At 38.0% G+C, this 72,089-nt stretch overlaps 3 protein-coding genes and 1 non-coding gene across 11 annotated transcripts in view; 2 read left to right on the top strand and 2 right to left on the bottom strand.

Annotated features, from left to right (window-relative positions):
- Positions 1–3,831, top strand: part of LOC105060040 (uncharacterized) — a 9,014-nt gene extending 5,183 nt beyond the window's left edge. For both annotated transcript variants that reach the window (XM_010943621.4, XM_019855677.3), the window contains one exon: positions 3,440–3,831. In XM_010943621.4, coding sequence (XP_010941923.1) covers positions 3,440–3,518 — 79 coding nt within the window. In that variant the 3' untranslated portion in view covers positions 3,519–3,831. The remainder of the gene's footprint in view (positions 1–3,439) is intronic.
- A 1,080-nt stretch (positions 3,832–4,911) lies between these two features.
- TRNAE-UUC (transfer RNA glutamic acid (anticodon UUC)) lies at positions 4,912–4,985 on the bottom strand. Its single transcript has one exon. It is a non-coding gene; the product is annotated as a tRNA-Glu (tRNA).
- A 25,903-nt stretch (positions 4,986–30,888) lies between these two features.
- LOC105060041 (BTB/POZ domain-containing protein At3g50780) lies at positions 30,889–38,926 on the top strand. 7 transcript variants are annotated; one of them, XR_012142189.1, is made up of 5 exons: positions 31,386–32,115; positions 32,958–33,737; positions 35,368–36,483; positions 38,159–38,463; positions 38,626–38,925. XR_012142189.1 is itself a non-coding variant. In XM_010943622.4 (3 exons), exons 2-3 carry the CDS (start codon positions 33,102–33,104, stop codon positions 36,310–36,312), a joined length of 1,581 nt encoding a protein of 526 aa, XP_010941924.1. In that variant the 5' UTR covers positions 31,386–32,115; positions 32,958–33,101; the 3' UTR covers positions 36,313–38,143. The 7 variants fall into 7 exon arrangements, 1 of the variants encoding a protein (XP_010941924.1); XR_012142190.1 differs by having other exon boundaries at positions 38,159–38,382; positions 38,626–38,924; XR_003798426.2 differs by lacking the exon at positions 31,386–32,115 and adding an exon at positions 30,889–31,031 and having other exon boundaries at positions 38,159–38,926.
- Positions 38,927–61,728: 22,802 nt separating this feature from the next.
- On the bottom strand, positions 61,729–66,810 carry LOC105060042 (uncharacterized). Its single transcript, XM_073259714.1, has 4 exons — positions 65,790–66,810; positions 64,632–65,017; positions 63,847–63,907; positions 61,729–62,394 (listed from the first exon to the last, which is right to left on the bottom strand). Exons 1-4 carry the CDS (start codon positions 66,588–66,590, stop codon positions 61,966–61,968), a joined length of 1,677 nt encoding a protein of 558 aa, XP_073115815.1. The 5' UTR covers positions 66,591–66,810; the 3' UTR covers positions 61,729–61,965.
- Positions 66,811–72,089: the final 5,279 nt, after the last annotated feature.

Below are 72,089 nucleotides of genomic sequence, written 5' to 3'. Positions count from 1 at the left end.
ATAGAAAAAGTTGAAGGTGATTCTGTTCGTGCTGCCACTGGAACACTCCATTAAGGGGCACAGTGTGTCATTGAGCCACCAGGCAGTAAAGGTCCATTCTTGACAACACCAATCTCATTTGTGAGAATGTTGGGGACAAGGAGCATAGTCATATCATTGACATAACAAAGAATCTATGAATCGATTTTCTAGCTTCACTGCAAAACAAGGATTACATTCCATTCTGGACAGAATTCAATGTAATGGATTACAACATTTGGAAATAATTACAAGTTGCATGGCATAATGGTGGAACATGGGTATGCTTTGTAACATGTCAAACTTGTATGTAGTGATGTGGAGAAAATATGATATATAGGCTCAAACAACTATTCAACTAAGAGGGCATTGGGTAATAGTAGACTTAGAGAAGTTTCTACCATTAGATTAAGAGGGCATTGCTCTAGCGGTTGATTGTTCTTTGACAAAGTGGCATGATGCTTTAGCTGTGCAGAGAATGGCTGAGCAAGCACTATCAATTTCTATATCAAATTGATGAGGATTACAATAAAGTCTCATGCTTTACAAGAAATCTTAGATCCAATGTACATAGTGAGACGGAGTGATGTCATCCATTTTTTCTTCAGTTTTTTTAGGCTGAATTAATTTATTAGATGTACTTACCACTTAATTTTTGTTCCCCCCCAGCATGTGGAAAGTTCTACGTGCATTAACTTTTGAAAAAGAACAAGAATTATTTTCTGGTACCTTGCATGGAAAATAAGCTTGATGCGATGCTCGGTTTTACTCTTCCCTTGAAGATGTGCTTGAGGAGCAGCTAGAAGCCTATAACTGACCTAAAAATGACTGAGAAGTGCTTTTACAGACATAAGATAAGTTACTTGGTCATGCCCTTCAGACTATGATTTGCCAAGTTTTTCAAGTGATGACTTAGGTAATATGTTCTTCTATGATCTTCTTGTTCTTACGTTGTATCAAGAGTTTACTTCAAGTTAAGGACTTGAAAATTTTTGAACTCCTAGAGTTTTGTTTTTTTGTCTTTGTTAATTTGTTTTCTCTCTGTTCCAAATTTGAAAGATGTGGCAATTAGTGCTTCTAAAAAGAAGAGTGAAGACTGAAGATGATTAAAGCACTTATATGCTAGTTAGTAAGGTGATTTAGACAGCATATAATATCTTACGTGCATGAATTACTCATAATTTAATAAAAAATAACATGCAGTTGCCTACTTTGATAACAAGTTGAATGTTAGAGAATCATATCCACCAAGTTGGAACTTTATGCATTGATTCAAGCTTGGCAATACTGTTTGACATCACCGTACTGGCAAAAACAGATAGCTACATGAATTCCCAAACTGACATGGATTGACAACTCATGTCAAGTGGGGTTCCTTTCTATTATGATCTATGATCTGAGGCATAAGGCAGTGTTAAATATTCCATCTCTGTTGCTTTATTAAATGTTTTTAGTATAGGTAGTTCATTTTTTCTTTCTGGAATTAGATTATGCAGGTAATAGATTCCAGTCAGATATGTATACCAAGATGTTATAACAGGATAGGTAGCATAATGTTGTTTAAGATGGTTCTATTTTTTCCAGGCTGGACTTATAATGTTGCCCAGTATTCTTCCATGGGAATATGTTATTCGGTCATTTTGGTTATCATCTGGGCATACAAGGTTGGTGTTTTTTTTCCTTTCTAAAAGTATTTCATTTTGCCAACTAAAAATAAAGGAAAACAGCAAAGCCCACCTTGGGAACCTTCTCAAGTAATCTTTTAAGTGAGCAATAGATATTTCTGGTGCTTCCAATCCATTACAGAACCTTTTTTTTTTTTTTTTGTTTTTTTGTTTTGGGAGGGGGGTGGGGTAATGAAATGCATATCAACATAAGTTGTTCTGTTATGGGGCTTCTACGAAAACATTTTTTTTATGACTCTAACTGATACGCCAAAAATGCCTAGGCATTAGAGGTGCATTTGATTTAGGTCTTAAGCATGTCCTCAACAAGCCACTGACTTTGCAGCTGATGTCCTTGGGACCCCACTTTGTGGCAGATTTTGCTCTTTCCATGTGATGGTTTTCCCTATAGGACAATCAAATAACCTTTCATTATGGTGGCTGCAATCTAGTCAGTAGGTGGGCTGTTCCACAAGCGTCTCTCACTCTTAGTGACTAGAACTCCAAACGTGGGGCTGGCTCTAATACCGAATCTTATGACCTTAACCAATTCACCAGAAATGCATAGGTGTTAGAGGTGAGTTAGGCTTAGGCCTTAACAAGGCATGTAATAACATTGCTTCCATGTTCACAAGATCCTTGTGGATTCAAGGAAAAATATAAAAGACATGTATTGAAAAGGGATGTAACCGTTGATTGGAAGGAATGGCCGAATAGGATATATATGCTTCCCTATTGTTGGGAGAAGGTTTCTCCATTATGATTTGGTCATTTAAGCATGTCACGTTCTTACTACTATTTTTAGATGCTTAGACCTGTTAGAACATGCTGAGGGGGTTGAAGAGCGTGAAAGTGGCCTAAGTTCTTAAGTGACATCCATAGCTTCTGTGAAGAAATTCTCTATCATAAGTTGGCAATGGTAGCCGGTTTAATATTTGCTTTATGCATTATATAGGGATCACCAAAAAAAGTTAATATAATAGTCAGATTTTCTTGTTGCACAGACTTGTTAAAAGTTATGATTTAGTCACTTTCAGGTTGTTAGAATAGTTATTTACACATGTTTGTGTCCTTTATAGATTCCAAGCAGAAATCGTGTCTGTCAAGGTTCCATTATGTAGTTGGAGTGCAACTTATGGGGTTTTTCATCTTTTGCCTCTGACTACTTTTTTAGTTACATTTGTGGAGCTCTACAGAATGTGTCAGCAGCCTCATGGCTGAGTTTCTGAAATTTCCGGTGACTTTTCTTTCTTTGAGAAATCATGTTTCTAGTTGCATCCTTTTGATGTGGGGAATGATTGCGTAGAAGCCAGACTATGTCTCATCAGTTTGAGCCAGCACAACTTTAAACTTGCAGAATTCAAGGGAACCCCACCATTGCATGTAATACAGCTTAGCGAATGTTTCTTCTGTTTTGTCTGATATTAGTTGATATGATAACGAGAGCTAGCAGTTCAGGTGATGTCATTGATGTATGTAAGTGGCTATCTGCTAATGCATCTGTATTTTCCTCTTGATGTAGTCTTGGTTCTGGAAGAACTTAGCATAGTTTTGAGGAAAGTAAAGAACAGCAAGGCGCTCATCTTTCTTTAAGACCTGATAACCTTTGCGCTTTTGGTTTTTGATGTTCAATTGTGAGCACATGGTTGGTCTTCCATTTCTAGGCATCATAGAACATGTTGCATTTACTTGCGCATCATATTATGTAATGTAGGTGCGATTATTACCTTTTCTTAAGCTGCCCTTATTTTTTACAGGTCTGTGGAGCGGAAAGCACCCAAAGAATTGGATTCACAAGCTCCGAAGAAAGACATTCCCAAGGAAGAGAAGCATTAAAATATCATGAAATCTTCTTAGGTTTATAAAGGATGCTCAGACAAATAACATACACAAATTGTTTGTGCATTGTGATAAGAATAGTCCTAGGTTTTTGATCAAAAGATTGTTATCCAAAAACTAAAATCACTTGTTTTCTGAGGGATTTGGGTGTCATGCTTCGTTCAATTGAACATGTGGTGCAGGTTTGTTAATGTTGTGTGGGCTGTACATAGAGCTGTTGATGCCCAACTTACAATGTTAGATGGATACAATGTTGGAAACCAGTTTGAGAAAGTGTTGAAAACTAAAATAAATACTTCTCAGTTAAAAATTTTGGTGTATGAATTCTGATTTTAGATGTTTGGATATTTCCATCATTTGGATTTGAGTTGCATCATATTGTGAACTACCCATTTCGCATATATGTTAGCTAGTTCAGAAGGGTTCCATGTGTGTATAAATTTCTCCAGTATTTTGAAACAGCAAGAAAAATTTTGATGGAGAGATCATCCAATTTGTTCTCACAAGCGGCCGGCCTATTCAAAATCCTTCAAACTTGATTAGTTTGTTTCAGCGATCGGAAACTGGTTAATCCAGTGGTTGCACCACTTGGTGTATGCTCAGTTGAAGCTGACTATCTTATTTCAGGCCCTAACAATAATCTGGATAAAATTGGTCATCTGAAATAATCCTAAGTGATATGCTTCCTATTCTTCATCTGCTGATTGTTTTTTTATTAAAATGGATCAGGAAGTGTTTTTTTTATTTTGATAAGCGGAAAGGGTTTGGAGGGGGGTGTTCCAACGTGGCTATCTTTTCTGGGTGTGACCATAAGGTTTCAATTTTATTAGAGAATATTCGATTTGGAGAGTAAGTTTGAAGAAGGGCATCTTCTTTCATGGGCGAATCCAATGGATGAGTACATCATTCCAACATCATCAAGATCTAATGGATCAGATATCACTTTCAATATCCGTGCTCAAATCGTCAGAATCAATTTTTTCTTTGTTATTCACATCCTGCGGTTTAATCAAAACTTCGACATCCATCGAGATTCGAATCCGGATCACTTACATGGAAGCAAAGATCATTAGGATCGGATGGTGTTTAGGAATCAAGTAGCCAACCCGGAAAACTGAATTTTGTACAAAAAAGTAAAATTATGGTACATGATGATTTGACAAATTTTGACAGGCGTTACTCTTTTCCTATATTGGTAAAGATTTTCCATGTTTTTCTTTTTAAATAAAGAATTTAAAATTGAAGCAACAGGAAGGTTATTGTGAACTTCCATGGATACCGGAATTTAGCAGCTTTTTTTTTTTTTTTCTTTTTGACTCAAATGAAATAAGCAAAGTTCCGCAAACCTGTTTTTTAAAAATTATAACCCGGAACAAAAAACAAAAGGAGATTCCATTGCCGGGATTTGAACCCGGGTCGCCTGGGTGAAAGCCAGGTATCCTAACCGGACTAGACGACAATGGATTAATAGCATTATGGTGCTTATAATATTAGAGTTTCACTATTCTCACCAGTATACACATGGTCAGCACGTCTCGAGGTTAAATGTAGCGCCCTTGAGATTGTGTTAGCAAGTTCCACAGCAATCTTGAATCTGAACTTTATATTGTTGGCTGCTAGATGCGAACATTGCACCGTCAATTGTACAGCTGCTGCTCCTTATTTTCTTTTTTTTTTTATTTCTTTCTTTTTTTTTCAAAAAAGATCAACTTCAGCTCTGTTGGGATATGAGCCGTTCGATGAACTATTCTTTTACCAATTGGGACACTTCACTTGAGACTAAAATGACCAAAACCACATCATAGATCCAGCTTAGGAGAAGATAAGTACCAGCCAACGGTCCCGAGTGATAGTTAATCTCATCACTAATTGAACACCGATCTAATAGATACCGACTCTAGCTCATCAGAAATCAATCTAGATATTGGGCCATGTCCGCTTGAAAATTTTGACATCTTATGCACTCAACTAGCCTCAAGATTCGATCTGAGGCTGCACCCTAGTTCCATGCTGACGTCAGCCCATCAGCCATCTCAATGATAGGGTAGGTCATTAGAATCTCACAATAATTTTTGGAATGGAGACAACTGATGTCCACAACTAACAACCATAATTTGTAGGTTAGTGGATGAATTTTCTATCATAACAGCCTATCCGATTAGGGCCCAACAGGTTGCAGCTCCATCTCTATATAAAGAGATAACCAAGAGGATCCTAAGATGAGCAAGCAAACAAACCGACAAAGAATAGTGCTCTCTCTCTCACTCTCCGTCTCTTCTTTTATTTCTTTCCTATTCTTAAGCTCCAGCTAACTTAATCATCGGAAGGTCCTTCATTGGAGCACCTTAGGAGTGTGCAGACTTCCATTGCAGGTTTCGCTAGGAGGAAGTGCCTCATTAGCTAGATCCAAGCTTTACATTGGTGGACGACCGACGTTAGTCCAGAGACTTGTATCAATAGATTGATATTGGAGAAAGGGCTATGTTGCTCTTTTTTTTGAAGGAAAGAGGAAGAAAATATTGAGAACCCGAATATAGGACAACTTCGTTGCTTCCCACTATCATTTGTCCCAACAGAGCTGTGAAACTTAAAACCTCTGATCGTAGATCCGACTCTATCTACCATAGCAACAAACCATCAATAATTCAATATCCTAGTCCAACAAGTCCAGGCACTTATCACCACCATCCAGCAGCCAGTGATGGATCCAGAAATTTTGTTTTGTGGGGGTCAATATGATAAAAGAAGCAGAAGAGCTGTAGGGAGACAAAGAAAAAAAATATTATTTTTTAAAAATAATAAAATATATAAAAAATGATAATGTGTAATATCTTAAATATCTTTTGTAATAAAATATTATAAAGAAGCACTGTAGCAAAATCTTAGATATTATTAAATTTTAAAATTATAATGATTAATTAAAAATTATTCTAATCATATATATTTGATATGAATAAAAAAAAAGATAAAAAAAAAATTAAAAAAATATTACAAAAAAAAAGCTAAAAGAGACATATTTAATTCAGGTTGAGAAGAAAAATAAGAAGAATATATAATTTTTTATTATATTTGGATTGATTAAGATATAAAAAATAAATTAATGTGGGGTTTAAATATAAGGGATGGATAAATGGAGACCATGAAATTAGGATGGGACATTAAAAGATAAATAGAGAAATAATGAATAAAGAAAGAGAAAGAGTACAAGAGAGAGAGGTCAAAATGATGTGAGAGAGAGGATATGTGAGTTATTAAATAGAGAAAATGTATATCATAATAACTCTTTTCATCTTTTGATATGATCCTTCTAGGGTATAAAAAAATTGATGTGAGGTTTAAATATAAAAAGTAGATGAATGGGGTTGGCATGGGGTACTAAAAAATAAATAAAAAAGTAATTAATAAAGAAAGAGAAAGAAAGAGAGAGAGAGCGAGAGAGGTCAAAGTGGTATGAGAGAAAAAGAGAAGGAGAGAGAGGTAGAATATATGAGTCATTAAAGAGAGAATGTAAGTCATATTATCCTTTTTATATGACTTTTTTTATCCTTCTTCAAAATTTTATATGAGATATGAGATTAATTCATGAAATTAATGTGGTCAATTTCAACTTTTTCTACTAGTATATGTCTAATATTTTTTTTTTATAGGATCAATTGACATCATATTTTGTTACATCCATCCATTACTACTAGCAGCTCCAACAAATAGTAAAAAGGCAAAACCAGCAGGAGCTGGCTGCTTCATCATAGTGTAACCACCGATCCACCCTAGGAGCTTGGAGAGGTTCCTACGATACTCTCACCATTTGGAGTTGGCCATCTGTCAGTCCCTCTCACCTCGATGAAGCTCAAAGAGAGTGGTTCGACGGTGCGGAGCCTTCGAGTCTTCGGAAAGAGACTCAGTTTCAGGATACTCTTAGTACCTTGGCAAATCTCGGCATGATGATGATCTCGAGCAGAAAGTTCAAGAGATCGAGCGAATGCTCCAATTGTACCATGAAATGGGTTGGAAGCATGACAACCTGCTTAGCTTCAGTGCACACTCGTCTTTCCCTTGAAGGATACTAGAGGAATTGATTTCATCTTGATTCAAGATGCCATCGATGGAGCCTTTTGATAGATATATCCTTGGATCTAATGGACCACCTTGAGGGCTATCGGACCCTCATGATACTTTCAGGGGACTTAGATGCCCTCCTTTGCCTTACTTTCTAAGCTACACTCAAGAAGTCAGCATGAACATGGCTACACTCAAGAAGTCAGCATGAACATGGTACTCCAATCTCTAATAAGGGACCATTCACTCCTTTGATTAGCTTGATAGACAGTTTGTCACATAATTCGACAGTAACCGCCCTCGATCGTTGAACTTCAACAATCTCTGTGTGACTATGTGGCCCACTTCAATGCGACCATGCTGGAAGTTCGCAACCTCAATGAGGAGGTTGCAATGTTAGCTTTGAAGAAAAAACTTCAGAGCAACTGTCTACTTTTCTCCCTCGATAAGAGCTTCCTGACGGACTATACCGATCTCTTCACCTATGCTCAAAAGTATGCACAGGTTGAGGAAGTAACATGTTGTGCATGTGTGGTGCTCTCAAGCCTTGAAAAATCATGAGAGGAGTCACGATGATGATTTCAGAAGGCTAGGATCAAGTTGGAGCTGTCCTACGTAGATTTATTTCAAACAGCAGAAGAGCTGACTCGGATCTGGGTGGAGTCGACTTGGATTGGGTCAAGCCGGCTCGGGACTCTGAGAGAATTGGCTCGAATGAGAAACAGAGAATTGACACTTGCGGTGGCATAGCAGTCGAGCCAACTTGAGGTCGGATCGAGTCGACTCGAACTGAGAACCGAATTGTATGTAGATTCTGATTTCAACAAGGGTTGGATTCGATTCTAGGGGTCTTGAGGTCTTGTTTGGGAGGTCTTAAAGGGGTTAACTCAAGGGCTTGGACTAGGATTAAGTCCAAAGGATGAGAGTACGTGAGATATTCATTAGACATGATTTGATGAGTACTTTCATATATTGAGTTTAACCAAGAAAAGTTTTTGATCAGACCTAATGGCTATGTATAAATATACATAGGTTGTATTAGGATTTCATAACATAATTGAGTGAATAAATATTTTTTTCTCTCTGACTTTCTCTCCCTCTTTGGCTCTATCACCAAACCCTAGCATCTTTTTCTCTTCTTTGTTGTTTGCTGGAGTAACATCTAGATCCCACTTGAGGTATTTTTGATCAGGTATGGAGGAGGTCGTACCGGAGTTTTTCTTATAATTGGTATTAGACCCTAATTATGTGAAAAAAAGAAGAAGATGCCGAAGATAACTTTCAGCCTAGATTTTTGCAGCGCCCAAGTTTTCCCTTATTTTCTTCTTTGTTGCTTCTTTGGTTGAGGTGATCTCTCGATTAGGTAGAGGTTTGACTCAAAGGAAAGGTCGGAAGAAGGTGGAAGAGATTTGTTTATAGATTTGATTCTATTTTTGGGGTGTGAGGCGTGGTATTGTAGAAGGATTAGGGTTGGCTGGTTGCTTAAAAGGTGTGATGGCTTCAAGTGGGTTTAAGGTGGAGTTCCAGAAGTTCAATGGTAAGAGGAACTTCACTTTGTGGTAGCAGCGGGTGAAGGATTTGTTAGTGCAGCAGCGGATCTATAAGGTCTTGATACGAGAAAGATCAAAAAAGATCTCTACTAAAGATTGGGAGGAGCTAGAGAAGATTGCCTTCAGTACAATCAAGATGTGCTTGATGGATGAGGTGTTATCGGAGGTCAGCATGGAGACTACAGTGAGAGGTCTTTGGGAGAAGCTAGAGAAGATGTACATGGAGAAAAATATGACAAATAAACTCTGGCTGAAGAAGCAATTATGCAGTTTGTGGATGTTCGAAGGAGGCGATCTGGTTGGTCACATTCAGTGGTTCAATTAGGTATATTCTGATTTGTTGAATATGGATGTGAAGATCGAGGAAGAAGATCGGGCGTTGTTGCTACTATACCCACTCCCATCGACATACGATGGTCTGATCATAACCTTGGTATACGGAAAGGAGTCTTTAGAATATGAGAAGGTTGTGAGTGCTTTGAGATCAAACAAGCAGCGGGAGAAGATCTGTAAAGGAGACTCTATTTTGGAGGTGTTTGCATTCATAAGAGGTGAGAAAGGTTTGGGAAGAGAGAAAAATCTAGGGACAGATCAAAGAAGGTTCTGAAGTGTTACAGTGCCATAAGATTGGATATTTTAAGAAAGATTGTCCGTTGCAGAAGAAAGGAGGAGAAGAAAGGAACTCAATCGGGACAGTCGTTGAAAGCAAAGTGACGGATGATCTCTTGGTAGTTTCGGAGGAGCCCACAGGGTGCGGAGGGTCTGAGATGGCTTCGGAGAGTTTCGCAGAGTGTGAAAGTTTCGAAGGAGTAGTGACGGAGGTTGAGGCACAGCTGGGACATAGGCAGCTGTGGGATGCAATAGAGATATGATCGGAGACAGATGGTTGTGGAGTCACGGCACGGATGCAGTCGGAAGACCCAGGACATAGGCGGCTGCATGGAGTGGCACAGAGATAGCTGGGATACAGGCAGCTGCGGACCACAGGGATGGCTCAGGGGCAACTAAAAAATAGACAGCTGCGGATCGAAGGTGCAGCACTGAGATAGCTGGAGGACAGACAGTTGTAGATTGCGGGATGAATGCAGCTGGGATATAGGCGACGGTGTGGGGCTGCAGCATAGGCACGGTTGCAGAGAGGCAGCTGTGGGGCTGTAGCACAGGCATGACCGTGGAGATAGGCTGTCGTGGACCGTGGCACAGGCACAATTGGGGAGACAGACAGTTGCGGAGCCACGATAGGAGGTACAATCGGATACAGACGGCTGTGGGACAAACGCGCAGCTGGACTACAAGCAGTTATGAAAGTTTAAGATCTAGGTGGAGGCTATGTAGTACCGAGATCGAGGAGGATACCTTGAAGGATGTAGGCTTTAAGTTTCTTGGTGGCAGAGGTATGCAGAGTGCGAGGTTGATGCACAGGGCATGGTGCACAGGAGATCCACTTTGGCGGCAGTAGATGTGGATGCATCAGATGCATGAGCATGAAGTATTGGAAGATAACAGGACGCTGGAGGGTGCCATGAGACAAGGATTGTGCAAACTGATCGTGAAGGGGTTTGTCAAGGATTGGGGCACCAAGGTGGAGATTGTTGTGCATGTGTGGTGCTTCCAAGCCTTCGGAGGCTATGAGAGGAGTCATAATAATAATTTTGAGAGACTAGGACCGAGTTGGAACTATTCTAAGAAGAAGATCTATTTCAGATAGTAGAGAAGCTGATTCGGATCTGGATGGAGTCAACTCAGACTGGGTCGAGCCAACTCGAGATCCTGAGAGAGTTGGCTCAGATGAGAAATAGAGAACTGACATGCACGATGGCACGATAGTCGAGCCGACTCGAGGTCTGATCGAGCCGGCTCGAACTTGAAACCAAACTATACATAGATTCTGGTTTTCGGCTAGGATTGAATTCGATCCTAGAGACCTTGAGGCCTTGTTTAGGAGGTCTTAAGAGGGTTAACTCAAAGGCTTGGACTGGAATTAAGTCCAAGGGGTGAGAGTATGTGAGACATGGATTAGATATGGTTCGGTGAATGCTTTCATCTATTGGATTTAGCCAAAGAGAGTTTTTGATCAGGCCTAATGGCTATGTATAAATATACATAGGTTGTATTAGGATTTCATAATATGATTGAGTGAATAAAAATCTTTTCTTTCTAACTTTCTCTCCCTCTTTGGCTCCAATGCCAAACCCTAGCATCCTTCTCTCTTCTTTGTTGTTTGCTGAAGTAACATCCAAGTTCCATATGAGGTATTTTTGATCAAGTACGGAGGAGGTCATATCGGAGTTTCTGCTACAATAGCCATCCACCAATAGGTCAAGGAAAATAAGAAAGAAGGAAATAAAAAGTGCCCCTAGGAGGAGCCCTAGGGACCTCAAAGCGAGATCGAGTCCTCCAATTAGCAAAAGAACTGAGGCCAAGGAGCCTGCCTCATCAGTTCGACATCTACACTCCTGTGTATACCTCGATCCTAAATTCTCATGAAGATTAAGGGACAGAAATACCTTCATCGACCAAGCTGACGAAAGCTTCATGGACAAGATAGAATCGAAAAAAATATTGTTGATTCCATCACGATGTTGGTTATGATATCGAGGAGTGTCGCTAGCTGAAGGATAATATTGAAGTCTTGATTCAAAGGAGATACCTTAAAAAGTATATTTGAGAATGAGAAGTTTGGACGATCGAGTAGCTATCTCAATGCTAACCCAAGGAGGAGGACAATAGCAACCGTCCGACAACTGGTGTAATCAACATGATCTTAGGGTTCGTCGAGGATAGGGGATAGAGGGCCGAGCTAAGAACATGTTGCCAAAGAGGCAATAGATAGGTGATGTAATTTTTTTTTCTGATGAGGATATTCGAAGAGTTCAAACTTCTTATGATGATACTGTTGTCATTTCCATGATGATAATAAATTATGATATAAAATAAATTCTCATTGATAATGGAAGCTCGATCGATATTTTATTTTATATTATTTTTCAAAGAATGAAATTATCAATCGATCGGTTGAGAAGGATAAATAGTCTCCTCATCAGATTCTCAGGGGACTCCATCCTAATTGAGAGAGAAATAATCCTACCTATCACAGTGGGATAGGAGCCTTGATGGACTATTCTGCAATTGACCTTCTTGGTGGTCTGGATTCTATCTACCTACAACATCATAATCGGCCAGTTCGGGCTCAATGTGCTCTAGGTGATAGTAACCTGTACTATCTCTTGGTAAGGTTCCCAATAAGGAATGGGATCGACGAGATCCGAGGGGATCAGATGCTGCCCGCTAGTGCTTCATGGCTTCAGTAAAAGGAAAGAAACCCATAGAATCTCTATCAATTAAAACCTTGACCATTGAGATGAGCCCAAAGAGGCTTGAGGCAAACTTGTTGAATAGCTGGAGTCTGTGTTGCTCTACAAGGAGGACCCACCTAGGACGATCCAAATCGGGACCATGCTGCTAGTCGTTCTACGAGCCCACTTGCTATAATTCTTATGGGCAAACACCAATATCTTTATTTGGTCTATATTCGGCATACTGGGTATTCTTTTTGAAATCATGGTTCATAGGTTGAGTGTTGGCCCTAGATATTGTCCAGTTCAGCAGAAGAAAAGGAGCTTTATGCTAGATTGATAGTGGATGGTACATGAGGAGGTGGATAAACTCCTGACAGGTGGCTTTATTCGAAAAGCCTATTACTCTAATTAACTGACAAACGTAGTGATAGTGAAGAAGACTAATGATAAGTGGATGATATACATCATCTATACTGATTTCAAGAAAGCTTATCCAAAAGATAGCTTTCCACTATAATGGATCAATCAGCTCGTAGATGCCACTTGGGACATAAGCTCTTAAGCTTCATGGATATCTTCTTCGTGTATAACTAGATCTGAATGATGTTTGAGGATGAGAAAAAGATGGCATTCATCATCGATAAAGGTTTGTATTGTTATAAAGTAATATTTTTTGGATTAAAAAATATAGGTGCAATATATTAATATCTCATCAACAAGGTGTTCAAGAACCAGATCAGCCACAATATGAATGTGTACGTGGATAGTATGCTGATAAAAAGCACAAAAGTAGATTGGTATATAGCTGACTAGGAGGAGGCTTTTGGAAAACTAAGGTAGCACCAGATGAAGCTCAATCTCACTAAGTACGTCTTTGGAGTCATCTCAAAAAAAATTCAGAGGTTTATGGTGATACAGCATAGGATTGAGATGAACCTGTAGAAGATCAAAGCAGTCTTTGAAATGAAGCATCCAACCTCCAAAAAGGATGTACAGCACCTCATGGGGAGAATAGTTGCTCTTAGTCGATTCGTCTCAAAGTCGGTGGAAAGATACTTCTCCTCCTTTAAAGTTCTACACTAAGCAAGAAATTCGAGTGGACGAAGGAGTGCCAACCTGCATTCGAGGACCTCAAGGGCTACTTCAGATCACCACCATTGCTATCCAAACCAAACATAGGTGAAGTCTTGTATCTGTATTTAGCTGTCTCATCTTTTGCAGTGAGTCCGGTGTTGATCTAAGAGGAAGAAAAGGTCCGAAAGCTAATCTACTGTATAAGCAAGGTGCTGCGAGATGCTGAGATCAGATACTTTAGATCGAAAAAGATTATCCTTATCCTTGTCATCTTAGCACAGTGACTCTGATCTTATTTTCAAACTCAATCGGTGGTTATTTTGACTGACCAACCGCTAAAAGTCATCCTACAGAGACCCGACACCTCGGGATGAATGGCGAGATGGGTGATGGAGCTCAAGGAGTTCGATGTCGAGTATCAACCTCGGCCCATCATGAAGGCTCAAGTTCTGGCGGACTTCATTGCTGAGAACACCATTCCCAAGGAGAAAATAATCTTGGAGGCATTCGAAAAAAAAGTCGACATGCCTCAATGGATCTTATGCATTAATAGAGCCTCCAATTCTTAAGGTAGTGGGGCTGAGCTCATTTTCACTTATCCGGATAGGGTTGTGACCGAATATGCATTATGGTTTAGTGTCGACATCTTGAATAATGCAGTCGAGTATGAGGCACTGATTACTAACCTTAACATTGCCAAGGAGCTTGGGGTGGAACGACTCAGATTCTTCATCAACTCCCAATTGATCGCTGGCCATGTTCAGGGAGAGTATGAGGCTCACGAGCAAATGATGATTCAGTATCTACAAAGAATCAAAGAGTTGTCCTCAGCTTTCAAGAAGTTTTAAGTTTAGCAGATACTGAGGATTGAAAATGTCTGGACAGATATGCTATTCTGATTAGTGACCTCGAGGGACATTGAGCTTAACTAAAAGGTTCTCCTTAAACATCTAAAAAGACCTAGTATCGAAGAACCGTCCGTGGTTATCCAAGTCGACCATGAATCAAGTTCGATAGATCTGCTTGTAGAATATATTGCAAACGACGTCCTCCCTCCAGACCCTATGGGAGCTTGGAAGATCAAGCGGCAAGCCTCTTGGTACATCCTTCTCTGAGAGAAGCTATACAAAAGGTTATACCCACTCCCTTTGCTCAAATGCCTTCGACCCCCTGAAGCCAACTATGCTCTTTAGTAGGTACATAAAGAAATTAATGAGAATTACCTAGGGAGTACATCATTGGTCTACAAAGTACTTTGGTGGGGTTGCTACTGGCTAACTTTGTAGCAAGATGCCAAGCTCATCAAGAAGTGCAACCAATGTGGAGATACACCAACATTCAATATTAGCCTTCGGTTGAGCTCACACCAATCTCTGCACCTGAGCCATTTGCCTGTAGGGAATCGACATCCTCTATCTCTTGTCGTGGGCAATTGGATAAAGAAAGTTTCTCATCATTGCCATCGACAACTTTATAAAGTGGGTCAGAGTCCTTTCGATGCAAAACTGGTATGCTGATGAAGATGCAACTAGCTTTTTCTTCTTTTTCAGCAATTAAATAATAAACAGTAGCAAATTTAACAAGATCTAGACTTTCAAGGAAGAAAAGTATTGATTAAAGTAGGTGGATCTTCCTAGCATGTATAGTTGTCCCTTTAATTTTAAGAATCTAGGATCGAAGATGATTGAGAAATCTCCTTTTTGATTAGACTTCGCATTTCAGATTCAGATTTAAAAAAATTCAAGAAGATGAATTTTACTTACCAATAATAACGATCTCCTTAATAGATCTATGAAGATTCAGTTCAGATGATCGCTTAATTCGACCTTAGTGAAGTTAGGTTGCTGCAGGCAGTTGCGATCCTAATCCGTGGTAGAACTTTGCGAATCCAGAATTAAGATACCTTCAGACATTACTCCAGATCGACGTCTCAGATAGTAGATAGTGTGTGAAGAGGTGGTGGATTTTTTAGATCTTGGTGCAGGGATGAGTTCAGGCGTATAGAGAAAAACTCAGAAGAAGAGAGGAAGAAACCAAGAAGGGAAAAAGGATCTCTAGATTGGAGAAGAAAGCAACAATTCTAATTTCTTTTTCATTCATCCTTTTTTTAGTCTAAAGTCTTGTGGGCTTTTATAGACTGAATAAATCCTATCCAACAATTTAATTTCAAATCTAGATAAGATAATAAATTTTAAATCTAGATAAGATAACAAACTCTTGATTTCAAATCTAGGGACTCATCTAAAAGAAACAAGTTAAACTAAAAAACCATAAAATAATTTTAAAAATAAATAAAAAAAATCTTCAAATCCATATGTCGGCTTCAGGTTGCTGATCTACATCATCGTCGTTGATAGACTTGAAATTTGGACTTGGATGCGGTTCCTTGATTTGGGTGGCGCTAATACAGTTTCTCTTTCTTTTGATCTTCTTCATGATAGGCTAGGGAATTAAAACTCTCCTTTGGACATCATCAGGAGTCCATCAAGGATCCAACTCAGATGGTGATGTAGTGCAGAGGTGGTATTCAAGTAGCACATATGGCAGTCTGAAATAGTAGCTGCTAACATACTAAAAATAATAACTTATTAAAGTATGAGAACTCTTATTGATGTAGTTAGGTTTGGTTTAGTCAAGCCAGATGGTGGCTTACGAACTGGTGTCCGCACCAATTGTCCTAGGATGGAAAAAACTCAACTCCGACGAGTACGATCCATTGTGGCTCTAAAATTGTTTAAGTTGATCTAGATCGATCAGTTGCAACTCTTCTTAGGTGATTCATGTATTCTCGAATTCAAATTGGCCTTTCCATCGGACTAGATATCGCTAATATTCATGCCTTCTAGTTGACACAACTTGTCTTATTTAAAATCTTATCGATGTGATCATATTTTTTTGGAATAGTAGGTGGTGGCCACTCAGGGTGGGGTTCACTCTCAAAAAAAGGATCGGGCTCAAATAGATCACTAGGTATCATTATTGGCTCCTTATATTTTATTAGATCTGATACATTAAATGTTGAGCTTATGCCATAATCAGATGGTAAATCTACAATGTAAGAATTCGATCCTAATTTCTTCAAGATCTTAAAAGGTCTAGCTCTACGTGCATAGAATTTCTTGATGGTTCATGGTGGAAACTGCTTTGGCCTTATTCGAATCATAAGATAGTCTCCATCAGTAAAGTTATAAGATTTACGATGTGAATCTGCAAGTTGCTTATATATTTGATTGCTGACATTAATTTTATTTTTAATGTGTTTATGCAGATCCTTAAGATACTGTGCAAACGATTCTGCATCTTATGATGACCTAGCATGCCATGGTAATGGGATTAAGTCTACTGGTTTATGGGCTCAATAACCACATACAACTTCAAATGGCATCTTACCAATGGACCTATTGACAGAGTCATTGTAAGCAAACTCAACTCGGGATAAGATTAAATCTCAATTACTGACATGTTCTTCTACTAGACTCTTAAGAAGGTTGCTCAAACTCCTATTAACGACTTCAGTCTACCCATCAGTCTGTGAGTAATATACAGATGAAAAATTAAGTTTCATTCCTAGCAATTGCCATTAAATTTTTCAGAAATAACTCAAGAATCTAACGTCATAGTATGAAACAATAGATTTAGGTAGACCATACAAGCTCACAACCTCATCAAAGTATAAGCGAGCTACTCTAGATACATCTGAAGCTTTAGGACATGATAAAAAGTGGGCCATTTTTAAAAATCTGTCTATTACAACACAAATAGAATCATTCTTATGGATGGTTCGGGGCAAGCCTAGAACAAAGTCGATGCTAACATCTTGCCATGGATGGTTGGGGACAGGCAATGGCATGTATAGACCAGTATTTTATTTAGGATATTTTGTTACGGCACATGTACGACACTAGGCTATGATTCTCACGATATTTCTCTTTAAACTAGGCCAGTAGAACTGATTTTTCATAGCTTCAATCGTCTTATTTCATCCAAAATATCTAGTCAGTCCTCTTGTATGTAATTCTCACACTAAAAATTCTCTTGCGATTGTCTATAGGATACATAGTCTATTATTTCTAAACAAGAATTCATCCTGAAAAATATACTCACTAAGATTTCTAGATGGTCCTTGTTGTAGGATAGCATAAATCTCTTTAAAGTCAGGACAGTCAGAATAATTTTTCTTTAACTTCTCAAATTTCATAATTTTAACGCTAATGGCAGACAAAAGGGTGACTCTACGATTTAGAGTATCTGCAACTTGATTTGCAGATCTAGCCCTATGTTTCAGTACAAATATATAGGATTGAAGAAATTCAACCCACTTGATATGTCTATAGTATAGTTTCTTTTGTGAATTTAAAAATCTAAGGGCTTCATGATCTGTATATAAGACGAATTCAAAAGGTAATAGGTGATATGTCCAAAATCTTAAAGTTTGTACTATCGCATAAAATTTTTTATCATATATAGAGTACTTTTGTTTAGCCTCATTCAATTTCTCACTGAAGCATGCGATAGGGTGGTGCTTTTGAATCAACACTCCTCCTATTCTTACACCTGATGCATCTCACTCAACCTCAAAAATTTATTAAAATTAGGTAGTCATAGGACAAGGGTTTGAGTCATCTTGTCCTTAATTTTTTAAAAAGCTTTATCAACCAATTTTGTCCACTCAAATACTTTCTTACGGATACAGTCTATGATGAGAGCCATAATTGAACTGAATTCTTTAACAAATCGATGATACAAGATGGCTAAACTATGAAAACTTCAAAGATTGTGAACATTCTTTGGTATTGGCCACTCTACTATAGCTCGAATTTTTTCAGAGTCTACAGTGATTCTTTAGACGTTACAATGAATCCTAAGAATACAATCCTATTAGTTATGAAAGCGCATTTTTTAAGATTTGTATATAAACTCTTGGTTCTAAGGGTCAAACAGACTTGTCATAAATGGCTAAAATAGTCCTCTCTTGTTCGACTAAAGATGAGGATATCATCGAAGTATACGATTATGAATAATCCAATAAAGGATCACAATACCCGAGTCATAATCCTCATGAAAGTACTATATGTGTTGGACAAGCCAAATGACATGACCAACCATTCATATAAACCATCCTTCATTTTGAAGGTGGTCTTCCATTCGTCTTCCGATCTAATTCTAACTTGATAGTATCCACTCTTAAGATCAATCTTAAAAAAGATGGTGAAACCTACCATCATATCTAACATGTTATCCAATCGGGGTATGAAAAATCTATATTTGATAGTGATCTTGTTGATTGTCCTACTATCTATACAAATCCTCCATGATCTGTCTTTCTTGGGTGTCAATAATGCAAGACACAGCACATGGGCTCAAACTCTCCCTAATGAATCCTCTATCTAGTAGCTCCTTAACTTGTCTTTGCAACTTGGCGTGCTCAATGGGTTCAATCTATAATGGGGCAAGTTTGGTAAGATGGATCCAGGGACTAGGTTAATTGCATATTGGATGTCTCGCATGGGTGGTAGTTGTTTGGATAGCTCTTCAGGAAAGACATCCTTAAATTCTTCTAAAAGGGTTCCTACTTCTAGTGGATATTCGATTTGGAGTTCCTCAGAGGACTGTTTATAGGTTAAGGCCCAAACAGGTATTTAATGCACGATCTTCTTTTTCAAGTCTCGGACACTAATCAAATGTAAATTCTTTTTTTCACTACTCTCTTTGGATCCTTTGGGTGCTTTCTTGGGTATAGTCTTTAGTTGGACAGCTTTAATGATGATCTTCTTACCCTTATCCTTAAAGCTACACGAGTTTGATCTATCAAATAATGTCACATCATGATCAAATAGCCATGGTCTCCCTAAAATGATGTTGCTAACCTCCATTGGTAGCACATCACACCATACCTTATCTTCATATGAACTAAACTGAATGGGGACCAAACACTTTTGTGTAATAGGGATGGATGATGCATCCACCCATGGGACCTTATATGGAATCAAATGATCTACAGGGGTTAATCTTAGTTGGGATACAACATCAGAAGAAATTACATTGATGCAACTTTCACTGTCTAGGATAACTTTGCAGGGCTTACCTTGATACCTAATATAGGTATAAAAGATAGCCATCCTTCTCTAGTCCTTACTCTCCTTAGGTTGAGCTAAGACACACCTGACAACTCTCAATCTCTTTTCAGGCTCTAGTCTCACTAGTCCTAAGGTTTGTTCAGCTTTCTCAAATTTTTCGATCAAATTTGAGTCTGATTCATATACTTCCTCCTCTTCAAATTCTACTGCCTCAAGCTTGTTAGCCTCAGGTTTGGGCTCATCGATAAAAAGGATGCAGGTAGGGCATTGAGCCACTACATGATCAAATTCTTGAACCTAAAGCACCTCATGACTCTCGATCCCTCTCCTAGAATACTCTTATCCTTTTCTTCTTTCTTTACTGATGGATTAGGGGTTGGGTTTTGGGATCTCCGGGTAGGGGTCTGACATGGTCTTGGTCTAGGTCCTGAGGGTATTAATCGAATAGGTTCGATCTTCCGAACTATCGGATGATGGTATCTCTCAGCATCCTGGGCTATCTGGTATGCATGATCTAGGGTCATAATTTCACACAAATAAAGTTTCCACTACAGTTTCTTACGTAGCCCGACTCTAAATCTAGAAAGGATCACAAATTTATCCTCATTAACACTACATCACATCAGAAATTTATCAAATTTGGCTATATATTCTGATACGGGCGATTATTTTGGGATAGTCATTGCCACTGATCCATCAGTCGCTACCTATAAGACACAGATAGGTACTTCTCTCATAGTTTCTCCTTCATCTCTACCCAAGTCTCTATAGGTTCATGCCTATGGTGTTCAGTCAGGACCAAAATATTATCCCAGTATAGCTAGCTTGACCTAACAGTTTCATCTTAGCATATTGAATCTTTCTACTTTCAATCATATCATACCACTCGAAGAAATGGTCCATGCCCATCTTTCGATCTAAATATTCTTTTGGGTCTAAATGCCCATCAAAACTAGATGCATCAACCTTTGCACTTCTTACTATTTGATCATTTAGATCAACAGGTTTATGCTGGAGTCGTCCTTCTAGATGTTGACCTACTTATAGACCTACTCTTAAATCTTGAGGTGGGGTCTGCTCAATCTGGACTGAAGGCACTGGTGGGGTCTTTGGGTTTAATTTTGTAGTCCAATTCCTTCGAGCATCCTCTAAGTCTTCTATTCTTTGGCCATAGTTCTGCACCAGATAGATCAAGTTGTCTAGCCTCTCTAGAATGGCCTCCATCATAGGATTACTCTTTGGACTCGGTTGATCCGACATAGGTGGGTACTCAATTCCAGCTCAGGTACTCATACAATATAATAAATCTAAGGGTTACTTAGACTTAAAGTTCGATGCGCAACGAATCGAACAAAGCACAAATTGAATCTACTATCCAATACTGTCAACTAACCAGATAAGAGGTGTAGTCGTGGGAGGCTCCCCTTACTCTTGCAAGAACCTAATTAGAAAATCATGAGTTAGCTTCAGTGTTTGCCTCTTAACCACTTGCCTTAGATACTAGTTTTGAGAGTGGATTGCAAACTTGACTCACACTAAGTCTCAACGAATCACACGAACTGACTTAGTTGAATTCTAGGACTGACGTCTAATTAATTTTAAATTAAAATTTTGAGTTCTAAGATACAAGTTGGTGGTTTGTGGGTTAAAGAAGGATGATGAAATCTCTACCTTATCTTATAATAATGGGTGTGCCCTTAATTAAGTTATAAATGATGCAATGCAGCACAACCAGAATTTTAGCAGAACAAGTTTAGACTTACGGATTGAATTCACAAATGATCTTAATCTTAGCCTAGGATCAAATAATGAAGGTTTGAAGTCCTATGAATCTAGTTTTCAGAAAAATAATTGTTATAATTTTTGAATTCTTATTTAATAAATTATAAATTTTCTTCTAGATGCAATCAACAGGTTTTTAGATAATTTTGGAAAACAAAACTATAGAATTTTGAAGAGAAATTTTAGGGGCAGATTTATTATTGAATAAGATCTCTAAAAAAGTAGAAATTATATTTTTTTGATTTTTATATAAATAAAAATAAATTTCTCAAGGATTGCTGTGCGAAATAGAAAACAGTGCAGAATGCAAAACCTAGGGCTCTAATACCAAATCTGATGCGAGATAGGTATGCAGATGAAGATGAAACTAACTTCTTCTTCTTTTTTAGAAATTAAATAATAAACAATAGTAAATCTAACAAGATCTAAACTTTCAAGGAAGAAAAGCATTGATTAAAATAGGTGGATCTTCTTAGCATGTATAGCTGTCCTTTTAATTTTAAGAATCTAGGATCGAAGGCAATTGAAAAATCCTCTATTTGATTAGACTTCGTAATTCAAATTCAAATCTAAAAAAATTTAAAAAAATAAATTTTACTTACCAATAATAATGATCTCCTCATTAGATCTATGAAGATTCAGTTCAGATGATCGCTCGATTCGACCTTAGAGAAGTTAGATTGCTGTAGGCGATTGCGATCCCAATCCATAGTAGAACTTCATGAATCCAGAATTAAGACACCTTCAAGCGTTACTCCGGATCGATGTCTCGGATAGTAGATGGCATATAGAGAGATGGTGGTTTTTTTTTGATTTTGGCACAGAGATGAGTTCAGACACAGAGAGAAAAACTCAGCAGAAGAGAGGAAGAAATCAAGAGGAGGAAGTGGATCTCTAGATTGGAAAAGAAAGCAGCAGCTCTAATTTCTTTTTCATTCATCCTTTTTTTAGTCTAAAGCCTTATGGGCTTTTATAGATTGAATAAATCCTATCCAATAGTTTAATTTCAAACCTAGATAAGATAATAAATTTCAAACCTAGATAAGATAACAAACTCTTGATTTCAAATCTAGAAACTTATCTAAAAAAATATGATAAACTAAAATAATATAAAATAATTTCAAAATAAATAAAAAAATCTTCAAATCCATCTGTCGGCTTTAGGTTGCTGATCTGCGCCATTTTCGTTGATAGATCTGAAATTTGGACTTGGATGCGGTTTCTTGATTTAGGTGGTGCCAACATAGTTCCTCCTTCTTTTGGTTTGCTTCATAGCGCAGGCTAGAAAATTGAGACTCTCCTTTGGGTGGCATCAAGGGTCCATCAAGTGTCCAACTCGAATGGTGATGTAGTGCAAAGGTGGCATCCAAGTAGCACATATGGCAGTCTGAAATAGTAGCTACTAACATATTAAAAATAATAACTTATTAAAGTATGAGAACTCTTGTTGATGTAGTTAGGCCTGACTTAATTAAGCCAGATGGTGGCTTGCGAACTGGTGTTTGCATCACCTTTGCTATTCAGACTTCCTCGAGCTATCATCATCGACAATAGATGGTAATTTGACATCCATAGTTTAAGAAGTTCTACTTGGAGCTCCACATCGATCATAGGCTCACATCAATCAGACATCCATAATTGACTGGAGAAGTGAGGTAACAAACAAACTATCTTGTAGGGTTTGAAGACAAAGCTAAACCATGCCAAATGACTCTAGGGAGATGAGCTTTATAGCATCCTTTAGGCCTACCGAATTACATAGGTTCTAATTGAAGAAACATCCTTCAGCCTCACCTTTAGCACTGAGGTGGTTACCTTGATTGAGATCAGACTTTCGTTGACCCCAGTGGAGAACTATAATGAGCAAGCTAATTTTAGTCAATTACAAATGAATCTTGACCTACTAGAGGAGACAAGGGAATGAGTCCAGATTAAAATAGTTTCATATCAATAGTGGATAGCCTAGTACCATAATATGAGAGTCAAGCTAAAGGTCTTTTAACCTGGTGATCTTGTGCTTCGACGAGCTGAGGTGTCTAAACCTACCGAATAAGATAAGCTGTCCCTCAATTAGGAAGGTCCATATCGAATCTCGAAGGTCATCCAACCAGGACAATATAGGCTAGAAGAGATCGAAGGTAAGCCCATTTTTTAAACTTGGAATGCTGAGAATCTAAGGTATATCATTAGTAAGCTTTCGAGTTTATATTATTGAAAGATCAATAAAATATACATTGTTCTTCTCAGTTCTCTTTCAAAAAATTCTTTCAGATACCTCAAATCAGATCAAACTGATCTAGAGATGCCCTGACCTCAATTGGAATCTCTAAAGAAGAAAAATTAGAGATGTATCCATCATTAGGAGAGACCCAGGCTGCGGTCTGAACCTTCATCGAGTCAGTATACCAATACCTTGGAGATATCTCGGCTTCAGTTAGGACCTTCAAAAAACATGCTTGACTGATAACCAACTCTAAAGACACCCATGCTCTAGGATGTATCGATACTTCGAAGATATCCTAGCTCTGATTAGGACCTTCAAGAACATGCTCAGCTGTTAATCGATACTGGAGACATCCAAAATTCAGTCTGGACCTCCAAATTTGGACCTTGGCTCCACACTGGATACATGTACACAACGGTGACCAGGTGCCAAGGGCTAATTCAAACCTCAGCTTCATCCCGAACCTGAGTTCACCTTGATGACTAGCCTCAACAGTCTAAACCTGACTTTGGTTTGTTTTCGGACAAAAGTTTACTCTGGCTACATGCTAAGGATCTATATACGATCTCAAAGACTTGAGCATTTCAAGCAATAAAGGAGCCAAGTAACAATGAGGTACAAAAAATAAGATTCATTTTGTTAAAAAGGTTCGTGCTACATCCACTTTGGTTACAAGTTCAAGATATATAAAAGAAAGTAAGAAGATAAAAATTGAGGAGCTATGACCTCGACTTTGGACTTGGGGACCGCTTCGAGTAGATTTTCATTTGTCAGGCTCTACCCTAATTCAAAGTTTTGCCACCCATGAAACTATGATTTTTACATATGTGGGGGTGGTTGATGCCATCTTGTGCCACTACAGTAGATCGGCATTAGGGTTCACAATTGATGATCTACACGAATATCAATTGAGGTGATGGGCTCAGCAACTGGAGTGTGTTTGAAACTGAATCAATATTTGCTCTATCAAACTCAGCCTCATCTTCTAGATTAATCTCTAATAATGCTGCTGAGATAGGAGCAACATCTACCTATCATCCTTTGCTTCATCCTCCTAAGTGCTACTAAGAGAATGGCATCAATATTTGCACCATCCTCCTCAGCCTCATCTTCACTCTCCTTAGGGTTTAGGCAACCTACATCGACTCTGGAGAAGAGCCAGGCACCTTTACCTTATAGGTCAAAGCCCATGATGAAGGCGGATGTGGATCCCTCTGCAACCTCCATCTTGAACACCTTCGAGTTGCAACGGCCACTACTGGCCCCTTCTCCAACCCGGTGACCTTTTCCTGCTAAAGGTTGGGCTTTGCCTTCTCATAGGTGACCTTTCTCTCAAGGATTTCCATCTTGTTGCGAGCCTCCTAAAGCTTGGACAAGGCTCAAGAAGCCTTCATCTTGGCATTTAGAGCTCAGCCCTCAGCTGCTTGGACCTCATCCTCCAACTTCCACCTTAGGTCATGGGAGTTCAGAATCTTTTTGCTGAGCACAGTGAAGTCATGGAGAAGCTGTAGAAAGAAAAAGATCAAATGCCAAAGTCATAGAGGTCGGAGAATGCCAAACTAAAAAAAAAAAAAAGAAGACTTACTACAAAGAGCCTGGAGATACTGAGCTCACAATCTCCTTCACTCGATAGATCTTACTCATTGACCAGTTTGTGGTAAGAGAATCATTTGCATCCACTTCCGAGTGAGCTAAGCATCCATGAATCTAGAGTCAGATGTTCGGACCACCTTCATCAGGGTAAGGAGCTCCTCCTTGTTTCCAGACGAGGAGGGCCAAATCTTAACCCTTGCTATAGATGAGCCCGGGGTGCATGGAGATGGTGTAGCCCTTACTACTAAAGGCAGTGCCAAAAGAGGAGAAGGGCCACGACGTGTTGCCGGACTTTGAGCCGTTCCCCCCTCTCCAGAGAAGCTGGTAGAGCCAACCTCAGCAGCATTGCTGGAATGACCCCCAGTTCATCATCAATCTCTAGCGGCTCATTGCTGGAGGACCAATGGGTTGGCGCTGGCTTGGGTGGAGGAACAATCACCTATAGCTTCTTTCTTGATGTCGATACTTCACCATCGGAAGAGCCTGATCTCTTCTTTAGGGTGGATCGCAGCGACTCGAAGGTCGGCCTTATCATTGCAATAGCAAATAAGAAATTAGTATTCAACCAAATATGAAAGTAAAATTAAAACAAAAAGCTCAAGTCTGGAGGTTGGCCATATCCTAAGGACTGATGGAGCTAGCACCGGCATTGTACCAAGCCTACTCGGACAAGAGCTCCTCCAATAGAGGATCTCCATATACCGCAATTTGTGGAGATATTCTTTGTCCTCGGGGAGCGGCTCGGCATACTTATTACAGGAGGTTATGGGTGCCTCCAGATCCAATTGAAGTCCCATAGGAGATCAGAAGAGATGATAAAGAAATGGCTTTTTCAGTCGTGGATGGAGAAAGGCAACCCTGTAACAAAGCATAGCTCCCATAAGAAGTGAAGTACCAGTAGTGTTTACTTCGAAAGTGCCTCTTCAAAGTGAAGAATGTTGAAATTGCAAGCATCTCATCTTGGTCTCAATCAGAATACAAAGAACAATAAAAGCTACAATTATCCGAATATCATTCGAACTAATCTGGACTAGGATGAGTCGATAAAAGTCATGGAGATTGAAAATAAAAGGATGAAGAGAAAATTGGAGTCTGGCTCTGAGGAACTCCTTGTAAATTGTGAGGTGCCCCTCGAAAGCATCAATCACTCAGTCAGCTCGATCAGGTAGTTCCAACTGAAATCGGTCAAAAAACTAATACTGAGTCTGGATCCTCTTTAGGTCAGACTCTGTAAGGATAGATCTCTTTGCTTCCGATCCATACTGGGGGGCATCTGAACTAGATGGTTTAGATTGAGCTGTGGGGTCCAAGGCTATAGCAACCTGGGGTTCTACCTTGGACTTGACCTGAGGATGGACTGACTGAGAGCCCAGCCTAGCCCATCTGAAGATTTCCTCCTTGGATCTCACTGGCATCAGATTCTATTTCGATCGAAGAGAAGGCAAAAATAGAAAGAAAATATAAAGACAAATAAAGAGCCAAGGGGGGAACAACCTAAATGAAAGACCCGAAAAGAGAAATTCTAAATAGTTACAAGAGAAGACTAGGAGGCTGCAGAAAAGAAAGAAGTAGCTGAGAAAGACCCATTAGATGGTGGACAGTAATCTCAATGACAATCACCAGAAGCTCTATGGGTGGCGGACGGCTATAAAGAAGCCTCCCGGTGGCTATAGAAGCAGAGCGTTTGGAGAAGGAAATAGTGGAAGGTGGAGAATAAGCAGAGAAGTGTTGGTATTTATGGCCACACCAATGGCTTGGATCAATCCGATGGTTTGATGCATCCACCTGAGATGTTGACACATGTCAACCTCCGATCAGCACAATAACCCATAGTGATTATGGAAAACATGTGCAGTGCCATGTGTTAGCCTCGAGTACGGCACGATAGCAACTGAGGGATCCTCAAAGTCAAATAATTTAAATGATCCTGATATGCCACCTCAATTCTTACACTTCCATAATATGGCACTTCGTTTGAAGCATCACCTTAGAAGCTGGAGCCCAGAACATTCTAAATAGTAATATCGGCACAAGTCTTAGTGTCAACCTGAAGTCAACCTCGAATATGTTCGATGACCAAAAAATGGCTCCCTCGATAAACTACTTCCATCATCTAAAGTCAGCAAGCCACTTCGGGCTTGGGAGTAGGAGGATAGTGTTAGGATATGAATCATTTAAAGGAGCCATTTTTGACTAATTGGAGCACTTCGGTTTGAGACTAAGGTGATCAAAACCATATCATAGATCTTGCCTAAGAGGAGATAAGTACAAGCCAACACCCTAGGCAACAACCAATCCCATCATCAATTGAACACTGATCTCACAGATACCAACTATAGCTCATTAGAAATCGACTTAGATATCGAACCATGCCACCTTAAGGATTATGACATCTTATGCACTCAACTGGCCTCGGATTTGAACCGAGGCCACACCTTGATTCTATGCCGACCTCAAGACACTAGCCATCCTAATGGAAGGGTTAGATTATCAGAAATCTTCAAATGATTTTCAAAACGTGGACAACTGACATCTATGACTAACAACTATGATTTGCAGGTTAGTGGATGGATTTTCTATCTTAATGGTCAAACCGGTTAGGGCCTAACAATCTGTAACATTAGGGTCTAGTGGCATATTAGATTTAGGCATAACAATCAACAGCTCTATCTTTTTTTTAAAGAGATAACCAGAGGATCCTAAGGTAAGCAAGCAAATACACCCATAGAGAATGGTGCTCACTCTCTCACTCTCCATCTCTTTCATTTTTTCTTTCTTGTTCTCAAGCTCTGACTAATTTAACCATCAGACGACCCTCCACCGGAGCACCTCTGGTACGTGCAGACTTTCATAACAGATTTTTTCAAGAGAAAGCTTCTCATCAGCTAGATCCAAGCTTCAAGTTAGCGGGCAACTGACATCAGTCTAGAGACTTGCAGCAACAAGCTCCATGATCATGTATTTAGGCACTAGATCCCATTCAATTGTTGAATAGTAAAATTTGGAATAGCTATTCTCATTTCTCATTTTTCTTAAGAAAAATTAAGTTAGAATTCTAAGTGGTTGCTTTATTATGGTTCAAGCTGAATTGAAAATGTTTTGATAAGTTCCCCTTTGTGAAAGTAATAATTTTATTCCATCTCTTTTCATAGAATATTTTCAATGAGAATTGGCTCTATATCATATCAAATCTTATATTAGTCCAGTAATCCAAAAGCCTTAACATTTGTTTGGATGCTCTTATAACATATTCTGTGGATAAATTCTCCCCTAAACTAATTCAAAGAAAGACATTGCAAATGAAAAGAAGAATCTGTACCCTCAATGAAACCGTCAATATATGATCATGAAAAATCGGGACTACATATCAATTTTAAAATGAGATTTATAGTGCTCCAATGTTTTAGGTTCCTTCACTCCTTCATCTATCCAATGATAAAAGTTCTCATTCTCCTACCACTTATTCTCTACTCATCACCTTAGGTTAACCCCACAACCTAAGCAAGCAGCCAAACAAGATAAGAATTTAATGTAATTTGCACTTAGGATATAATTTGCTCACCTCCTATCTTTGGCCAAAACTCATCTTAAGTGCAAAAATTAATGGAGCAAATCTTCTCTAGAGTAAGAGAGCTTCATATAAGAGAAGTAGTGTACGTGAGAAATGGAACTCTTAAAAATCTTATCAAGCTCTTATTGTCAAGGTCTAAAAATTCTCTTTAGTTTCAAGCTTTTTTTTTAATAATTTTTTTTACTAAAGTGAGTCATTCACACAATTCTCATATGAATACATCCAAAAAAAAATCTCTAAAGGCTCTTAGAGTAGACTCAGAATTGGTCTATAATATCTCTTTAGAGTGCTTTGCAATGAAAGAAGCCATCCAATTCACAACCCAATTCACCTCTAAATAGACATACCTTGCAATGAAGGAGGGGCCCACCTCACCAAATGCCATATGCCCTATAGTAGGGGGTGTGTGCCAGCCTCCTATCTTATCTTTGGATCCATCTAATCATAGTTGCGGAACTGTCTTACAAAAGGATGGAGTCGGCCCTCAAAACATGCTATGCATAGGTCATGCCCTCCTAAGCATCCTTCAATCTTGCCCTTGGGACTTAGGTGCCAAAAATCAGACTCCCACCTGCTACCACAAATCTCGAGTTTAAAAATTTGATTACAAACCTATCTCTATCTCTACTATCCATATCAATCATGCTGCCATCTAAATTAATCTTGAGAAAGCTCGAGGAGGGGGGCTCCTAGATGAAGAACACCATTTGAATCATTACAGGAGCTGTAGATCCTAGGTATTCCGAGCTATCATAGGCTCTCTAGTATGATGTGAGTGGGTGATCTTCGTGGCCTGAACCATAGCTCTCTTCACTGTAAACCTCGATGGATGCTGTTGCCCTCAAAGATCTAGACATTCATGGCTAGCTAAATATGATATGCAATATAAGCTCCCTTAATGGCAGTCACCCTGGATTGTGATCTATTGGCACTATTCCTCAAATGCATGAGGAAGATATCAACAAGGATCTTCGACCGAAGGAACTTCAAAGGGGCACTTGCTAGTCTCCACACATGCTACCCTCTCACATTGAAAAACAGCATGCTCAACAGACTCTGCATCACAACGAGGACAGATATAGAGGATGTTCATTCTTCGTCTACTTAGGATATTCTTGGTTGGAAGGCAACCCTAAACCACCTTTCAGATATATAGGATAACTTGCAAGTGAGAACTAAGTCTTTGGATCCAAGTACCATCTTATCTTTAAGTAGGCTCACCTTTGAAAAGGTTATACAAATCCTGAAACCTCATCCTTGGGCTGTAGGTGGTTCTCTGGATCTTTACATTGGGGGAATCATACTGTGGAACCATGATCACTAGGACCTTCTCAGCTAATTGCTTCCCAAATGGCTTGGTGATCAAAGTGGTGTTCTACTTCCTATCAGATAGCAGAGTGTTTTACATCCATATTCTATCTTTCTCTTATCATCCATCTCACATTAGCTAGTACTATAGGAATATGGGCACAAATCTCTCTCCAAATGAAAAGGTAACTTCGGCCAGCCTTTGAAGGGCAATATTGACTATTTTTAGTGGTGGCTCGTATTTAACTTGAAGGCTAAAGAACCTTTAGAATAGTTGAAAGTTGAGACATGCCTAGGTGTTAAATCCTAGTTGACATCATAAAAAAAAGACCAACAATTGTTATATGCATTAATTTACTAGAGTTAAAATCCTATGTAGGACAATTCAAGATAGATTGAAGAATATCGATCATTATACATATTAGAAGATGTATCAATTTATAATAAATTTAAATAACTCAAGATAATTAAGATATATTGCACATTATATTGGTGAGTGCTTGATATTTGACATGCCAACAATTGTTAATTTGGTTGGCTGGCATCCATCTTCAAAGCACCTTCCTTGAGAGAGGTTTAAGTAGCACATTACCATCACATTGCCCTAAGAAAGTTTGATGTTTCTCTAATCAACATCTCAATATATGCCACTAATTTAACTCACGCATTATTGCAACTTCCAAGAAGCAAGTGCCAGTTTTATACGACCAACCAGAAATAGTTACATGTTTGACCTCTTCAAAGTTCTTTATTAAATCCTTCTCCGAACCTGAAGAAATGATAAAGGGAAGGGTCTGAAGCGTGCCCGAGCATTGCCGTCCCACGTGGTGCGCTTGAGAACTGCAGCCACGCGCGCGTGGCACGAGAGACAGCGACGGCCGCAGTCTAAAACAGCACGGCATGAGCGCGCAACGGACGGGCGCGTGCAACAAGGAGCCATGGAGCGCCAGTGTTGCTCGCCTGTTGCCACTCGAAGGTGAAACACATTTACGTTAAATTGATATCTATTTTGGCATTCTGATGCAACCACTTCTTGTGCTTTGGCCCGTTCTTTTAATGGATGCTTCACAGCTCCCAAACGTTACCATAGAATTTGAATAGACTTGACACCTAGCAAAGCAATTTCATTTCAGTATTATTGAGAATAACAACAAGCTCATGCAAGAGAATAGACCATGCCTTGCTTGCCCTTACTGAGATCTATGGATCGAAAATAAAGAGATTAGCCACAGAGATATCTCCATTATCTATACCCCTATCACATAAAAAATAAGAATTACAAAAATCTAAGGAGGTGTCCAAGTAACAAGCAAGCATGCACAAGGCACTAGATTAATTTGAAACTTATCCTCATTCAGGAGAAAGTAGCAAACCTTCTGGAGATGTTGCAGTTTTACCTCCAATCAAAGCACTTCAATCCTCCTATATTTTATTTGGGCGTGAGCATTTTGGAAGGCGCATTTTTGGCACAATTTGGAGTACTTTTTATCTTTAAATCCCCAACATTTTGGGAATGCTATAGTGTTCATCGAAGGGACATTTTCATTTCTTTTCTTCTTCTTCTTCTTCATTTTTTAGGTCCAAAGCCCAACCAAAACCCTTAAATCCTCCTCTAATTTTATTCAAAGCAGGGCACTCTGGAAATACCATGCCATCTGAAACAGGGGAGTGGGACTCTTCTCTCTGGCGAAGAGAGACCATAGTTGTATATGAGAATGAGTTGAGATAGAGAGAGAGAGAGCGAAGTGAAGGGGACCTAAAAGACACAGGCGATGATGGCTTGGAATATGTTGGATCGAAAAAGTGGCGACACTCTTATCTGTTAAAGCTAACGGCTTTTGCTTCTTCTCATCCTTTTCTCTTTTTCCTCCCCTAAATTGGAGGCAAATCATTGAAGACCCACCCATCATTGCCCTCTGCGATCACTCCCATCGAGCGGTTGCCCTCATGCTTGACATCGGAGGTCGGTTTCATCATTAGAATTCGAAACAATCGAGAAGAGGGAGGCATGGGGTGAAAGTAAGGGGCGGGGTGGTCGAAGGGCTGAAGGAGGGCTTCATGTGAGGCAGTTTCTTTACTGAAATGATTCGTAGTTGGAATTTTGCTGCGGCTTCTAGTGTTTTTGGCCTCTGGATTATTTGGATTTGGATAAACTCTGCTGTTCGCTGCTCTTTCTTGCTTAATTGATGTTTGAAGATATCCTTCGAGTATTTTTGGCTTCGAGGTTCTTTAGATTTGGATAAATTTTGCTGTTAATTTATCTTTCATGCTCTAATTGATGTTTGAGGATATAAAGGTGGAACCTTGGGAGGTTTTCTTCTGGTGTTTCTAGTGTTTTCGGCTTCTGGATTCTTTGGATTAGGATGCTTCTCTTGTTCTATACACTTCTTTTCTATAATTGATGTCTTCTCAGGGTTTTTCTGAAAGATCTACATCTAACTTTCTAAAAGTTTGAATGTTTTGAACTTGTTTTAGTGAAATACGGTTCATGGTTGTGTTGATAAAGGAAGTGGATAAATGGAAATGCTCAAGTTATTTTTTCAGAGGCACTGGTGATCTGCATTTTTACAAATATTAGAAGCCAGTGGTTTTAATTAGATAGAATCAAAGTATATTTCTACTAAGTTCTGAATTTGAATGCTTGTCTTTTGATTTTTTGTGCTGAATGTGTTTCTTTCCCTTTTTTTTGGGATATCAAGCTGAGGTTTAAAGGAAAGCATGGTTCAGTGTTCTATGAATCTATATTCTTCATATTGTGCAACTGGGTCTGCTGTGATTTGATTTTGACGTGATTTCTTCCTTGGATTTCCTTTTCTGGTATAGTTTTATGAAAGACTAAAGTTGGCTTTCATGGAGTTTGGACTAAAATCTCTTGATATATAATTTTTGTTCATTTGTGCAGGTCTATGTTTTTGTTCTTACTGTTGAGAATCACAATTTGTAGTTACATAGGAAATTGAGCTTTGGGGGAGATTGGATTTGCAGTTTTTTGTCCTTTGACTGAGTAATTTTAGTTTCTGAAATTTAAGTAGAGCAAAGCTTTAGAATGGCTGATTTTAGAGTTAGAAGGCTTGACCCAGCTCAGACAAAGATCAGAAATGTTCCCATTGCAGTGACTCCAGAAGGGTTCTGGTGTTGCCCTTCCCCTGCTGTACTTCAAAAGACCCTCAAAAATCATAATCACCAAAGCAAACAAAAAGGGTCACCACCACCATTGAAGGATCCTTCAGTTCAGAAGGCTTCAACACCTCCAACAGAAAAGATACCACTTTCTAACCAGTTAAAATCTAGGGCTGTTTCCGATGATCAGCGATGTATGACCCTGGATGCTTCTGCTGCAAGTCCAACAAAAGCTCCTGAGAGGCCACCAAAATCAAATGGTGAGAACCAACAACGAAAGATACGTGTTGGATTTGGTCAGCCTGAGACCAGCGATTTGAAAGTCATTTTGTTTGGAAAGGAAGGGATTGTTGTGAGAATGAGTGTTCACAGGAACATTCTTGCAGAACATAGCAGCTTCTTCGCAGATAAGCTCTCTACAGAGTCTCCAGTACCATATATTGAAATAATGGACTGTGAGGATGTGGAGATTTATGTTGAGACTGTGGGATTGATGTACTCTAAAGAAGTGAAGCACAGATTGATCAAGCAAAGTGTTCCACGTATACTCTGCATTCTAAAGGTTTTTTTCAGATATGATGCTGTTTGAATTATTTACTTACAAGAAAAGAATTAGTCTCTGATGCTTCTAATCGTCAGTTTACATTCTGTATCCATTTCTGTATACTAGATTACCTTCTGGTATGTGTCATTATCTGTCAATTTTTTGATCCTTAAATGTGATTTCTGTGTTTGCAGCAGCAAAGGCATATAGTCAAGATTATTGAATATAAAATTGATAAATTTTAATAATTTGATTTCAACTGATGGTTATTATTTGGTATCAAATAGTTTAACATTACAGTATCATGTTTTTGTTTAAATTATCCAAACATGGTATATTTAGTCTTAGTAGTTTTGAGAAATGTTGCACTTTGGGAGGCTAAAGTTTCTTTTTTTGCTTTTCACTTGTAGAAATGTGGTAGTATTTAGATATCTTTATAGTGGATGACTAGTACTAAAGAGTTTAAGATTTTCTAAAACAAAAAAGTAAATTTAATATAGTTCTTGTATCACCATTTACTATGATAGAAGAGACCTAATGGACATGATGTGCGTATGATTCTTTAAGTTCACATTCTCGTTATCCCAGTGCTACCCCATAAAAGTAAAGGTATATAATGGATGGTATTCACATAGAGATAATACGTGCCATTTGTCATTTTGATTGCCACAAGTCTCTAAGAGCGTAAAATTATATATCTTTAAATGCTGAAGAGGATATATGCAATGTTGAGATCAGCAGGGATTAGCATTTGAATGAAGCTTAAAGTTGCACTTTTCCACCATCAAGTCATGGAACGCTTATTTTTATCCTATGGTCGTATGTGATGGAAAGTAACAGACAGCCACTAAAAAGATAAGACTTGGAGATGTTTTATAGATTTAATTGCTAAAAGTTAAGAGGATATGTCCACCCAAAGCTGAGGTCAGCAGGACATAGCATGCCAAAGTGGCTTGGGTAAATATGCTTTAAAAGCATTTGTTATAGCTTCAAGTTACATTTTTTTTTCAAATTAATCATGAAGTGCATGCTATGGTCATATGTGATGGAAAAAATAGACAATCCCTTAAAGAATAAAACTTGAATCTGGGAGCAAACTTAAACAGAGAGTAGCCAATATTTATAACTAGTGAGATAGGATTTCAGAGTGCATGATCTGATAGGTCACATATCCTTAAGTAAAAATTAAAACCAAAATAAATAGGATGACGCTCCTTAATTGTGATTATAGTGATATAGAGTGTGAGTATTTAAAATTAAATGTAATAAAACAAGCAACTTGCAAGAGAAAATATGGAAATATGTACAACTTAAATGGTTTGTCTCTATAAGAAGGTAATTGGATTTTAAGTTTGCATATATTGTTTTTTCCTCCATTCATGTGCTTCATCTTTAGGCAGCTTTCTTTATCTTTTTCTCCTCATTTTTGAATCTCATATGATAGCTATTCTTTTCAATGTTTCTCTTTATTCCTGTTATTACCAACTAATCACATAACATGGCACTGAAAGACTCCCATTTGAGAAATTTGAAATATTTTACCGCTCAATCTTATCACACTATGCTTCGCTTAATTGTTCTAGTAACATCCAAGGACTTGGTTAGAAGTTTATTTGTTTTTTGTATAATTAGAGGCAAAATTTTGCAGGTTGCAGAATCACTTGGCTACCGTTCCTGCGTCAAGTCATGCTTAGATTATCTGGAAGCAGTTCCTTGGGTTGGAGAAGAAGAAGAGAATGTGGTAACATCTATCCGACACCTTCAGAATGATAAGTATGGAGTCAATCCTATACTGAAACGAGTAGCTTCTGACATCTCCAATCCTCCTAATGATACACTTACTCGTGTATTGGAGCTGGTTCTCAAAAGCAATGAGGATCGAGGTCGCCGAGAGACGAAATCCTTGGTGTTGAAGCTTTTTAAGGAAAATAATCTTTGGACCAATGGATCTGCAGACATATGCACTGAAACTTTAAATGGTTCTTGTCAGAACTGCTTAGACTCGCTATTAGCTCTTTTAAGACAAGCATCTGAACCTGGTTTTGTGGATAAATCTTTGGAAAGCAAAGATCCTGTTGTTCGGCGGATAGCTCTAGAGGCAGATAATCTTCTTTGGCTAGTTGAGATTTTGGCTGACAGGCATATGGCAGGTGAGTTTGCAGTGATGTGGAGTAGCCAGAATGAGCTAGCTGAATTACACTCAAAGTTACCAATTGTGTCACGTCACCCAGTGAGCTCCATCACAGCTAGGCTTTTTGTTGCAATTGGAAGAGGAGAGATGCTTCCATCAAAGGACACCCGCCAGCAGCTGTTACATGTTTGGTTGCAGCCACTTATCGATGACTACAGTTGGTTACAGCATGGATGTAGATCATTTGATCGAAAGGTTGTGGAGGAAGGAATTGGTCAAACCATTCTTACACTTCCTTTGGAAGATCAGCAAAATATTTTGCTCTCATGGTTGGGAAGTTTCTTAAAGGTTGGCGATAACTGCCCAAATCTTCAGAGAGCCTTTGAGGTCTGGTGGAGGAGGACTTTCATAAGGCCATATGTTGAACAGCAGGGAAACCTTGCACAATTAGATAGAAGTTGACCTAGAGTTGGACAAGAAGAAAGAAACGAGTCCATCTTATTGCTAGAATGTCAGTTACGCAATGTATGGCATGAGAACAAAGAAAAACTTTCTATTGAGATTTGAAGATTGGAGAGAGATGCTTTTAGATTTTAATGCACTGTACACTGTTTTGTTGGTGGACAGTGTCAGGTATGTATTCTGTTACATCGCACTGGATTTTCATGGATTGTTGCTTTTGACTTTGTGAGAAATGTCTTAAGTTTGTCTTTGTTCCTATGCTACTTAAAAAATTCCCTGAATTCCGGACTGGCAAAACCGAACTTTCGCTTTAATTTATTTTAAGTTGATGTATTATATTTACCATGTGGCTGCATTAGATGTTTGTATTTGGCTTTGAATTTATGTAAATTGCAATATGATCTGTTGCATTTCCTTCATGCACATAAAAATTAAGTTAGATTCATGCCCTGGCCACATCAATGTTCATGATGTTGTGCAATAAATTTAATTCATATATTCAAGGATTAGATAAACCCAAGGTTTTATGTCTTAGCGAGATAGGAGGTGTCCCAACTATCCTGTCCTGTTCCTGTGAGAAAACGGGACCGCGATAGGGTTGGGACTCCGAAACTTATCCACACAGGAAGAGAAGAAGAAAAAGGAAAGAAAGGAAGGAAAGATGAAGAAAAGGAAAAAATGAAAGAAAAGAAGAAGAAAAAGAAAAATGAAAGAAAGAAAGGAAAAGAGAAGAAAAAGAAAAGAAGGAAGAAGGAAAAGGAAAGAAGAAAAAAATGAAGGGACAAGGAAATAAAGAAAATGAAAAGGAAAGAAAAGAAGGTAGAAGAAAAAGAAAGAAAAAAAAAGATAGAGGATATCTATTGGGTCGTATGATCGGGACTGCTGCTGGAATAGAACGGGACAATGGAGCATCTTATTCCATGGAGAAACCGGATACTTCTGTCCCACAGGATTTAAAACCATGGATAAACCATAATATAATACACTGCATTGTGTACCAGGATTCCAAATATGCAAGGGATGCAAACATATGATAACATTGTAAACAATTGAGATAACCTTTCCTTGAATGCAGTTCTTATATAATTTACTTAGATTTTTTTACCCAAACTTTACTCTGGGACATCAATAACCTGCAAGTCAGGATCCATAACTATAATATTAATAAAGGAGAATACATTAAATTGGAGGATCTGGATTTGTGCAATCGAATTACTATCGCTTTCTGCTGGAAATTCAAAGATTTAAGCTTCCTTGTTGTAGAACTGATGCTAAAATTCTAGTGAGAAGATACCATATGAATTTTCTTTTTAGGACAGTGCACTTCATATAAAAATTGCCCATATACAAAGGACAGTTGCCTTGACAAAACTCAGGGTTTCAGAGGGAGAAATTACAAATGTAAAGGTTACTTGCAATGCCGTATAGGCAAATCTTAATGTTAAAAAAATGGAATCCTTAGAGATTGTTGTTTATGAGAGAGTAAGGATATTCAGTGCCTTCATTTTACCCAAAAAGGACCATAAGAGCAGACTTCGTGAAGGTTAAAACTGTGATTACTCATTAATCATTTAATGTTGAGGTGCAACACCAACAAGGTTGTATGAAGAGATGAAAAAAAAAAAAGAAAATAAAATGACAGAGACAGGAGTGAGAGATTAAGAACAGGTCCCTCTCAAAATAGTGATTGTATGATGTCTATTGCAATTAGGAATCCTTTTCAGCTTTTCTATGTTTTGATGAGTTCCTTTGTATTTTTGTTCTTTCTTCTTTGCATGGTTTTCATACTGCCCTAGCCATCAAGCATCCACTTGTGCCTTTGCTGCTCATGTTGTTGGTGTTACAGGAGACCGACCCATGAGATTAGTAGACAGGCAGTGTTAAGATTCAAATGCAAATGCCTTGCTATATCCACATCTCACCTTGTCGCAACCATCTGGTAGGAAAACAGTCATCCGGAAGCATCACATTGCCTCCAGAAAGTATTCGATGGAAGTGATTGCTTTTATAGCTCCGCATATGGGAGAGGGTATGCTGCACTGAATCAACAACTGCTGCTGAACCAAGAAGGTATTAAACCTGCAGGCAATTTTATTATGGCAAGGACCTGCTTATGGACAGCCTGGGTTGCATGCACTAGTGGTGAATAAGGTTGTTTTGACTGTCAATAATTTATTCATCTCTAGTTTTATATGATTATCTAGTGTTTTACATGCAGTCCTAGCATATTGAAATTGACTATCACCTCATCAGCAAGAATAAAAATCTTATTCAGTACTTCTTTAAACACCTTATACCAAGGATATCGTGCAGCTTCAAGATCCCTTCCACTTTTCGGTAGGCCTTGATCCAGAGTTGCTCAAAGATGACATCGTACCTGTATGTTAATTGTTAAAGGCTCTGTTGTGGTTACGATTATCAGCTCCTGACATCTTCTACGTGCTTACATGCCTTGAACTAATCTAAAGGGAATTCTTGTGCTTTTGCTGAAGCCAATACTTTGTCATGTTATATATGAGATGTTATATTTGCTATGATTTATATTTATATTGGCCGCAGCGTGTTCATGATGCTAGGGACATGTAAATGGGATACTTCAAAGATATTACGGGTCTTAGCTTGCTTCAGGTTACTCAAGGACTCCCCTCCTTTGCTTATGTATGACAAATTCCTTTTCTTTTGCTGGACACCACCCTCTTTATGCAAACAGAAGAAAGGGCTTGTAGGATTGGGATATTGGACCTTGGATGATCATACTAAGACATGACTGGTCTGTCATCTTGTGGGGCTACAAACTTTTTTAACTTCAAACCTCAGCATAGCAAAAGAATTCTGCAAATAATAATTTTCCATATAGGTGATGGTTCTGTGCATCTTTCTAGGTTTGGATCAATATGTTAGACCAATTAACAAAACAAACTGCTATAGGTCAATTTTTCTTTCCTCTTGCAATAACAATACCGGCATAGATCGACTCATGTACAAACTAACATAAATCAACCATAGAACATCTTGTATAACAGCATATTATCTGGAGTAGGTCGAACATGCTAGCCCAGGATCCAAAATAAATATCCAAAAAAATAATAGGGAAGAAATAATTAGAAGAAAATATAAGTTTAGGAGAGAAAAAAATCTTTATTAAAAAATAATCTAGCCACGTAAGAAAGCTCTCTCATGCCCCACCAATGAGGACATCTTTAGCCCTCTCTTTGACCACCACAATCTTCTACACATGCTTTGTCACCATCTTCTATTTAGTTCCACATAGAAAGGAGATACCAAAAGTCTCTCTAAATAAAGAGGGTGGGAATTTGACTCCAATCTTAACTGAAAAATCAAAATCCACTAAAACATAAATTTTAAATAGATAGTCTTGTATGAATAGAATACATAAAGAATAATTAAATAGGATTCTAAAGTTATTAAAACTAATGACCAACAAAAATGAAATCCTAGTTGGATTTGGATTTGTTAATGAATCTCAATAGTCTCCTGCAGCGCAAAGTTTATGCCGACAATGCTGAATTTGTCAATGTCATGGAATGATGTAGTAACCATCGCCATAGTAACAATAACATATAACAACTTATTGAACCAACAATTGAATGGTAGAACTCCTTTATTAGTTTGAATAATAATTTCTTCATTGGCTCGTCATCTTCATTGCATAGGTTGAAATCGATGATGTCCACCAATAGTTTTTGCGATACTAACTCCATGGTCATGTTGTCGAGATTCCTTCGAGCATCCAATTTATCTCAATGAGTATCAAATTATTGATTATAATAATTGCAAACATTAATCATTATCTGCACATAAGTAAAACTAAAATAAAACTTTAAATATTCTTATATACCTCTATTTGAGCAGCTTCAAGTATCCGTGCACTGTTAGCTTTTATATATGGAATCGAATCTTTATATATAGAGTTTTCTAATAGTTTGAAATTTAGAGTAGCTTCAAAATTTATTGATGTATCAAAACTCTTATCGAACATTATGGAAAGAATCATCTCCATCAAGCATATCTTCATGTTGCTTGATTTTCGAAGCTACTTCAAACTTAGCCAATTCTTCATCTTCATGACTGAATCTACATGAAATGTTCAACTCTTGAATAGCTCCGATATAAGACTCTTCCCTCTTTCATATGATTTGACTCCTTGATACGAATCTCCATAGTCAAATTAACTGTGGCATCTTTTGACTTGTCTTAAATAATTTCAAAATCAACTGATCCTTCAATCTCGATCTCTTCTGGACTTAATATGGTAGCCATTTGATCAAGCTCCTATTGCTCCAAATTTTTTTTTTTGGATGATTCATCCTCAAGCTAATCAATCTTGTCAAGCTCCAAATCTAGTCTCTAACTAATCAGGTTCTCTATATTTCAAATCTTTATTTTTAAACTAATTTTGTTCCTCTTTAAGATTTTTGAGGAAGTCTGGAATTAGAATCTACTCTTAAGATAATATTCATTTGGGATGCCTCACATTGCTTAAATTTGAGTAAACTATTATAGAAATATCTTATGCTTTCTTCAGCTTCTTTATATTTTGAATATAAAAATAATTTTTTTATCAATTAAATTTTAAAAAATCTATATTATCTTTTTGGATTTCAAATTTCACTTTTTTCTCACAATCTCATTTGTTAGCATCGTCTTTGATTTATTTAAAATATCACATAAATTTTAACCTTTCCAATAAGACCTAATAAGAGCTTTTCAATATGGATAACATGTCTTGTTCAACTTATGAAAAATAGTAGTAGCAAAAATAACCATATTGACATTGATAAGGTCATGCATTATATGCATGGATATATTAATAGAGAAGATATTTAGCATTTGCCATGATAATTCATCTATTGAATCACTAAAATAAGAGTCAACATGCTTGTACCACCATATGGCGAATTACTAGAAGCTCTTCAACCATACCAACCTACGAACATGAAAACCATCAACACTCAAGTTATTGCTTTAAAAAATTATGCTCCAAATAAATCTCATCGAAGCTGCAAATCGCTCAATCACTCTCCAAGCCTATGGCTCTGATACATGTAGAGCCATAAATATATAGGCCATCAATTTCAAACCTTTAGCTTTGATACCATGTGGATCCATAAATATCAAAACTTTTGCTCTGATACCATATAAAATGGGATGCTACCCAGAGTAGATCAAATGTGTTGGCCCAAGATCCAAAACAAACACAAAGAAAAAATAATAGAAAAAAATATTGGAAGAAAAAATAAATTTAGGAGAGAAAGAAATCTTTATTAAAAAATACTCAAGCCATATAAAAAAGCTTTCTCATATCTTGTCAAAGAGGATACCTCTATCTCTCTCTCTCTCTTCCCACCATAATTTTTGAGACACGCTTTGTTGAAGAGAACAAATCGAAAAACGATTCTTTGCAAAATACAAATGCACAAACAAGTGCTAATAAACACCCAACAAAATCTCTTCCATTCGAATGAACCTGTGAGGAGACAATATTCCAATATACAAACCAACACAAATAATAACTACAAAATCAAAATAACAAACACGATGAATACGTATGATTTTAACGTGGAAACCCCAAAAAATCTGAGGAAAAATACCATGAGATGCAGAGTCCACTCCAAAATCTCTAATATACTTCAAAATGAGTTACAAGAGATTATTTCAGCAGATCGAAAGAGTACACAACTTCAATTCATTCAACAAATAAACCGATCAATAAAAAAGACTAGTGCAGAATTTTTTTTCACAATAGAGCTACTAGTTTCGAACTAAAAACTAACTTTACAGAGCTCCAAAATTCATCTTCACAATTCAAAATGAATATTGGTGAGTTGTCTATCTCCTATCAAAATTTCAGCTCAATCAAACCACAAATAATCCTCTGATCTTTAGCTTGATCGTGACTGCACTCTATTGAAAATTTTGATAGTCTTCAAAACTGAAACTTTTATTTATGAAATAGAAAACTATCTTCCAGAGTAGGAAATAAGAAAAAAACTATAGGATATTAAAAGCTATGAGTCCTCTATCTATTGAAAAAAAATAAGCTCGATCGGACTACAAATGACCATCCGATTATTAGGTTGATCAAAACTGCTCTCTATTGAAATACTCTAAAATTTTTTGCTCTCTCTCTCTCTCCCCTCTTTCTTTCTCTTTTTCTTTGAATGTCGATGCTGCTTCTTCTCTTCTGCCTCTCACTCTCCTATGTGCCCTAAATGAGTAAAATGATGAATATATATATCATCATGGATGGGCCAAAAATAATCCTGATGGGCTCTTCTAATTGTTGGGCTTCCTCTACATAGGAGAGATCCATAAAACCCAACAATTCTCCCCCTCTCAACTATGTGGAGATATTCGCCAACCCGATGATCAAACGATAAGGCTCGAACTTCTCTTTTTGTAAAGTGTTTATCAACATATCAAAACCATTGTCATTGGTTTGAATGCTCTCAAGTTCTAGTAACTTATCATCTAGCACATTGCGTATCCAATGATACCTCACATTAATGTGCTTTGATCTAGTATGAAAAATTTGATTCTTAACAAGATGAATGGCGCTTTAACTATCACAAAATAATATATATCTTTTCTAAATAAAGCAAAGCTTCTCTACAAATCTTTTCACTCAAAGCAACTTCTTGCATACTTCAGTTATTAGAGTGAACTTTGATTCGGTAGTAGATAGTGCAACATATTTTTATAGTCTCGATGGTCAAGCCACTACTCCGCTTGTGAAAGTGATCAAGTAATCTGAAATTGATTTTTTGGAGTCAACATCTCTAGCCATATTAGAATCAGTATAGCCAACAAGAATAGGCTCATCATTCCCGAAGCAAAGCTTTAAATTTACTGTGCCTTAGAGATATCTCATGATCTACTTCACCACATTAATTTCAGTATTCTCTACCTGGTTCAAAAAGAAATCGACTGACTATGCCAGCAGCATAGGCTCTATCTGATCTTGTGCACACCATAGCATACATTAAACTATCTACTACAGATGCATAAGGGATTCTCCGCATGTCTTCCTTCTCTTTCTCTGTGGAAGGACTCTGCTTGTGACTAAGCCTAAAATGTGTAGCAAGAGGAGTGCCGACCACTTTAGCTTGATGTATGTTGAATCTTTGAAATACTTTCTCGATGTACTTCTTCTGCGACAGCCATAGCTTTCTTGCTTTTCTATCCCTTGAAATCTGTATGCCAAGAATTCGATTTGTTGGCCCCAAATTTTTCATTGCAAAAGACTTGCTCAACTCTCGCTTCAACCTTTCACTCCGAGAAGCAGTCTGACCAACAATAAGTATGTTATCAACATGAAGCAACAACATAATAAAGTTATCATCAAAAAATTTTTGCATGAAAACACAATGGTCATAAGTAGTCTTCTAGTAGCCTTGCTCCTCCATAATAGACTCAAACTTTTTGTACCATTGCATTGGAGCTTGTTTCAAACTACATAAGCTCTTCTTTAATTTGCATATGTAATCTTCCTTTCCTTTCACCATGAAACCCTCTGGTTGCTTCATGTAATTTTTTTTTCATATCACCATGAAGAAATTTATTTGCTCAATCTCCAAATCAAGACTTACAGCGAAGCCTAATATAACTCAGATAGAAGACATTTACACATGCAACAGGTGAGAAGATATCTTCAAAATTAATTTTCTTTCTTTAACTGTAGCCTTAAACAACCAATCTCACTTTATATCATAGATGTGAGGAGTTCTCTTCTGGCTTCAACCTATAAATCTATCGATTTTTCAAAGCTTTCTTGCCTTTTGAAAGTTGTACCAATTCAAAGGTATAGTTGTTATGCAGAGACTTCATTTCATCTTCCATAGCATCAATCCACTATTACTTTCGGTTACTTTCTATGATCTCTTCATTAATACTTAGGCTCTCCCACATCAGTCAAGAGTACATATTCATCAGATGAATACTGAGTGGAAGGTCGTCGATCTCCGATAGACCTTTGAGGTGGAGCAATAAGTGCCTACAACTGATCACCATTAATCTCATCTACAGGGGTATTATTATCCATAATGTCCTGTTGTTTATCTTGATGCTGATAGCCATTCTGAGCAACATCATCTACATTATTTTGATTTGGATTAGGCAAAGGCATCAAAGAGATTGGATCCAAATCTCTCAAACTATTACTGCTCCTGAAAGTTTCTCTACCTTCTTAATATCTTTGATAGTTTGATCTTCACAGAATACCATATCTCTGCTTCTGACAAGCTTCTTTTCTATAGGATCATATAACCTACAGCTAAATTCATCTTGACCATAACCAAGAAAAATGCACGACGTGTCTTGGCATCTAGCTTCGATCTTTTATCTTTTGGGACATGTACAAATACCTTGCAACTAAAAACACGAAGGTGGTCGTAAGAGACATCCTTACCAAACCACACTCTATCTGGAACATCACCTTGTAGTGGAACACTAGGTGACAATTTAATTGCATGTATCACTGTATTTAATGCTTCACCCCAAAAAGACTTCAGCAATTTTGCTTCTGAAAGCTAACATCTGACTCTCTCAATCAATGTTCTATTCATTCTCTCAGCTAAGCCATTAAATTGAGGTGTCTTTGGAGTAATCTTTTGGTGCCTGATATCTTGCAATGTGCAATAATCATTAAAAGGGCCTCTATATTCTCCATTATTATCAGTGCAGATACACTTCAGCTTCTTTCCTGTTTGTCTTTTAACCAAAGCCTGAAATTATTTGAACACATCAAGTACCTGGTCCTTTCTTTTCAAGGCATAAACCCAAAGTTTTTTCGAATGATCATCGATGAAGGTGACAAAATAAAGTGCACCACCAAGTGATTGTACCTTTAAAGGACCGCAAACATCAAAGTATATCATCTCCAATAGGTCTGACTTTCTGAAAGGGGGATGACTTTTGAAAGAGACTTTATTTTGCTTTCCAACCAAACAATGAGCACATCTTTTCGGCTTTGTACTCTTCACTTCAAGAAGCAAGTTCTTCTTGGCTAGATAGTCAAATCCTTTTTCACTCATGTGACTGAGCCACTTGTGCCATAACTCTATTGATTCTTCATTCTCTAAGATATTCACCATAGCTTTGGAGATTGAAGTCTGTGTTCAGTATAAATCAAAACATATCTTTTCTCGAGCCAAAATCAAAGAGCCTCTGAAAAGTTTTCATGTACCTCCTCTAAAATCATTGTAGTATCCCTCATCATCGAGCTTTCCTACTGAAATTAAGTTGAGGCAAATATCTGGTGCATGTCTGACATCTTTTAGTATCAGTTGTGCTCCATTGTTAGTCTCCAAACATATATTTTTGATACTTACAACTTGTGACTTAACATCATTGCTCATCTTCAATACACCAAAATCACCAGATGTGTAAGCTGAAAAAATTTCCTACGAGGTGTAACATGATGTGTTGCAACAGTGCCTATACCACCCAGCTTGTCTCATCACAAGTAAAGTTTACAATATTCTCTTCTTCATGAACAACAATGAGATCATCACTAGTAGAAGCGGTGGCAACTCGATCATCATCTTTTTGATCTTTTCTTTCTTGTTTGTCATTGCTACCCTTGTCTCTCTTTTCTATTGGTAACAATATTTTGTTGTGTGACACGTCTTCCCATAATGGTGAAATTGCACATTCTTATACTTTGATATGGACTTGCTTCTACTTTTAACTCTGCCCTTCACAAATTTCTGCTTACTTCTCTCCTAATTTTCTGTAAATAGAACCTCTGCTTATGATGATGAAGAACCCTGAGACTTTCTCCTTGTCTCCTTATTCCAAACACCATCCTTAGCAAGTTCTATAGACACAACACCATTAGGGGCCGAATAAGTAAGTGAGATCTAAAACGTCTCCTATAAACCTGACAGAGTGTTAAGCAAGCAAAGCCCAAGAATCTCATCATCAAATTGTATACCTATTCCAGATAATTGATCAATCACATCCTGAAATTCATTCAAGTGATCAGCCACAGAACTTCCCTCTCTATATTTCAGTTGCATCATCTTCTTAAGGAAGAACAACTTATTATTTTCTGTCTTCGAAGCAAACAACAATTCAAGCTTATTCCATAAGGCCTGTGCATGTATTTCATTGTAGATGTGATTATAAACATTATCATCTACAAACTATCAAATATAGCTACATACCTGTTCATGTTCAAATTCTCATGCATCATCAATTTTAGATTCATATTTTTTGGTAGCAAATATCAGTAGATGCAGTTTCTTCACAAATAATAGATCTTTCATCTAATTTCTTCATATGTGGTAATTTGTGCTATTCAAACAAACCATCTTAATGAAATTGCTCTCCATCATTCAATCAAGACCAATCCACACTAACCAAAGCTCTAATACCACTGTATTAGGAGAGAGCAAAATGAAAAATAATTCTCAATAAAATACAAGCGCACAAATAAGTGCTAAAAAACCTCCAAAAAAAATTTTTCTTCTTGAATGAACCAATGAGGAGAAAATATTCCAACACACAAACCAGCACAAATAATAACCACAAAATCAAAACAATAAACACGCACAATTTTAACATGAAAATCATAAAAAATCTAAGAAAAAAAATCAGAGGACATAAAGTCCACTCCACAATCTCTACTATACTTCAAAATGAGTTACAAAAGATTATTTCAGTAGATCAAAGGAGTACACAACTCCAATTCATCCAACAAATCAATAAGAAAGACTAGTGCAGAATTTTTTTTTTCAAAATAGTGCTACTGATTTTGAACTAAAAACTGACCTTACAAAGCTTTAAAAATCATCTCCACTATTCAGAATGAAGATTGTGAGTTGTCTATCTCTTGTCAAAATTCCAACTCAATCAGACTATAAATGACCCTCCAATCTTACAGCTTGATCATGACTGCACTCTGCTAAAAATTCTGATAGTCTTCAAAATTGAGATTTTTGTTCATGCAATAGAGAACTGCCTTCTAGAGCAGAGCATAAAAAAAACAACCATAGGATGTCAAGAGCTATGAGTCTTCTATCTGTTGAGAAAAAATCAACTTGATCAAACCACGAATGACCATCTGAGTGTTAGATTGATCAAAGCTGCTTCTTGTTGAAACACTTTTGAAATTTTTTTCTCTCTCTCTCTCTCTCTTTCCTTTCTTTTTCTTTTTCTTTGAATCCTAATGCTGCCTCTTCTCTTCTATCTCTCACCCTCTTGTGTGCCCTAAATGAGTAAAATGATGAATATATATATCATCATTGATGGGCCAAAAATAACTTTGATGGGCTCTTCTAATTGTTGGGTTTTCTTCATATAGGAGAGACCCACAAAACCCAACACACTTTTTATGTCTTTGACCCAGTTCTACATACAAAAGAGAAACCAAAGGTCTCTTTAAATAGAGATCATATGGATGAAAGTTTGGCTCATACCTTAACTTAGAAACTAAAATCCACTAAAACACAAATCTTAAAATAGATAGAGTTCTATTTGAATAGGACACACAATAAATAATTAATAGAGTCCTTAAGTCATTAAAACTAATGACCAACTAAAAATGAAATCTTAATTGAATTTGGACTTGGCAATTCTCAGCACACCTAAGCTTGCTTCACATTTCATAAAATTTGTGTCAATCAAGCCATTTAAAATTCCGCAAGCTTCTTCTTCCTTGCAATCCTACTGGATAGTGATGGTTATTGTTTTACGTAATTTGCATGTTAAAAATGAATGTCTTTCTTGGTTACCTACTCGGGTCTGACATGGTGCAAGTGATCTGAGATTAGAACTATGGCCCCTCAAGTACTTATTTTTTCATTCAAGCAGTGGAAGTTAGGACTCTAGTGAATTACCTTTACTCTGTGGTCTTAAAACTCTTCTTCAATAGTTACATCGGCACTATAATAGATAGGTTTCTCTCTGACCATTGCTATGTAGCAAAAGCTTCTACTCTGTTCATAAAAGTTCAAAGTCTTGATGAATTTCATGAAGTTAAATTTTCGTAAGATTATATCATTCACTTAAATTTTGACTTTTTTATGTTCAAGATGATTATTTCTAAATTTAGATTATTGATCATTTATAATTAAAGTATAAAATTTTACTAGAGCAACCATAGAAGTTGTACAAATTAATACTAAGTAATGAAAAATTGATTAAGGTGTATGAACACACACACACACATATATATAAGAATAATAATAATAATAAAAACATAAGATAATTGAGTAAGAAAAGTCATTTTTGAAAAATATAGTACGAGGAGAAGAATATTAAAACTACCATGACTGAAAGTGGTGAGAATAGATACGAAAAAAATTAAATAAACTTAGATGTGGACTTGAATAAAAATACTTAATGAGTGAAAGTATAAAAGTAACTCCAAGCAAGTAAGAGGAAGTTGCTGGATGGATATAGTCATCGCATGTTGGTTAATTTATGTGAATCCTTTTGCAGCCACCTCTCTTTCTTTTTATGTTTGATGTGCTAGATGACAAATATTTTATCTTTGAGATAACTAAAATTTTTAATGGCCTTCAACATATATTTAATATTTATTAAAATTCCAACAAGAATTAACAATGTGCATTTGGATATGTGCTAGATGACAAATATTTTGTGTTTGAGAAAAATATAATGTTTAATAGCATTAAAAATATATTTAATTTTATTAAAATTCCAACAAGAATTCACATTGTGCTTTTAGATTTGTAAATGAGTGCAATTGCTCATTCATTCATGCATTTCAGTAGATACGCTTATATTAATTTATCTAAAACTCTCTATCTAAAAATCTATAGACTTTTTAACTAAGGATGCAATGTATTGGGTATGGATCGGATCCTCTAATATCCTTATTTACTTCATAATTAAAAATTTTATATCTATACCAGCCCCGTACCTACTTCAGATTGGATCGGGTCGGGTGAAATAGATGGTATGAATTGGGTTAGATAAACAAAATGATTGAATTGGATCGGATTGAGTCGGATAAAGAACTCAATATGCAATCATTCTAAAATAATTATAGCTTAAGAAAGAGGATTTAATTAAGATTATATTAGATTGGATTTTAGTGGGGCAATTAATACCATTACTAGTATCCAATCTGAATCCACTTTGGATATTTTATCTAAAACCTATGACCACTCTGGAGTTTAGTTAGGTCGAATAAAATCTGCCCCATTCAGATCGGATTGGGTCGAATATTTGACGGATCAGATATAATTACCATTTTTATTTTTAAATATTGTTTCCAGTATTCCAAGCAAGAGCATGTTCTTGAAGATCGATAGATCCTCGATCTCTGTCAAGAAATAGTAGCAATCTTTTATTAATAAGCACATATGAAGCAAGATGTGGTAAATTAAAAATTAGGTATTTGCTTGTTTGGGTACCAAAGAGTTCAAATTGTATTTTTTTGTGACATCAACTGTTGGATTGCATTTCGCATAGTCTTCAAACATGATGTTGCTTCATGATTTGTGTGATAGATGGAAGGAAGAAATTGATCATACTTTTTAAAGATGTACAAAACATGATCCAAGATTGACATCACAAAACAAGATCAATCATTCTTTCATACAAAAGATACAACTCAAATCCAATACAAAATCACCTCCATCCTAAAAGCTCTAGGTTCCAATAAAAACTAAAGCCAAATACTCTGTTATTGAACTTATGTTCTATCCATCAATAAGTCCTCTTTCTAACATTAGATTTGCTAGGTGGAAGTTATATTTGTTGAGAACCATGGTACTACTCTACACCATGAAAATCTCTGAATCTTCCGCATGGACCTGAGGAGACTTGTGACTGATCTCTAAGGACAGCATCCACCGGTCCAAGATCCAGATTTGTGATGGGGCGCCTCCCTCCTACTAGCCCTAAGGCATCTACGGCTTGAGGGAGACACCCCCCTCTCTAGGGCTCCTTCTAGACTTGGGGCGGCGGCACAAGAGAAAAGAGAGAAGAGAGAAGATTAGGGAGAAAAGCTATTGTATTCTACTCTCTATATTAAGTTACAATACATGGATTTATATACCCCAAGACTACACACAAATCCTAATAAATCCCAGTTGAAAAATTTTTCAGACTAAATCTAATACTTGAAAGCACTCATCGAGTCCATGTCTCACATGCTCTCATCCTTTAGACTTGTTCTCAGTCCAAACTCTTGAGTTAGCCACCCTTAGAACTCATAAATCCGAGTCTAAGACCCTAGGACCAAAGATCAATCCTAGACCAGAATCAAAAACCCGCACATCTTTTCTCCTAGGCCGAGTTGACTCGATCAGAGCTCAAGTCGACTTGACTATACTTGAGTCGACTCAACCAAACTTCGAGTCGGCTCGACACTATGCTAGTAACATATCGTACCAGAAGTGCTCTTTGTTCTGTCGATCCTTTGAAATCGAGTCAACTCCAACTGAGATCGAGTCAACTCGACTGAAACAGTCGACTCGTCTCAGAACCGAGTCAACTCGTCTGCTGAAGCTACTCCTTCACCGCAGTCTTCATCGCTTCCTTGATTTCTTGCTCCACCTTGTGTCTCCAGATCTTCAGAGCTCTAACCAAGCCTCTCGAAGTCATTATTGTTAGAACCTCAAGTCCGTAAAAATCATACACCATCTCCACCCTAGGATCACTCCTATCCTAGTGAACCCAGAGCCTATCGATCCAGCTTCACTTGTGGTCACCTCCAAGGCTATGGGGGCACCACAAAATCCCAACAATCTCCATGTTAGTGCTCTCAAAGTCTTGGCGATCATCGCTCTTTACCAAGCTTTAATCCTCTGCACGTGTTGGCTAGAGTGAAGCTAACTGTGCAGATCTCCTCGCCATCGCAGTATACCTCAGCCCTGGAGCCATCTGGAAGACCATCACCACCTCCCTTGTGGCTGAAAACTTTATCCTGCATCCTGCACCTCTCCTATTGGTTTTTTCATCAGTGGCTATGACCACCACTGATCTAGCAGCTACATCCACTATTGCCATGGTGACTCCACCTGTCACGACACCCAGCGACTCCACCTATCACTACTCTAGCGGTTCTAATCACCGCTGCTCTACCTGTGACTCTAATAGTCACAGTTCCAGCGACGCAGCCTATGGCTGCCCGTCACTGTCTCAGTGGCTCCGATCACCACTATCCCATTGGCTGTGACCATCGCTGCTCCTACAATATACTCCTATGCAGCATCGAAAACTCCTGGAGTGACTGCAACTTCATTCCCCTACCTCCGACCCTCCTATGGCTCAGGCCAGTGGAAGCCTCCTCATAGGTCTCCGGGTCCTCCATCGCCGCTGTAGCATCAAACTCCAATACATACACCTCTAAGCCATCTTCTGATGCCCGCTCACCACTGCCCAAGCGTTTGGAAGAATCCACCTCCCTCTGCACCTCTTTGCCTAGAGCCTATGCCATGGACATGGCCTTCCTCATCATCCGTAAAGAAACCTCTCTCTGGTGCTCCTCCTCCTCCATATGTGGACACATTAATCCTCTGTGCTCCACCTTCCTGTGATCCAATGACCCCATAACTAGCAGATCCGATAAATATACCCTTCTACTTGACAGCAGCATCACCTGCCATGAACTTTTCTAAAGAAAACTCTCTCCATTATGAAGCCACCTTTGTCCAATGCTCTATCTGAAACTAAAGTCCATCTGATGCCATAGAAGTCTCCAACTCTGTATCCAAGTTATCTCGAGGCCAGCCACCCAATACTTTCTGTCACTGTACCTTGTACACTATCGCTGTCCCTTTGGAACCTCCACACTTCTCAGACCCTTCTGAAACTATTTCGAATATGTTCGCACCCTGCAGGCACCTTCGAAACAAAAGAGCTCATCCAGCTCTTCAAAAAAATAATGATTAAACCTAGGAGATTTCACCCTACCACTTCATCCTCTCCTGCCCCTACACCAACCATCGCTTCAGCTTCTTCTGAAGGAACTACAGATTCCCCGATTAGCACCGAACCCACCTATCATTTTCTGGACTAATCATCGCCCCTACATAGGTATCCGGATCCTCTCTCGCTGCCATCACTGCAACTAATACAGTCTCTTCAGAACCTCGATCCACGATACACACAATTCTGTATGAATCATACAATGCATCACCACCGCTGGTGCTGGAATCAAACACCTATCCCTGCACCCCTTGGCTTTGAACCTATATCAATTCTCTTCCACCTGAATCGTGACTCTCCCTGGTGCCTTTGCAGAAGAAATCGAGGTCAGCTACTCAACACAATCCTGTTGCGCCTCCCATTGAACCTTCACTGCCACCGTTGCCATTTCGGACCTTCCGTACTCTGTGGACGTCTACAAAACATCCAAGAGAAAGACGCCATCCTATGTATCAGTAGCGATGCTTCGTGAAACAGCCATCTCCATCCCACCAAGGCTTAGCAAATCCATGCTCCGATCAAACAGCTGAATGCACCCTAACTACTTCCCCATCTTCTGACATTTGAAGACCGTATAGTCGCTTCTTCAGCATCCCCTCGACCATTATCCCTTGAGAAACCTTTTTTCAATACCAAATAGCCCCACACCACTGTCCATCTCCCAGAGAATCCAATTGCCCAAAGCCCATCATACAATCCGGCCTTAACACCAAAACCTACTAGCAAATCTGCCATCAAAACCTTCCATCCTAGGGAAACTCTCTTTCTGTCAATCCTCTTAGCCTTCACCTTCAACCCACTGCTCTCGATTGGCCAAGCCATAGCAAAATGAAGATGAATATGAGTCTTATCGTGGAATAGATGCGCATATTTCTCCCTGTATGATTTCTCCTATGCTTCCATGATTCATCAGGCTCTGATTCCAATTGTTGAAAACTATGGCACTACTCCACATCATGAAAATCCCTGGATGACTTCCACATGGACCTGAGGAGATCTGCGACTGATCTCTATGAACAGCATCCACTGATCCAAGACCCAGATCTGTGATGGGGAGTCTCCCTCCTACTAGCCCTAAAGCATTTAGGGCTTGAGGGAGATGCCCCCCCACAAACCCTAATAAACCCCAGCTGAAAAACTCTCCAAGCTAAACCCAATACATGAAAGCACTCATCGAGCCCATGTCTCACATACTCTCATCCCTTGGATTTATTCCTAATTCAAACCCTTGAGTTAGCCACCCTTGAAACTCATAAATCTGAGCCCAAGATCCTAAGATCAAAGACCAATCTTATAGGTCGAGTTGACTCGGTTAGAGCTCGAGTTGACTCGGCTGCACTCAAGTCGGCTTGACACCGTGCTAGCAGCGTACCGTGCCAGAAACACTCTCTGTTCTATTGATCTTTTGAGACTGAGTCGACTCCAACTGAGATTGAGTTGACTCGACTGGAACCGAGTCGACTCGTCTCAGAACCGAGTCGACTCCTCTGCTGAAGCTGCTCTTTCTCCGTAGTCTTCATCCCTTCCTTAATTTCTTGCTCCACCTCATGTCCTCAGATCTTCGGAGCTCCAATCAAGCCTCTCGAAGTCCTCGTCATCAGAACCTCAAGTCCGTGAAAACCATACACCGTCTCCACCCTAGGACCATTTCTGTCCTAGTGAACCCAAAGCCTATCGATCCAACTCCACCTATGGTCACCTACAAGACTATGGGGCACCACATAATCCCAATAGTATCATGTTCAAGGATTTGAACAAGCCGTTGGGCTTCACTTAATCTTGCCTAAAGATTCAAAAAATAAAAAATGAGATTATCTGTTTGTAGAGCGAAGAAGGTGGAAAAGGATCAATGAAATTCAGCAATTCTTTTAAATGAAGCCACATATTTAGCTACAACCTTGCGGTTGTATCCGAAGTCAAGACAGGGACTGCCAAAAGTATTTGTCCTCGCTAGCTGCTCCTTTGCTGCCCATGGAACATATTAATCCACACAAACAATTCCAGAATCGTTGGAGTTCATAATTCTCTCTCTTGATCAGCTTCGTATTCTCATCAATTTTCCAGCTGTAAATCAAAAAACGAGGGAAATCCAAACTTGAAAACCAAATATTCCCTTCTGGAGAAGAATGTCAAAATATAATCTCTGGTATTTGCCTAAACAAGCCAAAAGAAAGAGCACTGTGGTACTTTTTTGTGGTAAAAAGCCCATAGGCAATTCATTCTGGAAAAATGTCAAAACAATGAAATTACAACCATGGAAAAGATTCAAGAAAGTAATCCCATGATCTGAAACAATTGTGATTTAAAGCAAATTTTGCTGTGCACCATGGAATTATTTATATTATTCTGTCAATAGGTGAGATTACAAGACGAGAAAAAAAGGTGCTGCTACTTACAACAATTTTCCAAGAGGGATAGGATTTAACATAGAGCTAATGAGTATGGATAGAGACGGCCTTTACTATCAATTGAGAATCATTTTAAAGTGCACATCTGGAAGAAGAATGTTTTAACAAAGTGCGCAAGCTCTCCAAAAGTAGCAACTGCTTCACTAGAAATGGCATTTTCTGGAAAGCAATGCAAGATATGAACCTTCCACTAGAAGTTTTGAACATAAATGGTAACTGCACCCCCTCCCTTTTTGCGGACCAAATATCATCTACCAGCAACATATTTAATTCTCTTCTTTTAATGTAAGCAACATATATAATTCTCATTTGAATGGCCGACATGCAAAGTTGTCCTTCTAGGAGGAGAAGCCTTGTATAATCCCTATTGTTCTTTCCTTAGATCTGAATGTGTAACATCTGGCCCATTGGGCCTTAAACCTAGCCCATAAAAAAAAAAAAAAAAAAATGAGGGAGTCTTCTTCTTCCGATCGGCTCCTAATCGGAGTCCGAAACCTCATCGGCGAGGAGTCAAACTCTTCTCCTCCAGCTCTATTTAAGGGGGAGACCCTTCTCCCTTCTTCCTACTAAAGAATCCTGGAGCGAAACGGCGAAGATCGTCGGAAATCGCTCGCGGAAATCATCATCGTGCCCGCCGCAATTCCTTACCGAAGAGGTCGCCGGAGCTCGAGGTAAGCATGTGGTTCTCTTCCTCTCTTCTCTTCCTTCCTTCCTGTGCCGGTGTGCATGCTCGTCGGTGATCGAAATCATCGGATTTTGTCGTGGGAGAGGTTTCATTTTTTTTTTTTATTTTCGAACGTCGGTGGTCACTGGTTTGGGTCCCTTGGGATGGCGGTGCGCTCTCCTCCGGCTGCTGGCCATTCCCGTGCCGGTCGATCGCCGGTCGGCCAACCGTATGAGGGGACCATTCGATCCCCTGTTTCATTTTTTCAGCCAGGGGAGGCCACGGGAAGAAGTAGAAGAAGGAAGAAAAAAAGAAAAAGAAAAGGAAAATGAAAAAAGAAAAGAAAAAGAAAAAAGAAAAGAAAAAAAAGGAAAAAGAAAAGAAAAAAGAAAAGAAAAGAAAAAAATAAATAAATAACAAAATAAAAATGAGAGAGAGTTTCTCTCTCTTCCTTCAGTCTGAACCCTTACTTTCTCTCTCTAGAATTGGACTTTCTCTCTCTAGATTGTTTCTCTCTCTTGATGGATTTCTCTCTCCAAAGTTATCCTTTCTAAGATTAGTGTAGTGAAAGGCTTTATTTTGATGATTTTGATCGAGTTTAGGGAAGAATCTGATTTCAAGTGAGGTTTTGATTTGGGATTTGTTTAGATTTAATTTTGAATTAAAATTAATATAAGAATATAATTTTGGATAATAGGCACTGAAGAATCTCCTAGAAGTTAGTCGATCTGTTCATTCAGTGCTCTGTGAAAGGTAAGTAATGAATCATCTTCTCGAGATATTTCATATTTATTCTGAAAATAAATAATTATTTTTTAAAATTATGCATGATTTATGAAATTATATTTTGAAAGAAAAGTGCTTTTGAAATATTATGGTTCGTCGATTATGCACATGATCAGTGAAAAATTATGATATGTTATGATACAAAAGTATTTTGATACAGATCGAATTTATGCTCTCAGCCTAGCTATGTTTCAGTGGGCCCCGCCAATGGAGATTATACATTGGTACTCAGTGGACCCTGTCAGTAGGGGTTGTGCGCTGGTATTTAGTGGATCCTGCTAGTGGGGGTTGTGCACTGGTGTTTGTGGATCCTACCAGTGGGGGTTGTGCGCTGGTATTCAGTGGACCCCGTCAATGGGGATTAAACGTTGGTCATAATCGAGGTTGTTGAGTTACGAGTGTTTTGAATCAAATCGGATTTATGATACGTGAATATTTGAAAAGATTGGATTTGTATAAAATCAACATGAAATATATTTATTTACAGCATTGTTCTTGAAAATTATATAATATCTGAAATATCTAGTTGAAATATTTGTTACTTACTGGGCTGTCTAGCTCATTATCTTTCTTTCTATTTTTCAGATTCAGATAATTAATTGCGAGCGCGAAAAGAAATATTGGGACAGAGCTTTTAGAGGCGAGATTTAGCATTGTCAACTTCATTGAACTTAGATCTATTATTTTATTTTTAGTAAAATTTTAGTGGATGTAAGATATTTGATTTAATTACTTGAATTAAAGTTGAATAATAATTATTTAAATTTATTCCGCTGTGATGCATTGATATCGTGATGAAATGCCTTGCATGCTTATGGAGAGAGTTCTTCATAAGTATGCAGCGGTTGTCGTGACCTCTTGCTCATGATCTCGGGCCAGGGGCGTGATAATTAATATGGTATCAGAGCATAAGTGGATAAATTATGACATATAGAATTAGATATAGTATGAGTGTAGATGGGTAGATATTAGAAATATTAGGACATTAAAGTATGAGCATCATAATAAATCCATTCTAACAAATAGATAAATGAATTTAATAAGGTTTTACTACTACAAGGTTATTATGCCTCCCCGTAGAATGACAAGAACTACTCAAGGAATTGCAAGAGAGACATCACAACCACGGGATGGTAGCACTCCCCATCTGACCAGTGGCACCCCTCAGGAGGAGGGAGTCGTAGATCCTAATGGGAGTACTTTGAGAGCACGTCAGGAACCGAATATGGCTCAATTAATGCAGACCCTAATCGGGATGGTACAAACGCAACAACAAATACAGCAGCAAATACTTGAACAACAGCAGATACAATGAGATACACAACAATATCAGCATCCACCACCATAACATGGAGAGCAACCAGTACAACGGAACAACATTTCAGAATTTAAAAAGCTTGCTCCTCCAGCTTTCAAGGGGACTATTGAACCTTTGGAGGTTGATAACTGAAAAATGGAGATGGAGAAGGCCTTCGCTGTCCAAGAGTGTCATAATGAAGAAAAGATTCGATATGCAGCTTATTTACTACAAGGAGAAGCATACAACTGGTGTCAGCGACTATAGCGCAAGTATGAATAAGACGACGAAATACTCACCTGAGAAAGATTTCGGATTGCATTCTACGATCAGTATTTTTCTCGGAGTATAAGGATCCAAAAAGAGCAAGAGTTTATTTATCTGAAGCAAAAGGGTATGAGTGTGACTGAATATGAAGCAAAATTTATAGAGTTAGAAAAATTTACTCCGAAATTAGTGGATGGTGAGCAAGAATGTGTTCATAAGTTTGAGATGGGACTAAGAACTGACATTCGAAAACAAGTGGTTCCATATGAATTGACAACTTATGCAGATGTGGTAAACAAAGCACTGATAATTGAAAAAGAAGTCAATGAAGAATGCATAGAAAGAGAAAGAAAGCAAAAAAAGAGAGTAAAATTAAATGATACACAAGGGCAGAATAATAAAAACATCAAAAGTTCAGCTAAGGAAGCAATAGATAATAAGACTCAACAGATTGATGGTGAGCGGTGCTTCAGATGTGACAAAAATCATGCAGACAAGGATTGCCATTGGAATACAGGTGCTTGTTTCAAATGTGGTCAGATAGATCATAAAATTGCTAGCTGCCCGCTAAATACTGAAAATCAAGTTGGCCAAAAAACTTATGAAGGACAAAATAAGGATGGTGGACAGATTTCTAAAATCCAGGAAAGAGTTTATGCACTTACTCAACAAAACGCACAGGCTTCCAATGCAATGGTGACAGGTAAGAAAAATTTCAAGGACGAAATTTATTTTTAGGAGGAAAGAATGTAACATCCGACCCATTGGGCCTTAAACCCAGCCCATAAAAAAGAAAATGAAAAAGACTCCCGCAGGGAGTCTTCTTCTCCCGACCGGCTCCTAATCGGAGTCCGCAACCTCATCAGAGAAGAGTCAAACTCCTCTCCTCCGGCTCTATTTAAGGAGGAGATCCTTCTCCCTTCTTCCTACCAAAGAATTCTGGAGCGAAACGGTGAAGATCGTCGAAAATCGCTCACGGAAACTATCATCGTGCCCGCTGCAATTCCTCACTGGAGAGATCGTCGGAGCTCGAGGTAAGCATGTGGTTCTCTTCCTCTCTTCTCTTCCTTCCTTCCTGTGTCGGTGTGCATGCTCATCGATGATCGGAATCGTCGGATTTTATCGTGGGAGAGGTTTCAATTTTTTTTTTAATTTTCGGATGTCGGTGGTCGTCGCTGGCCACTGGTTTAGGTCCCTTGGGATGGCGGTGCGCTCTCCTCCAGCTGCCGGCCATTCTCATGCCGGTCGATCGTCGGTCGGCCAATCGTATGAGGGGACCATTCGGTCCTCTGTTTCATTTTTTTCACCCAGGGGAGGCCACGGGAAGAAGTAGAAGAAGGAAGGAAAAAAGAAAAAGAAAAGGAAAAAGGAAAAAGAAAAGAAAAAGGGAAAGAAAAGAAAAGAAAAAAATAAATAAATAATAAAATAAAAATGAGAGAGAGTTTCTCTCCCTTCTCTCTCTTCTTTCAGTCTGAACCCTTATTTTCTCTCTCTAGAATTGGATTTTCTCTCTCTACTTTCTACCTCTAAAATTTTCTCTCTCTAGATTGTTTCTCTCTCTTGATGGATTTCTCTCTCCAAAGTTATCCTTTTAAGATTAGCGTAGTGAAAGGCTTCATTTTGATGATTTTGATCGAGTTTAGGGAAGAGTCCAATTCCAAGTGAGGTTTTGATTTGGGATTTGTTTAGATTTAATTTTGAATTAAAATTAATGTAAAAATATAATTTTGGATAATAGACACTGAAGAATCTTCTAGAAGTTAGTCGATATGTTCATTCAATACTCTATGAAAGATAAGTAATGAATCATCTTCTCGAGATATTTCATATTTATTCTGAAAATAAATAATTATTCTTTAAAATTATGCATGATTTATGAAATTATATTTTAAAAGAAAAGTGCTTTTGAAATATTATGGTTCGTCGATTATGCACATGTTCAGTGAAAAATTATGATATGTTATGATACAAAAGTGTTTTGATACAGATCGAATTTATACTCTCAGCCTAACTATATTTCAGTGGGCCCCGCCAATGGGGATTATACATTGGTACTCAGTGGACCCTGCCAGTGGGGGTTGTGTGCTGGTATTTAGTGGACCCTGCCAGTGAGGGTTGTGCGCTGGTATTCAGTGAACCCCGCCAATGGGGGTTAAACGTTGGTCATAGTCGAGGCTGTTGAGTTACGAGTGTTTTGAATCAAATCGGATTTATGATATGTGAATAGTTGAAAAGATTGGATTTGTATAAAATCAGCATGAAATATATTTATTTGCAGCATTGTTCTTGAAAATTATATAATATCTGAAATATCTAGTTGAGATATTTGTTACTTACTGGGCTATCTAGCTCATTATCTTTCTTTCTATTTTTCAGATTCAGATAATTAATTACGAGCGCGGAAAGAAATATTGAGACAGAGCTTTTAGAGGCGAGATTTAGTATTGTCAAATTCATTGAACTTAAATCTATTATTTTATTTTTAGTAAAATTTTATTGAATGTAAGATATTTAATTTAATTACTTGAATTAAAGTTGAATAATAATTATTTGAATTTATTCTGCTGTGATGCATTGATATCGTGATGAGATGCCTTGCATGCTTATGGAGAGAGTTCTTCATAAGTATGCGGCAGTTGCTGTGACCTCCTGCTCGCGATCTCGGGTCGGGGGCGTGACAGAATGGATGACTGGAGCATTGCTAATAATCTTATAAGCATTTACATGCGAACTTCTGAAAATGACATCATTTCTATCCTTCCAAAAAAAAAAAACAAAGAATAGTCATTAATTTTTTTTTCAAAAGAAACAACTTTATCACCCTTCTAGTTGCTCCTTAACATTGGAGAGTCTTCAAAACTGAAAGACATAAGTATAGCACACCAAACTAATCTTGAGAAGGAACGACCTATCAATAAATTCTCTGCATACCTCGGATAGATGCCACTAAATGAGCAAGAGGGATCAAAGCAGTGATTTCTTTTTAATTTTTTCTTGAAGCGATTCCAGTACTGAACAACACCATAAGAAAGTTCTAGTCGTAGGAATGATACCTTTGCATGTCCAAATGAAACTTCAAAACTTCTGCAACTGTTGTTAATTAATTCGGTGATGACACATGAATGCATGATGCACATTTGCAGCTGGCATATCGTATGCTGATTTTGTGGGAAGATGACCATTTGGAGGAGGAGCCCAAATTAGACTATCTCTGGTGTAGGAAAATGGCTTTAAAGGAAGTCTAATATTATTAAACATATTTTTGCCATATTATTCTCAAAAATCTCAAATGTACAAATTAAGAAGTTGATGATTCTTCAGAGGAAAATGCTTTGACTCACCTGTCAGCGCAACAAAAAGATCTTGGGCCCACCTACTGCACATCTGGTAAATTAATATATTTTCAATGTTGATTCTTTCAACTTACATTAATCTTCTTGTGCCCAAATTTATTGTGCACCAAACCGGAACCTCGAACATCACTTCTCTGCAAGTCAACCTCATATTTATAGTTGTTTTCTGTCCTATAATCTTTTAGATGTCGAGCGAGACTTTTTTTGTATGTAGATCTTCTTCATGGTTCTGTGTTTTCTTTCATTTTTGATGTCCTCCTTGTGCTTTCTGTCACATATCATCGTTGTTTCGGGCACTTCGACGCATGCAAAGCTCACAATAATATTATAACATGTGTTTTTTGACCGTTTGCTAGGTTGCTCTCCGCCTCGTGCACGAAATATAGTTGGGAGGCAGGAGGTTGTTACTTCTCTGTCAAGGTGGCTGCCATCATACTACCGCTGTTTTTATATAGTCTCGGTGGGAAGCTAACCTGGCCATAGGTAAGAGGAACATAGCTATCACACTTGCGATTGACCTCCAAGACCATAATTTATTATTATTTTCTAAGTGCCATTTCCCAGCAACCACCAAGAACTAATGATAGCATTAAGAAACCAATCACGTACGGCCACTGAGTTCCATACCCCAGAAAGAGGTTGACCATCCCCATGAAACCAGGTGGTTTCATAGAGAATGATGATTTGGAGGAGAAGAATAAACAAATAACTGAATGAAGAAGAAACGAAAAGTTGATCAGTGGCATGCAATTCCTTTCTCTTCTAAGCAACCTGCAACTTAGTGATCATGTTTATGCGTTCTTAGTTCTCAAATCTATTTCTTCCCACATACATCTTTCCCTGATTGTCTGAAAAAGAAGAACACAAATAACAGTAATTAGAAGGCTAATCTGCTATTCTTTCTCTCCCCCTCCTCCTCTTTTTTATAACAGCCCTCCCTCCAAAACTTTCTTAACCATAAAACCAGTGCTTTTCTGACGGGTTCCCAGAATGCCGTAGGCCGAGAGTTAGCGACACATCTCCACTTGCACCAAGACGCACACTGGAACCCAGTGCGGTGGCTGCAGCGGCCCCACACAAGTCATCCATGGGTTCCATGTCTGCTCCACAAAGGTCCACGGCAGAGGTGGGTGCATCGGTGCCTATGAGGATGGTGTCGTCGTTAGATAATTGGTGAGCTGTGGCCACCGCCGGGCTTTGAGGTCTATTGGCTTCTGGTCCCTGGCCTAGTGGTGAATTATGGTGGGATGGTGACTGTGGCCTTGTTTCACGTCTGTCCTTGTTGCCTTCTGCCTCCTTATCCTTGGCCTCTTGTTGATAGATCTCTTCCACCATAGGCTTCCACAGCCGGACCCTTGCGTTTATGAACCAGTTGGAGACCTGCCAAGATTGTGGGTTTTGGTTAATGATGTCTCCTTGTAGCGTAGTAGTTGTGGAAAGATGTTTTAGAAGCATGAAAAAGGTAAGTATATGGGATTCTTGGTGGTAAGCCATCTATTTTTCCAAAAAGAATTATATAACATCTACAAGGAAAAGATTGATTCGTAAGTCACAACTAATGTCCATTAACTCAGACTAATTAAAATAACAACACAATATTTCTCAAAAAAAAAAGAGAGAGCACAATCTAGGACTGAAATGGAAATCATGAGTCAAAGGATTTTTGAAGGATATCAAGAGAGAAATACAATGGACTTCGGCAATTATAGTTTATGCAACTTCAAACTTTAGACATACAAGTGTATGAGAGTTGCATTAAAAGGTGGGCTTTGGTGCAATAGTAAGGTTGTTTCATTATGATCTGAATATTATTTACAAGCGAAATAGAAAAATAGCCTCTCTATATACATAAAGTAAGACCGTGTGCATTTAACCCTCCTCACACCCCACTATGGCCTCCTGCGTTCTTTTTTTAAAGTATATAGGGCATTGCTTCAGTTGTCACACTCTTCTGCCTAACAATCACATTCTAAGTGCAGTCATGGTTGGTGCATCTCCAAGTATTTCAATCTAGATAAATATACTGGGTTGGTCTCCTTTAATTTCTTTTCAAACCAAAAAGCAGTCATGCATATTATACTTAGTGGCTGCTTTACATGGTCTTGCATTAGCCATGCAACTTTTTCCTTTGGTGTAGAAGCAATGTCACGTTGTACTACTAGTTTATCCCCTTTAGCATTATATTATTGAGTATCAGACACTACTAAGTTATTAACAAGCCAATTAAGCAGCATACAAGAAAAATAGACAAATATAAGATTGCCATTGAACTGTTGCAATTACTGGAAGGATGATGTATTATTAGCAGCAAATGGTAAGCATTCACATATGTGATATGATAATGAAAAAAAAAAAGAAAATTTCAAATGCTCGATCTTGAACTAGAAAGTACTGAATATTCAACTAACAATTATTTCTCTTTCTCTGGGGAAATGGTTGGCCTTATGTCTATTTCTCCATCTTTAATAATGGTTAGTCTTCTCTTGCTATTGGTTAAAGATGAACAAAGAAAGGAGTTATACAGAGAAAAGAATACCAAGAAAAAGTAAAATTAAAAAAAAAATATCACAAGCATGCACCCAGGAAGTGTAAAATAAAACCAAAGGATTCTTCAAGTCATGTACTTTAACCAAATTGCAAATTTTACAGCCAATCAGCGGTGTATGTAGTGTTCTATTCGGTCGACATGATCCATGATCCCCCCCCCCCCCCCCCCTCCCCCCGCCCCCCCCAACACAAAATAAAAGAATTCTGTACGCAAATTGAGATTTTCTGAACTACATTTCACTGTGAGAAAAAGGTCATGCTTCTTTCTTGAGGAAGAAAACTAACCTGATTTCTAGACAAACCTGTCTGTTTTGCCAATTGTTGTTTATCTGCATCGCTTGGATATCTGAAGAATTCAAGAAAGTTAGAAAATGACATGATAGTACCTAAAATCCAATAAACGAATGATCATGGCAATTCACGTACCACGTACATGTCGGCAGTCTCATGAAAAAAAAAAAAAACGTCCTTCAATGGTGCCCTGACAATTTTATTTGTTGTCGCATCAACAAATGAAACGAAGAAGCGAGCTTTTGCTCAGCTTTTTATTTTGATGCTATTGCCTAAGGACATTTCTCTGGTTCTTTATCAGCTCTCATCACACACACACACACACACACAGAGTACTATCACTACAATGCCCATGAAGACTAAAGTTACTGTAAGAGATCTATTCTAAAGCTTAAAGAGAGAGAGAGAGAGAGAGAGAGAGAGAGAGAGAGAGTACCAATGCTTCTTAAGTGTCAACATAGATATGAGCAACAATATTCTATGAAGATGAACTTAGCATAACAGTTTCTAACGATTTCATTATTAATTCAATTCCCAAAAGAAAGAGAACAAAAGAACTAAAGAAGAATGCACACCACTATTATAACAGGCAAGAACCATCTCTTAATAAAAACGAGGGGAATGTCTTCCTCTCCCTCCACTTGCACAAAAAAAAAAAAAGGAGAGAGAGAGAGAGAGAGAGAGAGAGAGAGAGAGATTATAAGCAAGAAAATTTTCGGGAAAAAAATATAACATGCTAGGAGGTGGATGCTGTGGAGAGATATGGAAGATAAACATACGGGTGAAGGAAGTGCTCAAAAAGCCATGCTCTCAAAACGTTCACTGAACGTTCAGGTAAGCCTCGCTGAGGCCTCCAAGCTTCAGATTCTATCATTCCAAACTGGTGATATGGTCGACGCTGCCTCAGGCTTTGTTCAAGCAACCTAAGCCTTGGGGTCTCCCCTTTAGTGATCCCTGAAGTGCTACCCACTTCTCTCTCTCCAAGGAGTTCATGCACTTGTTTCAATTGCTTATTGATTGCATCCTTGATGCAGCGGAAGTGCCGTGACATGGCCTTGTGACCAAGGACTGTATATGGTGTTGCAGCTCCGAAGCCCATCACTGAATCAAAGGAATTCACTACCATCTGCATCTGGTTACAGTAGTGGTTGTATCTCTTATCCACCTGTAATCAAATGAAGAAAAGAAAACAATAGTTCATCGACCAAATGAATTGACTTGTATTAATTCAATGCAATAGTCGTGATGGTTTCAATTATATTATGTGATTGCTTCATTTATGGAGCTCAAATAGAAAACAAGAGAAGAAACCCATGAAATCAAGGGAAGTCTTCACTTTTGGAGGTTGTATTCAACTAAGCTGAATGTAATAATAATTCCGTATTAATATATAGACTGATTATGTAATAATTATAACGATAACGATGATATATACTACCTTATTATTTTTATGATATTTAGCTATAAATTCTTTTCAGTATGATTAACACAAGAAAACGCAACAATGACCCAGGGTTTACTTGATGAAATCTAATTAACTGGCCTCTCTTCAGATATTTTTATGCAATGAGCGATTCTCTCTCTTTTCCAGAGTTAGCAACAGATAAAACGACCCTTTTTGTTCAGGAAAAAAAATGTAACAAACCTTTCCATATGGTATCGTGGTAGAGTTAGAAAAGCAAAAGCTATTTCCCAAATCCAAAGGCTGTCTTTTCTCATTGAACGTTCTTTTGATAATAATCTGACTACCACATGAGCAGATGAAAAGTACAACAAACACTCCATATAGACAAAAAAAAACATGAAATAAAATAAACCACCATGAATGCATCTCAAGAATCAAAAACCCACTAGATTTAGAGAGACAAAAAGATAAAAAGGCTGCAAGTATAGGAGAAAGACAGTAGAAAGGGAAAAGGAGAGGGTTTAATGAATGCCTCATCAAGCATGGACAAGAGCTTGGCCTTCTTCCTTTGGTACTCAAACCTATCAGCAGAAGACAAGGATGGCAGATACTTAGGCGATGAAGAAGACCCAACAACAGTACTAGAAGTAGCACCATTAGCACCTGCAAATCTAGGGTTATGGTTAGGGTTTGAGGAGCAAATTTGCCTTCTTGACCCTCTCCCCTTCAATTGCTCCCTCCACACACCGCAGGCCTCTTCTAACAGCTCTGTAGCAGCCCTCACAAACCTTGAATTCCTTATCACACTCACTCCACCCATCTCTAGTTGGTGAAGAGACGAAGAGAGTGATAGAGATAGCCCTTGGTTTTCTACCATTCCCCCACTAAATGAGCCATCTCCGAAGGTAGCAGACCTTGGGTGTTGCTCATGAGATGTCATGTTCATTAACAAGAGTTGCACCGTCGCTGGATCTGCTGCAGTATCACCCAAAGAGCTAAAATTACTGCCCATCACCACCCCTTGTCTGTTGTCCCCATACCACTCGCCGGAGAATTCAGCTACCGGCCTTTGCGGTAGGCGGTCGATCCCGGAGATCTGGTTAGCTAGTCTGGGTGTTGGAAAACTGAACATGTCTGATAGTATGTTACCAGTCCTAGCATGCTCATAGGTACCAAGATCTAATATTTTTTCTTCAATCTGGTCCAGTGGGTGCAGAGTTGTGGCTTCAAATCCTTGCACCTTCAGCTTGTCTCTCCGGCTCTGTTGAGCTATGTGGTGCTCCATCTGATGTCCTTGGCACGTCGTTATGCCTTGGTAGCGACCTTGGGACATGGATGTGCTAGAAGTTAATTACAGATATCGATCACTGTCTTCCAGTGGGAGTGAAAGCTTCTTCCCTTCCTCCCCTTGAGTCTCTTTTCTTCTCTCTCTCTTTCTCGTGCACTCGTTTTAGTACAGTCACTTCAGATACAGATGAAGCAAAAGAAAGGAAGGAAATGGAGGTTGACACCATGGAAGCAAAAGAATTACTGTACCGGGAGGAGAAGATCTGAGGAGAACGGGAGAAAGAAATAAAAAGGGGTGACCTCTTTCCTATTCACTACATTGACAGCCCGTAGCAAGTGACCTTGTTGTCCAAAGTAGTGGGCCAACTCTCTCGTCCTTCCAAGCTTTACTAAAACTCAAGTGGGTGGCCTCTCACTTTTCTTCTAAAGACCAACTACTGATGATTCCAATGAAACTACTTAAGCAAGCAAGAATGCTTTGATCATTCTGAGAAATATCTGTTTCCCATATCTTTTCCAATTAATTGCTTGACATGTTGAGGAGATCCATACAGTTGTAAATGCCTAAATACCATTAGTTGGTGCTGTCAAGATGCCTATAGGTGCAAAAGGACAGGGTTTTTAGGTTTAGTATTCGGATTGAATTATGATCAGAGGTTTGGAGAGCTGTACTAGTTTGATTGTAGTGTAGGTTTCGAACCTAAAACTGAACCATGGGTCCACACTTCAGGTCTAGTATCTAGTTCAAGAACTTGTTTTTTTTTTTTTTTTTTTCCGATATAAAAGGTGCAACTTAAATGACAAGAAAAATGATTACCTAATGGTGTCCAACACAAACAACCGCTCATAAAAAGGGCTGTTGGTCTTGGTCTTTTGATGGTATTGGACAAGATGTTTATTTTATTGTATCAAACGGCTAGCAGCAGTCATCTATCGAAGGGATGTCGTGAGATTTTGTCGGTAACAATCAAAGAGGGGCCATTCTTAATTGCGTGCTAATCGCGAACCGCTGTGATTTGGACTGCATACCAAACTACAGACTATTGGGAGTTACTTTAATCATTTCCTTATCTGGTCCCACCGGATTTCAGCTCAATTTAATTGGATTTGAAGCTGGAGAGTAGCAGACCATGGAGTTTGGATCCTTTCAAGTTGCGGGAGCAAACTTGACGGTCCGATTTGCAAGCAGGGTCATCCATGTATTGCATGATGATCATGATGTGTAGGTCCGGTGTGTTACAATTCATCGGATGCTTGTGATGGTGAGATTGGACCATCAAGTTCGGCCCTAAATTTGAGAGGATCTCAACTCGAAGAAATGCTGGATATTTACCATTTCCTGGGTCTCTTCTTAGCCCATAGGAGAAGGAAATATGTATTGGCGGGAGACCAATACCCAAACAATTGCTGATGCGTAATTCTATGAAAATTATCGAAAAGATTACACTAATATTTTTAGATATATTAGTTGAATAATTTATATTATTTAAAAAATAAGAGTTGATATTTTTTTTTATGTACTGTCATATATAGGAAGATAATTTGCCTGATTGGTATCCCATCAAACCCCACCCCATAATTTGGGAAGATGTTTTAGGGTCAAAAGAAAGAAGATGAAGTTGACATTTTGCTGTATTTTTTAAAGAGTTAGTATAATTATATCAAGGAGTGCCAAATATCAACACAAATTAGAATCTTGGCTACAAGTCTGATTAAGATTGACAATAATGATGAATTGGATTTTAGATTTGGTTATTGAATAGTGCATCCTAATAATTTGAACTTGAGTAATTAAGGTGTAAGCAAGTCAAATCTAATTTGTATCTTTTCAAAGTGGAAACTCAATCCGGATATTTTAGTATGGTTTGGTCTTGAATAAATTCAACAAAACATCAACAAGGCTAGACAATGTCAGAACTATGTCAAAAAATGCGTAGACAGAAACAAAATTGGGTACAGTCCATCATCTATTTTTGGTTTTTGATTTGGCCTATTGTTTTTTGTTTTAAAAGAAATTTGAATCCCAATCATTGTAATTTGAACCTAAAACCTCTTCCATGCATGTAGGGAGGGCTATCAATTGGTTGAGCTAAGTCTAATTTGTCCTCTACCTACTTAGTATGAAATGAGTCTCAACTGAATCTCAGTACTATACTCAAAACCATGCTAGATGCCGTCTCTACCTAGCATGGGCTATGTCTTCCAATTGTTGTAGGCCAAGCCACATAAGAGAGAATATTAATGTCAAGAGAAATTTTTTGTGTACCGCGGACGGTGCCAAACACGCATACTACCCACATTGATTGGCTCATGCATGGGGCCAAGGCACGACGCATGAAAAAAAAAAATTTTCTTTCGATTTCGTACGTGAGCTAATCACCGCGGATGGTGCGCATGGTTCTGTACTGCCTGTAACGTACAAAAAATTTTTCTAGATGCCAATAAATTGTAGCCCATCTTGTGGCACCCATTCTCACCGTAGAGGAGGTAACATGTTTAAATCCTGTGAGGGTGTCGAAGGGATCTCAATATGGGAGATGTGGAATCAATTAGCTTAGTTGGTCACTTCAATTTGCAACCATACAAGTTAAATGGATTGTTTGATTCAAGCAAGCACATAATAGCATAGTTCAATTTAGCAAGCAAATGGGTTAATATGGTCAAACAAATTTTAACATGTTTCAATGTACGTGATGTTTTGGTATAATACAATTTGAGTACAATCTACGATGGGCTTGGTTTGATACAAATGTGGCTACTACATACTCGTGCAATTTACCGTGTGCCTGATTTTGGTGGAAATTGCAGAATTCCTCACCATAAAGGCATAAACGAGCCTGATTTTTGGAGGCAATTTGTACCATAAATTATCCATTAATTTTTTTTAAAGTCAGAAAAATAGTACTCGAGTTATGGGTGTGAACAAGTGAGCCGACACTTGAATTGGTTGTCTATGATTGTGGCATAACTTCAATATCCACAATTTAGACCTACATATTTTTAATATATAACTAATGTACAAAGGTAGAACCCTTCTAAATACAAAGGCAGAACCAAATAAAAATATTGCTTACCCTTTCATTTTCCTCCATATGTTTTTAAAATATATATCTTTGATGTTGTTTGATGTTTTTTTTTTAATGGCCAGACTCCATCGAGGTTATAAATTATAAAGATATATATAAAACTTTAAAATTATTTGAGGTTGTATTTGAAAGCTATAAAAAAAAAAAAGAGCTCTTATGCTATCCAACGTCATTTGGCAATTTACTATTTCTCATCTGCCAGTTTTGATGCTGATGTCAGGTGAACCTCACCCTCCAATCCCCACAACTAGATGGCTAATAGAGGTCCATCGTACCAGCATCCAATTCCCTCACCATCGGTATTATTGACATCACCACCACCTTAATTTGTCCTAGCATCTTGTCACAGTAAGGCAAAACTAAGGTGTAATTGGGTGTCAGAGAAGCTTCTTTTGATTCTAAGCAAATTGCCAAGAACTCCTCTAAAGAAAACAATGTCCACCGAGACGTGCAGCACCAGTTTTGATAGGTAGAGTCTAAATTATTAAATATACTCCTAATAAATTGTTCAGACATTGTTTTACTTGCTGTCAACACATGAAGAGGAGCGATGTTCCTGCAAAGGTCCCAACTAATGGTCCATAACTGAATTCCATGGGAAGAATGTGGAAACTTGAAGGCAAGGCACAATCTCCCTTACTTTCTTGGACATTGCTTTCCTCCCACGTAGTAGGAGATTGGGACCTCGGCAGGCGCATGGGTGGACTAATTGGGTTTGATTTACGTCACCAAAGACTTGTTTTTGGTTGATATACAATATCCAAGAAATAATTTTTACATATTTAGTTGCTCATAAAAAAATGATATATTTTAGAATGATTTATGTTTGATTAAGTATTTAATTAAAAAAAATATATATATACTTGTTATGTTCTTACTAAAGAAAGATGTCTTACCATATTTTATTTAAAAGCTTTGGAGTATTTTTCAAAAAAAAATGCTCTAACTTTTAGCCGGTGAAAAATAATTTTTTTATATCTTTTATAGGTTTTTCTTTTCTATGAAATATAAGAATTATTTTCATAGGAAAACTACTTTCTCCTATCATTTTTTTTGAAAACTCCCCCTTCTTCCCGTAAATCAAACAAATCCTATGGGTTCCATCCAATCTATCATCTAGATAAATATTAATACTTTGACAAGTTCAATTGATAAAGCTATCAGGAGTTATTATCAATGACCTAATTTGAGTCCTACTAGCATTTATTGGAAAGTTATTAACTCGGTAAGTTGGGTGGGACCAGAAGCCCTCCAAACATGTCACATTCAAGCCATCAAGTCCGATCTCAAGGTTCAATGTACACCCATATCAAATGTCATGTTATTAGATTGGTGTTCAGGACCAATTTTAGAGAACCCTCGTATGTATTGGTTGATTTCAATCATCTAAAATAATTTGTAAAGTCAAGATCATTAAGACATGAAGGATTAATACTCATTAGTTTCTTGATAATTAGTGTTGTGGCCAAGGACACACAGCTCGTCACATGAAGTATTTTCTATTCTGATCCATGGGCTTCACAATTTTATCCTTCAAAAAATATCTTACGTGGGATGAATCGTCCCTTCCTATATAAGACAGAGTTTCTCTTGACTCACTAGTCACCATCAATATGGGACTAATAATACTCTCTCTTCTACATCACAATAATTAATACTAAGAAAAACTTTAAACTTATTGCCAAGCTGGTTCCAAGCTTAATTTAGTACCCACAAATCGCCCAACCCCTCGTCAATAGTACCTAGCTCTTGCATGTTACACCTAGCTCTGTTGTCTCATTAGTTTAAGAACCAGTTTGATAATTGGTCCTACAACAATATCCTTGGTACTACTCAGAATCTTACTATCAGAATTCTGTTTGTGATTACATTTTGGTGCTTGGTCATGGACTCAAAACTATCTAGTGCTGCTCTTCTATTTTTCTTTTACCATTTTTTCATGTAGGATGCATATTAACCACTCAATATATATATAATTCCTGACGCATGCACCTTATCATCTCAAGGATCAATTTTTATGGGTCTGATGTCATAAAAGGGCCAATGTAGTCAAGGATTTCGCCAGGTTAGTGGCTTTGTGATTGTGCAGGCCATTTGGCGGGCCAATGTAAACAATTGAAAGAGCATTCATGTTTTCTATCTCTCTCTCTCTCTCTGTCCATCCATCCATCTCACTCTCTCTCTCTCTCTCTCTTTTGAGAAGAAGGGTAAAAACGAAATATGCCTGAGAAAAAGGCAAAAGCTATATAGATGGCTATAATGTAACAGGATGACAAGGTTCTCACAACAATGTTATTCTGTTATAATGGTTATGATAGCTATTATTCATTCCATTTGCAAACAATTTAATACTAAAAAAATAACTATTCTAATAGCCATTAGAGCTATAGTATAATACGAAATAATGGACAATAGCGGGTACCCCTAAATTATTGCTTGCTTAAAAAAAAACATTCTTG

This window comes from Elaeis guineensis, chromosome 6 (genome assembly GCF_000442705.2).
Source record: "Elaeis guineensis isolate ETL-2024a chromosome 6, EG11, whole genome shotgun sequence".
In the NCBI taxonomy this organism is placed as follows: domain Eukaryota; kingdom Viridiplantae; phylum Streptophyta; class Magnoliopsida; order Arecales; family Arecaceae; genus Elaeis; species Elaeis guineensis.
Note: the sequence above shows the minus strand (reverse complement) of the source record. Positions and strands in the feature narration are given on the sequence as shown.

Bases quoted from the DNA above. Each gene is read 5' to 3' on its own strand.
- LOC105060041 (XM_010943622.4), top strand. From the start codon at position 33,102: ATGGCTGATTTTAGAGTTAGAAGGCTTGACCCAGCTCAGACAAAGATC. The intron at 33,738-35,367 runs GTTTTTTTCAGA...AAAATTTTGCAG, and splicing joins GTATACTCTGCATTCTAAAG to GTTGCAGAATCACTTGGCTA.
- LOC105060042 (XM_073259714.1), bottom strand. From the start codon at position 66,590: ATGTCCCAAGGTCGCTACCAAGGCATAACGACGTGCCAAGGACATCAG. The intron at 65,018-65,789 runs GCATTCATTAAA...ATTTGATTACAG, and splicing joins TCTTGTCCATGCTTGATGAG to GTGGATAAGAGATACAACCA. The intron at 63,908-64,631 runs GTATGTTTATCT...TGAATTCTTCAG, and splicing joins TTTGAGCACTTCCTTCACCC to ATATCCAAGCGATGCAGATA.